Raw genomic sequence first — 72,089 nt, 5'->3', positions numbered from 1 at the left:
ATTTATATTAATCACATTAGGCAGAGTATAACGACGATTATAGTTGAAACAGGTTATTCATGTAAACTTCCGTACGTAGCTTTGAAACTACATGGTTGTTCAAATAATACTGATTCAAAATTATTAATCACGAACTTAATTATTAATATCAGAAAGAATATCTAGAAACTTTGATTGAAACTCTAAGAAATCGTTCGACAACTAGACAATAATTGTAAAGCAAAACATCATCAATAAATATCCTTTTTTTTTTTTTTTTTTTTCAAATTTCAATAATGAATGTAAAAAAGTAGTATTGAGTAAAATTAAAGTAATAAGTGTTTGTTGATTAAATTTAATCAATCATTGAAATGAATTCTTTTTTTATTTATGTTTAAATGATACACTTTATAAGTTATAGATATCGTGATATTATCGAGTCATTATCGACGGAAAAATATTAAAGACTGCTATAGGGGGGCTAACTTGAAGGTATTTTTTTAATTAATTTTTTTTAAATAAATAAATGGAGAACAAACAATTATTAACAGTGAACACTTAAGAACAAACGATGAACAAACGAATTAATAGAAAAAAAAGTCGAAAATAGAAAAAAAAATATTTTTGAGGGGCTAACTTTGGTGAGCTGGGTAAAGGTACCTCTACCCTCCATAGTCGTTATGAAGGTATAAAAAAGATAGGTTAAGGTCTCACAAAATATAAACAAATAAGTAAATATGTTCATTATTTCTCTTTCAAGAGATAATTGTCCTTTTCAATTATTCATATCAATTATATGCGGTGATGCGAAAATTATTTCTTTACTGAATTATTTAAGAATGATAAGCATATAACGTTTCAATACGCTATCTTTGTTTATGATTTTTAATCTTTATTATTTAAAAATAGAAAATAAGTTATCTTAAATATTTTTAATTTTGTGATTTATGGGGTGGTCACAATCATTATTATAAAATTAGAAATTTTGAGGAAATGCAAATGTTTAGACAAATTATTGTGATAATCGAAATAAATTCATATGAATCCAAATTCATATTTGAACTTTGAAATTTTTATAGTATGTCAACAGTAATATATTTCATAATTGTTATTATAACGATTTTTTATTCCATGCAGTGTTGTCAGTTAGAGGAGCTGTGCAAACTAGAGTAAAGTCAACTTTTCTTCGAAACTCAATTCTACAAGCGTATCCAATCAGTCGTCTATGTATCTCTGTCTTTCCTGTATGAAATTAAGATATCTCGGAATCTTGGATAAATCCAGCGAAGCTAAATGAAGTATTTACCTAAAAAAATATGTTTATGCTTAAAGTCACGCGTTCATGTTGTTCGAAAATGTTAACGATTCAATGAAGTTGCAAAATTCTTAAACTGTTATATTTTTTCTTTTTTTTAATAAGTCCTTTCGCCGTATTTTATTTCTGAATTTTCTTGTGGCTTTTTCTAAATTTTGCAACAATTTGAGTTTAATCCACAATCAATCACATTTGTGTTTGTCTCTGAACATCTTATTTATTATTTCGATTTCAACATATAAACACTCATTAATATTTAAGTTAATATTAATATCAGTGATAAACGGTGAAATGAGGATTATTATTCTCGCTGAGTTATTTACAGGTATTTAAAATCTCATCAGTTCTGATACACTGAAGTATTTCTGATGGACACAGTTGAGGTTAATTAATTTTTACGTTTAATAATTTCAATATCAAATCATTCTTTTTTTTTATATTCATAAATTTTATTTATTCTAAGCATCTACGAAATCGTTAAAATATTATATTTACATGATGCAGTAGGTCTTTGTTAATCATTATTCTGATACGATCAAAAAAGTAATGTATAATATTAAATGTTTTTATTTTCATTGTTATTGAATAAATTTATATGATTTCACTCTAACTTAAATAATATTTTTTTTCATTTGATTTATACGGAAAAAGCAAAGGACATCATCTTAAGATAGTAATGTCATAGAGAATGATCTGGAGGAATAGAAATAGTTTTATTCGAACTAACCAAGCAAAGCGAAAAACTAAATCTCGTAAAGACATTATTAGCGTATTAAAATTATTTTTCTGAGTTGATTACTAAACATAATATAATTTAATATTCTACAGAGTAAATTTGTGTCAACGATGCTTTTATCGGAGAACTAACAAGACAACAAGATCCGAGATACTATGAAGCTGTACCTTTTTTACTAATTAGATTTAAAGAAAAAAAAATGTACAGTACGAGTAATAAAGTTATTATGAATATATTTAATTGAATTGAATATAAATTTTTGTTTATATATTATTTTTCCCCTTGTATTTCGTATTCAAGCTAATTTTGAATATTTTATTTACAATTTTAGTTCATTTTAAATCTAGAAAAAAAAGTTTACAAAAAAATAACCACGTGATATCTATAACTTATAAACCCGGGAAAAAATGATTTTGCCTAATCATATATGATTATATATGTTCATATATATAATCATATATGATTATGTATAATCATATATGATTATGTATAATCATATATGAAGTTATATATAATCAGATCTGATTATATATAAGTCTATATATAATTAGATCTGATCAGATCTGATTATATATAAGTCTATGTATAATTAGATATGATCATACCTGGCTGTTATGACCCCATATATAATCATACATAAGTCTATATATGATCAGATCTATTTATATATAAGTCTATATATAGTTAGATCTGATCATACCTGGCTGTTATGACCCCATATATAATCATGTACGTCTATGTATGATCAGGTCTGATTATATATGAGTCTATATATAATTAGATATAATCATACCTGGCTGTTATAACTCCATATATAACCATATATGAGTCTATATATGATCAGATCTGATCATCTATAAGTCTATATATAATTAGATATAATTATACCTAGCTGTTATAACCCCATATATGATCATATATAAGTCTATACATGATTAGATCTGATCAGACATGATTGATACAAACCCATATATAATTAGATATAGGCCTATATATAATTAGATCTGATCAGACGTGACTGATATAAACCTATATGTAGTTATATATGTCTATGATTAAATCTGATCAGATTTCATTGATCTGAAACCTATAAATATTTAAATATATATATATATACATATTAAATAATATGACAATTTCTTAATATCAATGTTATTAAATTTTTATTCTGTCAACTATCAATCAAACTTAAATCCCCAATACTTAAAAAATGTTCAAAGGTTTCGGCAGTAATTCAAAAGTATAAAGTATCAATTTGATTATTTGAGTTAAGTAATGCCATAAACGTTTCTTAGTTGTAAGTGTATAACAGACTAGAGGATCAGACTCCAAACCATCGATAACCAAAGTTAAGCAGCATCGGCGTTGGACATTAATTGGATGGGTGACCTCGTAGTAAAATAATTGTCGATGGTTAATAATTTTTTTTGTTTTTTTTTTTTTATTTAATTTTAACCGACATTGATATTGATGAAGACAATAAATCCTAATTAAACTACTTAATTAATAATTTACAGATATTCTAAATGAGATTCTAAAAATGACTATATTCGTTCATGCATGATTATATATAATCATATATGATCATGTATAAACAGATCAAGTTATGTATGATCAGACCTGGCCAATTTTTGGATCTGATCATATATAGACAATTATGCATGATCATATATGATTAGGCAAAATCATTTTTTCCCGGGAAGTGTATCATTTAAACATAAATAAAAAAAGAATTCATTTCAATGATTGATTAAATTTAATCAACAAACACTTATTACTTTAATTTTACTCAATACTACTTTTTTACATTCATTATTGAAATTTGAAAAAAAAAAAAAAAAAAAAGGATATTTATTGATGATGTTTTGCTTTACAATTATTGTCTAGTTGTCGAACGATTTCTTAGAGTTTCAATCAAAGTTTCTAGATATTCTTTCTGATATTAATAATTAAGTTCGTGATTAATAATTTTGAATCAGTATTATTTGAACAACCATGTAGTTTCAAAGCTACGTACGGAAGTTTACATGAATAACCTGTTTCAACTATAATCGTCGTTATACTCTGCCTAATGTGATTAATATAAATTAATTTTTATAGTAAAAATGACCTGTACTTTCAAAGTTTTGTTTGTAATAATTTACATAGCTTCAATGTTTACATATAAATTTAGAACTGAAAAATTATTTATTTCACGGTAAACAACCACGTGGCTACCATAACCTCTATGCGACTTTGTATTTAATTATTTATAATTAAATGATATTAGTGTAAAGTCCTTGGTCGTTAATTAAATTATGATGAAATATATATATTTTTTGAATAAATTATTATTTTAAAATAATTGTACATTTCATTATATTATTATTTTCCCATTATTATTTATGAGTGATCTAACCGATATTCATGAAATTTTGAATGACAAATAAATATTTAATAAAGAAATGGAAATTAAAAAAAAAACTTGGATAGATTTTTTAATTTTTTTAATGCGAATTTTTTATTCTTTCAATTTATTAATATTTTTATCATAAAAAGAAAACGTAAATTTATTTCAATACATGGTATGATACATTCAGTTATCGATAATAAATTTGCAAAAACCATAATTATAAACAGTAATATTTAAGATTATACACAGATATTTTATTTGACAAAACTATAACAAACATAGCTTTAATCCTGTTCAAAAAAATGCTAAATGGTTTGCCCTAGTCATTGAGTGTCTTTCATCTTTTATATAAAGCTGCGGTTCTTGATATATAAATTGATATACAATAATAAAAAAATTTGATAATTTACAAAAAAAGGCATATGCAAAAAAATTTCTTCCATCAACTCTTGAAAAACTACTACTTTCCTTAATATAAAATTAATTTACACACTATTGCACTCGTAAAAAGTAAATATTTTTGATTACCTTATACATTGATTTCATAAGTTGTTGAAATTTTTAGAGTAATTTAATATAATTAATACATTAATTTGATATATTAATACTATACAACTCGATTTTCATGCACATTTTTACGATCTCTTGTTATCATTATTCGAAATATGCCGTCATAATCATGGTGGATGGAAAAATTAATTTCATCATCATTAGAATTCTGGATCAATCTGAAAATAGAATTATTTTATTAATAAAAACAAATCATGACTAGTAATTATTACTTAGTTGTAGAAACTAACAAATATAGTAACTTTATTGATTTTTAGACATCTAGATAATCCTAAAACCAGAAGAAGATTTCAAAAAATTTTTTACTTAGTAGTAAAATTTGATAATTACACAATAATTTTTTAACCTGTTGGAACAAATAATACATGAACAAGATGAAAAGTTATACATATTCTTCGAAAAATAAATTAAGCTAAAAGCATTTTTTAAATATATTGTTTTTTTACATGTAACATTCGAAAATTACTGACAGTCGGAACTCTAATACCATACAATTATTCATTAATTTTTTCTATTAATATTTTTAAATTTACAGATTATTTATTACAATCAATCAGAAGATTAGTTAGAATCAATTACTGTGAAACTGAATTATTATCATAAGTCAAACATAATTGTGATAAATTGTGGATGAAATGCAAATTGTTGCAAAATTTAAAAAAAGCCACAATAAAATTCAGTAAAAAGAAAATACGGCGAAAGGACTGATTAAAAAAAATATAACAGTTTAATAATTTTGGAAATTCTTTGAATCGTTAACATTTTTGAATAACATCGATGCGTGACTAAACATAATAACCCTGATTAGAAAAAGTGATTTGAAATGATTAAAAACGATTTGGAGAGATTAAAAAAGATTTCACATGAATACTACAAAGTATATAGGTATACTTTTTACATGGGGTTAATCTTTTCAAATCTCTTTTTTTAATAAGGGAAGCATAGTTTTTTTGGTAAGTACGTTATTTACCTTCGCTGGGTTTATCGAAAATTCTAAGATATTAAAATTTGATCCGGGAGAAGCAAAGCAACATTAATGGCTGATTGGATACTCTTGTAGAAAAACTAGGTTTCAAAGAAAATTTATCCGTCAAACATGAAAATGCCATTAATGAAAATGTAAGTAGACACGTCCCCGGCCTTTTTAACACTAACAACCGAACTTTTAATAATGAGGAAAGGGAAGTAATTGAAGCATCACCACTATCGTAAAGCCCTCATTGAACAAAAGGATTCAAAAGTATTAAAAAGAATTTGATTTTTAATCATTTTGAATACTTTTTAATCCTTCAAATCCTTTTTAATAAAATCTCTTATGGGCGTTTAACATTTGAAATGATTTTTAATACTTTGATTTAATAAGGAAGGATAAGGATATGCTTGCCTTTGTTATATAAGAGTTCCCCATATCATTCTTAGAATAAGGTACAAAGTATTGAAGAGCAGCATTAGACACGGTGTTTGATACGATAGTAACGTAGTTAACAGACATTGCTGTCAATCTTTTCACGATCTAAGTTACTGTAGAATTTTTTCGACTCATCAATATAAAAATATTTCAACTTTTTTTTCTCCTGATCAACATCATTGATACGCTTCTAATTGAACATAGTACGAATAGCAAAAACAGTCTTTCCAGTAGCTCATCATCAATGACCATCTCTTACACTGTCTATTGAACCAATTATCACCAATGAGTATATATTCTTGATCTCAGTTTGCACATCCTCTTTTATTTTGACACTATAGAATAAATAATCGTTATGATAACATAATTATAAGATATATAAATGTTTACTTACTACCATAAAATTTTCAAATTTCAAATAGAAAATTGGGTTCATATGAGTTTATTTCAATTATCACAATAGTTATCCTCAAAATTTTCAATTTTATAATAATGACTATGTTTCATGACCATGTATCAAATAATGAACATATTTACTTATTTGTTTATTTTTTATGAACCCTTAACCTATCTTTTATACCTTCATAACGATAGGTAGGAAGAGATGGAAAAAATGTATTTGGTCTAAAGTTTACGCGTATGCACATTATTTTGTTTATTTTTTTATTTTTTAAATTAAACTGTATACCAATTAATTGCTCCTTCAGGAGTTAAAATTGTATTTTTTTTTTTTCACGATTAAAACCGCGTAGAAAGTTGATGCATGCGTGATACACAAATTTTTCAAACGTACATTCAACTAATTAAAATAGTTAATTAAACAAAAAATGAGTAATTTCGAAAGAGAACAAATGTATTTTATGCACGAACAATCGAAAATAAATATTTACGAGTCATTATCGACGGAAAAATATTAAAGACTGCTATAGGGGGGCTAACTTGAAGGTATATTTTTAATTAATTTTTTTTAAATAAATAAATGGAGAACAAACAATTATTAACAGTGAACAATTAGGAACAAACGATGAACAAACGAATTAATAGAAAAAAAAATATTTTTGAGGGACTAACTTTGGTGAGCTCTTTCTGAGAAAGTTGGTGACAAAAGTTGGCTATAACAGGGTGTATCTCAACCTTGCCAAGTTTGGCCCCTTTATTAATTGATCTTAATAAGGGTGCCACTGGAAGATAAGACTCGGCCTTCCAGAACCGGAGATGTTATAATTTATAAATCAGGGTCGTTGAAAATATATAAGAGTGAGGAGATTGAGGGATTAAATTAATTTTTACACACAATTCAAATCAATATAATTTTAAATTTTATTTACCGAATCACAATTATACCCACCGGGCTTTTATTTTACTTATAACTAATTATAACAATATTGTCCACCGGACTTTTATTCTTAACACTAATAATTAAAATTTTGTCCACCGGACTTTTATTAATTATACGAATTAGTCCCCTGGACTTTTACGCGAAATGGCCACCGGCCTGATCCCCTGGATCTTTTATTATATACGACGAATGAGTCCCCTGGACTTTTATACGAATTGGCCACCGGCCTGATCCCCTGGATCTTAATTGAACGACGACGAGTCCCCTGGACTTTTTATAACGAAATGGCCACCGGCCTGATCCCCTGGATCTTATTTAAATAAACGAGTCCCCTGGACTTTTATACGAAATGGCCACCGGCCTGATCCCCTGGATCTTAATAAAATTAAAATTTAGTCCCCTGGACTTTCACGAATATGGCCACCGGCCTGATCCCCTGGATCAAATTTTATATATAACAAATTGGCAACTTGCCAGATCCCCAGGATCTATTATTTAAAACCGTTTCCACAGGAAACTTAATTTTCTCTCACACACACACACACGTTTTTACATTCGAGTCCCCAGGACTTATTCACACTCACACACACGTTTACAATGTATTATTTTCCCGATTATTTTACACGCACAATTTTATTTAATCTCGATTTTATTTATGTGTCCACTGGACTAAATTTCTATCCGTAATTTTTAATGATTCTACAATTTTATAACGACACTTTATCAACATGACAATTTTATATACCTTCAGTTTTTCGAATATCAAGTTGTTGAGTAAGAAGTTACTGATACTGAAAAACTGACGCCAACGACTGACGCTATCTCTCTTTTATCCATTTACAACTAGTCTTCACGTTAATAACAATTTTATACAACAAGAACTGATTTCCATTACTAATAAATTTAATTACTTATATCTTTATTCTTTGATCACTAATTTCACTGCACTTTTAATTTTCCTTTAATTTTTAGTTTTGTAAATTTTGTAGTTTTATATTTTCTTATTAAATAAAATTGATTAATTTATTATATAACAATTCTTAATTACTAGATTTATTATTTAAAATTTCTGGCCCTCCTGCCGAGAAATTATCAGACGGACCGCGTGTAAATTTATTTTGAATACTGTTCTTCTTGCCGACAATTTATATTTTAATCAAATCGGAAATGGCGACTGCTCACGAATTATTTAATTATTATTAATTAATTAGTTACTTAATAATTTGTGGCAACCGGCCGACAATTTATTTACCTCTCCTTAAATTTTTCCAGCGATCGTGGCGTCCCTTTTTATAACAGCCTTCCTGCCGATTTCCGTTGACTTGGTTCTTTCCTCCAACTGCTCTTGCTGTTCACGTGTGGTCACTCGTCCGTGTCTTCTGCCGGTCCGTCCGACTGTGTCCGTTTTCACTCTTGTCACTCACTTATCAAATCTAAGTTCGCGATCATTCGGCCCTTATCGGAAAATCCACCACTCCAACTTATTTCCTTATTGGGTCTTGGGGACGAGCCCCTTAAATTAGCGCGCCCGGCGACAAGTCGATAAAATAGTAACGCATATGGGGTACTATGGGTAATTAATCAACCGCGGGAAATTAGGTTGATTTAAAGTTGTAATTTTAAATTTTTACCCCGTTACATGGCAATCCTTAGTTGACAGCAAGTTGCCTTCAATTTTCTCAGAAATCTGCTTTCGAATTGCGGCTCTTCCCTGGCGTCAACTTTCTCACAAAATTGGCGGTTACTTGCAACCAAAAGTTGCAAATGCTAGAATTGTCGACAACTTGTCAATTTGGTCGCAAACTAATGAATACCAACTTTTTGACGATCACTTCGTGCTATCAGGGCTGATCAGAAAGTCTGGCTATAAGGGTTGATAAGCTAGAACTAGTTTGATACCCTGATAGCCAGAGTTTCTGATCAGAAAATTGGTGTACATGAGTTGTCATCAACAACGACGAGTTGTCGACGACTTTCAGCTTTTGTAATTGTTGCCTACAAGTCGACTACAAGTTTCCCAGCAACTTGGTAACAATCTACTGCCGCAACCTGTCGACAACTTTCTGAGAAACTTGTTGACAACTTGTAGTCAACAGATACACGAGCTGAAAGTTGTCGACAAGTTTTTCGGAAAGTTACCGTCAACTTATGGAAGTGCCAAATTTTGCGGCCAACTTGGTGACAGATTGCAGCAGTAGATTGTCGACAAGTTGCGGCCAACTTGGCTATCAGGGCATGAGTAGAATGCCTTAATGAAGTCGATAAAATAAATTTCAACTATATCAATCATCGGACACTCAGATATTACAATTATCCTGATAGCTAAGTTGGCGTCAACCTGGCGACAAACACTGCCACGATCTGTCGCCAAGTTGGCCGCAAAAATCGGAATTTCCATAAGTTGATGGCAACTTTCTGAGAAAGTTGGTGGCAAAAGTTGGCAATTCCATAAGTTGACGGAAAGTTCCCTTCAATTTTCTCAGACACCTGCCTTCAACTTGCGACTGCTCGCTGGCGCCAACTGGGTGAGGTTTATTTCCCCGAAGACTAAAATCGCTAACTTTCTCAGAAAGCTGACGGTAACCTGTAGCCAACAGTTACAAAAGCTGAAAGTTGTCGATAACTTGTCGTCAAGTTGTTCGCAACTCGTGTACACCAATTTTCTGATCAGAATATCTGGCCGCTAGAGAAGTTTCAGCTACGGTTACGTCAAGTTGCGAATGAAATCGCTATCTGGGATCTTGAAGAAAATAGAAAATCAATATCCCTGATAGCCAGAGTTTCTGATCAGAAAGTTGGTGAACATGAGTTGCGACCAACTTGATGTCAGTTATCGACAACTTTCAGCTTTTATAACTGTTGACTGCAAGTTTCCCAGAAAGTTGGCAACAATATACTGCCGCAACCTGTCGACTATTTACTGAGAAAATTGAAGGCATTTTTCCGTCAACTAATGTAATGGCCAACTTTGCCACCAACTTTCTCAGAAAGTTGTCATCAACTTATGGGAATGCCAACTTTTGCAGGCAACTTGGAAACAGGTTGCGGCAGTAGATTGTTGACAAGTTGCGTGCCAACTTGGCTATCAGAGATGACATTGATTGATAAAAGAAAATTCATTGTTGGTAACGGGCTACATACATACTTTTTATCTGATTCACTAGATGACTTTACTGGAAGCTACAAAATATCGGTAAAAAAGATTCGTCGAAATTTTTTAAAATAATTATATATTATATTGATATTTAAAAAAATTTATTCCCATACATCGTTATAGAGAATAAAAATTTATTATAAAATGAAAACAAAAGTCACATACACTCGCAAAAAAATAAGTTTGTTAATATAGCAAAATACCGATACATAAAAAACGAATTCGCTATTAGTATAAAAATTAGCTTAATACTCGTATATGATAAGAAATTTAAATCGGTTTACTTTTAGCAACATATTAATGTTTTTTCACCAAAGAAGACTTTAACTTCATAAAAAAAAAAAAGTTACATATTGTGAGCAACAAAAAATTGCAAGCCAAGCTTCTTTAAGGTGTAAAGGGGAAACCTCAAGTGATTTCAAAATTAAAATCGAAAAATAAATTTGGGTCTCGAATTAACTCTAAAATAGAAATTGATCAATAGATCCTTAAGGTAATATTGTATTCACTACGAAGCCTTGCTTTAAAAAAGATTAATGTTTTGTAGTGATCATACTAAGGCAAAAACAGTTCCTTAAGTGTAGGTAATGTAACTATTTTTTCATGCTGATTCATACTAGTAGGGGAGGGTGGGGCAGAGCGGCCCCCCTAAAATTTTGATCAAAGAAAAATTTTTTTTTTTTCGTCTGATTACTATAAATCCGATATATTTGCGCATTTTCAGCCCTACGCATGACACCTGGGGCAAAATGGACAACCCAAAAATTTTGAAAAAGTGATTTATTCATATTTTTATTGTCAAATTAAAAAAAAATTATTATAATTCCACATTTATAGCCCTACGCATATAACCTGAGGCAAAATGGACCAGCCGAAACTTCCGTAAAAATTATTTTTTCATATTTTTCGGCCGTTTCTCTATGTAAGAGGCAAATTTGGTCACAAAAATTTATAAAAATAAAATTTTTTTTTTTAGTTGATAAATTTTTGTAATAAAGTAAAACTATAGAATTGCTTTTTTTTTATTATTAAATAACAATTAGTAATTAAGGTAATCGAGAGTGAACGATTTATTACACCTTAAAAAATTTTTTTCGAGTAATATAAAACCAGAAATAGTTGTCAAGAGAAAGAAATACATTCTTAATGATAAAAACAATTAAAAAAAAAAAAAAAACGAAAGAAAATTTTTTTTTATCATTTTTGAAGCGGGGCCGCTCTGCCCCACAAAAAAAAATCGGTCTGTCAGTTGACCCTGCGGGCCAGCCCCAAAACTTCCCGCTGTTTTCGAGCTCGCTGAGCTCGAAAACATTATTGTGAATATATTTTCGAGCTCGCAAATACTTTTGTATGCCATTGTTTTGTAAAAATCCATTTTTTAGCATTTCTTTCTTCCACGATATCTCGCGAACGAATTAACCGATTTTGATGGTTGAGGTGGCAATCGACGCGTTTTATCAAGTTCTAAAGCTGGTCGAATTTTGAAATTGATTTATTCAGCCGTTTTTGAGAAATTTCAAAAAAACCAAGGAATAAATTTTTTTTGAATTCTTTCGTCAACGGTTTCTCTTGAACGAATAAACCGATTTTGATGGTTGAGGTGGCATTCGACGCGGCTTATAGAGTTTTAGAGCTGATTAGATTTTGGAATCAATCCATCGAGCAAATTGGAAGTTATCCAAATAAAACATTTTTAAAAAAATTTTATTTTTGAAATATCTCTGAACGCACCCTACCGATTAAGTTCAAATTTCTACGGCCTCAAGACATTAACAAGCCGCGTCGAATGACACCTCAACGATCAAAATCGGTTCATCCGGTCAAGAGTTATGAATATTTACATACATACATACGTACGTACGTACGTACGTACGTACACACATACATACACTCGGACATCATCGTGAAATTAGTCAGGATAGCATCCTAGGACCTCGAAACGTCGACATCTGATGGAAATTCGATTTTCGTAAATCGGACCGAAACCAATAACTTCCCGAATTTTTGAAAATTTACAATTTTCTTAGCGGGAAGTTAAAAAATCGGTCTGTCAGTTGACCCTGCGGGCCAGCCCCAAAACTTCCCGCTGTTTTCGAGCTCGCTGAGCTTGAAAACATTATTGTGAATATATTTTCGAGCTCGCAAATACTTTTGTATGCCATTGTTTTGTAAAAAACCATTTTTTAGCATTTCTTTCTTCCACGATATCTCGCGAACGAATTAACCGATTTTGATGGTTGAGGTGGCAATCGACGCGTTTTATCAAGTTCTAAAGCTGGTCGAATTTTGAAATTGATTTATTCAGCCGTTTTTGAGAAATTTCAAAAAAACCAAGGAAAAAATTTTTTTTGAATTCTTTCGTCAACGGTTTCTCTTGAACGAATAAACCGATTTTGATGGTTGAGGTGGCATTCGACGCGGCTTATAGAGTTTTAGAGCTGATTAGATTTTGGAATCAATCCATCGAGCAAATTGGAAGTTATCCAAATAAAACATTTTTAAAAAAATTTTATTTTTGAAATATCTCTGAACGCACCCTACCGATTAAGTTCAAATTTCTACGGCCTCAAGACATTAACAAGCCGCGTCGAATGACACCTCAACGATCAAAATCGGTTCATCCGTTCAAGAGTTACGAATATTTACATACATACATACGTACGTACGTACGTACGTACACACATACATACACTCGGACATCATCGTGAAATTAGTCAGGATAGCATCCTAGGACCTCGAAACGTCGACATCTGATGGAAATTCGATTTTCGTAAATCGGACCGAAACCAATAACTTCCCGAATTTTTGAAAATTTACAATTTTCTTAGCGGGAAGTTAAAAATTTTTTTTTTTCAGAATTTTGGCAAAATGTCCATAAATTCGTTCGAAATAGGACAAAAGTAAAGTGATCTTATGGTTGAAAGCCACAAAAAGTAATAATTAGCTTAGGGGGGCCGCTCTGCCCCATCCTCCCCTATATAGTTCCAGTAATAATAAAAATTTTTTAAGGATACTATATTTTCATACCTGTAGCTGAATAGTTCAGGTTACTATGCACATTTCTCTCAGTGTAATGAATTATTTTATTAAAAGGGTTCAAATTCGAATTATTGTAAAGATACGCAGCCTTGATGAAAACTTTCAACAAGCGTTCCATGCAAGCAGTTTTTACGTTCAGATTAAAGGTGCAATTTTATGCTGACGCTCGACGCTGGTTAAGAGCGTCAAACGTGGTCACGTGGTACAAATTCGACCTTAGCGCCATCTTCAATACACCCAGCGTCAAGTACTGAAGTACTTGAGCGTCATAGTTCAATACAGCGTTAAAGCTAAACATTGTTTAGCTTTTTCCACTGAGTATTAAACCAACTTCAAAACTGCTCCAAAAATTAAAAAAAATCCCGGATAAGTTTCGTAAAGAACCCGATACGCTAAAAATAGAAATTCAATTGAATTAAATTATAATAAACAATTTTATTTGATAATTGTCAGGCTGTTTAAATCAATCTACAAGTTTACTTATTTATTGGTTTATTTATTGGCACCTGGCATGATTAGTTTAATAATAAAGTCTGATAATTATCGGTCAAATCAATCTTTTACCATAAATACACATTGTTTATTAAAATCACTGACTCTGCTTACGTTTTTTGACAACGTATTTGATGTTTTGATGCTTGAGGCTCTAGTACCTGGCGCTGGGTGTATTGAAGATAGCGTATTACCGTACGAAGGACGGTGTGGCTCAATAAGTTATATATCAAATTGAACGGAATATAGTATAGTGCCGGATAGCTCAACTGGTAGAGCACTCGGCGCGATACCGAATTGGTCTGGGTTCGATTCCCAGTTCGGGCTATCTATATTTTTCTCAATTTATCTATAAATTGTCTTATTGAGAGGTTTGCATGTTTAGGTTTCCACTATATAAAAATGGTCAAAATGGTCAGCGCTATGGTCAAAATTGTACCACGTGACCACATTTGACGCTCTTAACCAGCGTCGAGCGTCAGCATGAAATTGCACCTTAAATTTTCACCACGTAGATAAGTTATTTACAGTTATTAGGTGTTACTTTGTTATTTTTAAAATAGTTAGCCTTGAAGACGTTGAGGAACATCTTTGCTTAAAAATTCTTCGCAGCAGAAAAAGCAATTTTCCGTTATTCGTTCCCACATTTTTTTAACCCGATGAAAAAAGATTTTGTCTAACCATATATGATTATATATGTTCATTAGGGTGATTCAAAAAACAAACAAATTTTTTTATTTCTTCCAAACAGGTTCAAAAGTTTCGTTTAGATAAAAAAAGACGCCTGTGAATATTAGAGCTCTTAATATTAAAATCAACATTGTCCGCATTGCACTTTTCTATTTCCCATAAGAATAACATGGAAAAATTTTTTTTACGTCTTCTGATTTTTAAAAGTAGCTAACGATGCGTCATAGGAATAATTGGCAGGCACAATTTTGTAGGAAATTGAATGCTCTACAAAAAAAGATTCTTATCATTTTTTAAGGAATCTATTTGTTCAAAAGTTATTTGAGGTTTAAGTTGAATTCATATTAAATTTTGAGGTTTTCTTACTTTTCCGGCGAAACTATCAGACCTATTACAAAATATCATTGGACCTTTTTTGTAGACAATTTGATTCCCTAGAAGTGTTTTTTATAAAGTTTTTTCGAATGCTGCATTGTTTTCTAGTTATTTTGATTTTAATGTTATGCTCATAAAAAAAATTGTCTACTGATCGATTTTAAGAGCTTGACATTAAAATAAAAATAACTAGAAAACAATGCGGAATTCGAAAAAACTTTATTGAGAATAACTTGTAGGGAATAAAATTGTCTACAAAAAAAGTCCAACGATATTTTGTAATAGGTCTGATAGTTTCACCGGAAAAGTCAGAAAATCTCAAAATTTAATATGAATTCAACTTCTATTTGGAAGAAAAAAAAAATTTGTTTGTTTTTTGAATCACCCTAATGTTCATATATATGATCACATATAATTATATATAATCATATATGAAGTTATATATAATCATGCATGATTATATATGGGGTCATGTATAATTATATATGACCCCATATATAATTAGATCTGATCATACCTGGCTGTTATAAGCCCATATATAAGTCTATAATTGATCAGATCTGATTATATATGAGTCTATGTATAATTAGATATAATCATACATAAGTCTATATATGATCAGATCTATTTATATATAAGTCTATATATAGTTAGATCTGATCATACCTGGCTGTTATGACCTCATATATAATCATATACAAGTCTATGTATAATCAGGTCTGATCATATATGAGTCTAAATATAATTAGATATGATTATACTTGGCTGTTATAACTCCATTTATAACCAGATATAAGTCTATATATGATCAGATCTGATCATATATAAGTATATATAATTAGATATATAATCATACCTAGCTGTTATGACCCCATATATAATCATATAGGGGAGGGAGGGGCAAAAGGGGGTACTTAAAGAAATACCAAGTTTTCGAGGACTCAAATACGCTAAATCTTTTTTTTTTAATGATATTCAAAGTAAATAGAAGTAATTTTCAGTTACCGTTGAAAAAAAAAATTTTTCATTTCTGCGGGCAAAGTGGGGTACCCCCTAAAAAAGGTAAAAAAAAAAGAATTTCTGGATTTTAAACGAATTTGATTAAGTTGAATTTTTTTGTAAGGAATTTACATAAAGAAAAATTATATTTTACATGTTTATTAGATACAAAAGAAGAAACAAAATTTCTAATCGTTTTTATCATAAAACAAACGTCATTAATATTTTTCAACTGACAATAGATTTTTGAAAAAGTTGATAAAAAAAAATGCAAAGTAACGCTTAATTATATTTACAGAAGTGATTTGGGAATGTTTAAAAACCATATATAATATAAAATTTTTTTTTTATAAAATTTTGGGGGTACCCCGTTTTGCCTACCCCACTCCATTTTGCCTACCCCCCCCCCCCCCCCCTTCCCCTATAAGTCTATACGTGATTATAGATCTGATCAGACATGGCTAATATAAATTCATTTATAGTCGTACATAATATTATATATGATTGGATCTGATCAGACATAACTGATATAAACTTATATGGAGTTATACATGTCTATGTATGATTAAATCTGATCAGACTTTATTGATATGAAACCTATAAATATTGAATTATGTATATAATTCACTCCTTCGAAAGTTATTCAAGGTTGAATTTGAGTCAAAACTGATCTGTATGTCACTTAAAAAAACATTTGTAACTTAATTTGAATTTTTCTGTGCAATAATAATTTAATTTATATTTTATATTCAATTTATATTAATTAATAAACGGATATTAAAATTATGCATCTTCCTTGAAATTTGAAGCAAATTACTTGAAGCTATGTAATTATAAATTAACTTATTTACATACTTGATTTTGTCATTACTTTAAATTTCAAAGTCATAAATATCATCCCGATAAAAAATGTTTAGATCCAAGCATATATGATTGGTGCTATAATCTTGCACTATTTTTCAAATTTGTTTTACAAACTTTCAGAATATACTTCTCCACCTGTTGATAGGCCATGGATGTTCTATGCAGTTCCTAAAGAATCGGGACCATCGTGTAAGTAAAAATGAACAGAATATTATTTCTTTATACTAGAAAAATGATTACTATTATATCAAATGAATAACGAATTTTTCTATCTGTTTCAGGTATATTTTCGGTGATGAGTTACATGGTTCTTAGTAGCTCATACGTGGCACCGGAAATGTATCCGTATTACTCTAAAGAATACCTTGACTGGGAAACCCGTGGGCAGAGCATCATAGATGAAATCAATTACTATGAATACAATGTGATCTGCCTTCTGGAGGTCGAGCTTGAGGTGTTTGTCCAATTCTATTCGCCGATACTGAAAGCTAAAGGGTATGACGGCGTTTTTGCCCCGAAATCTCGGGCAAAAACAATTTCAGATGCCAAACGGCGGCTTGTACATGTTTGCGCAATTTTCTGGAAGACCAGAAAGTATGTTTTTAATTTATATTTTTAATGTAAATAATTAATAATGTTGTGTTAGCTTATAGTTATATTTATTGATTATTTATGTGTTTCTTTTTTCCAGGTTTACACTAATATCCCAACAGTTGATCGAGTTCAACCAATCGGCTGATCATGAGAAAAAAAATCAATCATGTTTTTATAATTTAACTTTTACTTTGTTGGCTTATTTGGGGCTAGTTGAGCAAGGCGCGCTCAATGCATTGAATACGTGCCGAGCGTTGGTCTAACAACTCGGGAAAAAATGATCAGGCCTGACCATGCCTGTTCATTTATGATCAGGCCTGAAATTAGACCTGATCATGCCTGTTCATGTATGATCAGGCCTGGAATTAGACATGATCAGGCCTGATCATACCTGTCCATGCCTGTTCATGTCTAAGGCGTTAAATACACTCAGGCCTGTTCATGGCTGTTCATGTCTGTTCATGCCTGACCATGTCTGTTCATGTCTGAAGCGTTATATGCGTTCAAGCCTGATCATACCTGTCCATGCCTGTCCATGTCTGTTCATGCATGTTCATGTCTGTTCATGTCTGAAGTGTTAAATACAGTCAGGCCTGATCATACGTGTCCATGCCTGGTCATGTCTGTTCATGTCTGAAGTGTTAAATACAGTCAGGCCTGATCATGTCTGTTCATGGCTGTTCATGTCGGAAGCGTTAAATACAGTCAGGTCTGATCATGCCTGATCATGTCTGTTCATGGCTGTTCATGGTTGTTCATGTCTGAAGCGTTAACTACGCTCAGGAATGATCATACCTGCCCATGCCTGGTCATGTCTGTTCATGTCTGAAGCGTTGAATAAACCATTTTTTATATATAATTGTTTTACCAGAATGGGCATAAACAGGCATGAACAGACCTGATCGGACCTGAACATGCCTGATCAGGCCTGGTCAGGTATGGTCATTTTTCATGTCTGATCAGGCCTGAACATTTTTTCCCAGGAATGTATATATTGAACCTATATACACAATTGAATATTCATAGGTTTCATATCAATGAAGTCTGATCAGATCTTTTCATACATAGACTTATATATAACAACATATAAGTTTATATCAGTCATGTCTGATCAGATCTAATAATATAGAGACTCATACATAATTATATATAATTTTATGTATAACCATGTATAATCATATATAATTCTATTTATAATGATATATGATCTCATATATAATCATATATACTCATATATAATCAGACAAAATCATTTTTCATGGGGATTGGAATCATTCCTATGCTACATTGGAATTATTATAATTTCGATGAAGCTGCTTCCAATTGAAGGTATTAAGGTTAATATTAAATTAAGGTTTTATAATTAAAAAATTAGGTTATTTAATTAATAATAAATAAATTTTTTATTGATTTAGAAATTTTTTAAATAAAACAATAAATATTAACATTAACATATTTTAACATGGATTAGTTTTATTAGAAAAATATAATAAATAAATTATTTATTGAAAACATACTTAATTAATATTTTATTGTAAGTAAAATTATGAATTATGAATTATTAATGCAGAGAAAGTTAAAAATAATCTAAATTAAAAATATTAAATCCAGCGCTTTGGAATATAAATTTTTCCGTCTGCAGCAGTGACGATACGTGTGGTAGAATAACATTTTAAATCAGAATATAATAGACAATGATACTTTTCAAATAATACTTGAGTTTCGTATGATTGATAATGTTCATTAAAATAATATTCATTGATATTAGTAGTAATTAAGATGAATATATGTATAGATTATATTGGACGTATACACTTTATAGCAGCGCTTAATATTTAAACTGCTTTCAGGATATACAACATGGGACTTAATATTATTCTAGCATGGCTTTGATTACTATGCTACAAAGTAATATTTACCAGTAGCTTGATTATTATGTAGCATAGTAAATATTAACAGAAGAATGGTAATTATTCCCATATTACATAGTATCGATTCCTATGCTTTAAAAAATAGGACTAGTTGCCATGTAGCATCGTAATTATTACCATTTTCTTCTCTCCGTGCAAGAGTTGAATATTTCTCTTCTAGAGTGTGTTTCTGAACACGCCCGTAGTGGTACTTTGGAAAAAATTTTAGTACGCGTCTTTATTCCAGGCGAATAAATTTGTCTCTCAGTGTATTAGGACCGATGTGCAGCCGACGAACAAGAGTAAGATGTAGTACCTTTTACAACCACGTAATTGATGACTGACCCTTCAAGTTACCATCTTGAAATGCACCACCAGTGGAAAGTGATCTGGAATAAAAATGATAAATTATCAGAAAATCATTAATATAGGAAAATGATATTATTTTGAACAAAAAAAATTATTCAATTTACCCGATGGGATGTACCGATTAGGACAGCCCACTATTATGTTATCATGGAACCACTGATCATGTATAGGACCATAGAATCCTATTGGTCTCATATTAGATGTTCCATAAAAAACAAAATCGATCATCGCCCTGAAGCCATACCTGAAAAAAAACAAACAATTATTTTATTTATTTAAAAAAATTAACATAGTGATAATTTTATTGATTTACTTACGTATAATATGTATACGGCATATATTCTTCAGGACAGGCCGATGAAAGATTCAGCGAATGGTGGGCTACTTCGGCAGATTCCGGATTTCCGAAAATTGTATTAACGGCTTTTTTGTAATCAAAATTTCGAAAATCCGGATGATCTATAGCGAGCTGACCTTGTGTTAAAAACTCATACACACCTGAAAAAATCAAAAGCGTAAATATTAATAATTCAGGACACCCTAGTAATTAATATTAAATTCTTAATATTTTTGAAACTGAACTTACCAGAATCAGTTTTGGAGTTGAAATCTCCACAGAGCAATAGCTTGATGTCAGAAGAAGCGAGTGTCTTATTATCCGCCTGTTCGGATACGGAACTCACTGTTTCCAACATTCTTTCTATTTCTCTGGCGAGCATCATTGCCTGCAAAACTTTGACGTCGCAAAACTCCGGATTCCAATGCAAATGTGTATTTGCTACTAAGATTAGCTGCTCCACATCTGATGAGTTTTCTGGAAGACCTAAAGAGTAAATTAGAGTTTTATTAAGTTATAATGATAGCGAATTTATTGTAAATGCTACAAATTTGAAAAATCGCAAAAACTTACCATCTTGCCATGCTGCGGCTGTGGTTTTCAGCACGGCAAACAGCCCAATGTTGTCACGAATCATCACCCGATTGAGCATGTCTTGACAACCTGCGTTGTTCTTGATTGCCAATTGGTTGAACTCGATCAACTGTTGGGATACCAGTGTAAACCTGAAAAAAAAAAAATACATAAATGATTAATGAATATAACTATAAGCCAACACAACATTATTAATTGTTTAAATTAAAATTTTAAATTAAAAACATACTTTTCGGTCTTCCAAAAAATCGCGCAACCGTCTACAAGCCGCCGTTTGGTATCTGACATTGTTCTTGCCCGAGATTTTGGGGCAAAAATGCCAATATACCCTTTAGTTTCCAGCTTCGGCGAAAAGAATTCAAGAAACGCCTCCATCTCGACTTCCTGAAGGCAGATCACATCGCATTCATAGTCGTTAATTTCATTTATGATGCTCTGCCCACGGGTTTCCCAGTCGAGGTATTCTTTAGGGCAATACGGATACATTCTTGGTGCCGCGTATGAGCTACTAAGAACGTTGTAACTCATCACCGAAAATGTACCTGAAAAAGATAGAAAAATTCATTATTTATTTGATATAATATTTACACGGAAAATAAATTGTAATAGTGGCAACAACAACTGGAGTTCCATTTACCACAGGCTGTAGTATGATATGAGACAACTCCAAATTGTGGTTAGATTTACTGCAATATTGTAGTTAAGCGTCTACTATCGAAAAAAGTAAGATATGTCACAGCATGCGATATTTGTAATTCCAACTGTAGTTAAATTTACTCGATATGCGGTTACGGTAAAAATATACGTTATATAACCTAAAATTTTTATAAATTATTTTTAAAAATCACTTATCGAGTTATTTATGTATACTAAACATGGTAATTATTTACAAAAAGGGTCCACCCATGCTGGGCCATGTTAAATTTTTTTTGATCAAATTGATCAATTTTTTTTTAAATTGCTCGTTTTTTTATGTACTTTTCTGAAAAAAAAATATATTCATAATTATCAAAAAAGATGAAATAGAAATTTTATCCAAAAACATGAAAGCCAATTTTTTTTCCAACTTTTAAGGCTGGGCCGCACCTAACGAAATCTCGAATTTAAGAATTCTAATTATTTATTAAATAATTATGATAACAGCAATTTTCTTAGCTTCCGACTAAAAGCAGAAGACGAATTTCTTCGAAAGATTTTCATCATCGAAGTCCCATAAATATTCGAAAAGTAATTAGAATTCTTAAATTCGAAATTTTGTTAGGTAAGCCCGAGCCTTAAAGGCAAAAAAGCTGTCGAAATCTTTATTTTTTGTTCTCACGACATTTTTTTTATTATAAATGCGCCGTAAGAACAAGCAGAATAAAAAAATCTTCCGTTTCACTGAGATATTGATAATCAATTATTTAATTTTCAATAAATTGTCAGTTGATTATTTATTTATGAGACGCTGTAATAAACGATTAACCCCAAAATGGCGAAATAGCGGGAACCCGTCCTTCTGTAGTACTCTCAACGCCCGCCTGGAGTACTTGTTATTGCAATGTGCAGTAGAATTAACCACAAGAAAGGAGTAAATTTAACTTATTAACTTAGTAAAATTTGACGCACATTTAGTAAATGTTATCATTTATCGGATATTTTTAACTACAAAAACATTTACTGCAATCTCGTAGTAAATGATACTACATATTATTTTCTGTGTATCATTTTGCTATTATAAAAAAATAATATTTTGTTCATTTTTACTTACACGATGGCCCCGATTCTTCCAGGATTGGCGTTGAATAGGACATCCATGGCCTCTTAGCAGGTGGAGAAGTATATTCTGAAAGTTAGTAAGAAAATATGAATAATGGTGCAAAATCATAATTTCGATAGGTATGAACCAATCAAAAAAAATTTTTTGTAAATTCTCAAGATATCCCAAACAAAAATTTGATCTCAATTCAGCGGCCGCTTTAACTGTTTATTTTATAAAAAAATTAGATGTAAAATGAAATATCTCGAAAATTATTAAGAAACTATCAAGACAAATAAGTATCTAGGGGTTTAGAATTTACTAAAACACAAAATGAGTCTTGGCGGATATCTCTACGATGAATAGAGTTGCTGAGATAAAAATTATTGAAGCGCAAAAAACGAAAAAGCGCGTCATTTTGCACGCATGCGGATCAACAACGGCTGTAATCTAGCAACAAATCGATGATTAAATTTTTTTTTTTCTGTTAGTAAATCATACATTTATACCAGAAAAAAATTTTACTTTTCGAAATAATTTTTCTGAATTTCAATTTAAATTCTTGAAATTAGTCAGAATAGCTTTTAGAACCTCAAAACGTCAAGATCTGTTAGAAATTCGATTTTCGAAAATCGGACCGAAACCAATAACTTCCTGAATTCTTGAAAATTATCAATTTTCTTAGCGGAAAGTTAAAAAATCACTTTATGACGAAGAAATAGTTAGAAAAATGGGAAAATAATTAAATTACGATATGGATAATTTTGTTTGAACATTTACCGAAACAATTATGGGTAATGACAGTTAAAAAAAAATTTTTAGTTTCGAAATTTTGTGAAATTTATAAACAAGAAGAAAAAAAAAGCAAAATTTTTTTTTGAAACACTAATTTCAAAAAGTGGTTCGGTTGGCACTCAGAATTAGCGAAAATTCACTTATTTCACTTATTCATGTTCAGAGAGTGTTCAAGACCACCGAAAATTATGATTAAGGGCTCATTCGATTCGAAATAACGTCTATAAAAATTGTCAAAGTAGAAATTTGGGGCCGGCAAAAATTGTAAAAGTTATAAACAATTTAGTAAAAAAAAAAACAAAGTGGTTTGATTATTTGCAAATATTTCAAATGGTGGTGTTTAACTGTAGTGATCGAATAAGTACAAAATTCCCAAAGTAAGTCGGAAAAATAACTTTTCGTGTAAAGAGATTTTTTCGAAGAGTTAATATCATGGATCTTACAAAAATTTGTTAACTAATTTTTTATAAATATTATTGTTAATTTTATGCGAAAAGTTCACGATACGATAAGTATTTTTTTTGAATCATAAAATGTGCAATCGTTTGATTCTTACATCTTTTAGACGGTTTTTAAAAAATTTGTTAACTAATTTTTTATCAATAATGACATTAACTTTTAAAAAAAAAGTCCTCTATACGATAAATAACTTTTTCAATTCATGAAATTAGCAATCGTTTGATTCCTACATCTTGAAGATGGTTTTTTTTCAAATTTGTTAACTAATTTTATATAAACAATGACATTAACTTATCTAAAAAAGTTATCTGCAAGATAAGTTCTTTTTTGAATCATAAAATTTTCAATTGTTTGATACTTTAATTGTAGGACCGATTTTTAAAATTTATTAACTGATTTTGTATAAATAATGGCGTTAACTTTTTGAAAAATATTTTTTACACGATAAGATATTTTTTCGATTCAGAAAATTTGTGATTGTGCTAAAAATGTGAAAAAAAAATATGATATCATTTCACTAGAGATGTATATTTTTAAATAAATAATAGGTGCTGGGTGGACATGAATTTAAACTAAAAGGTGATTATACCGTTTAATACACTGTAAAAAGAGCGGTGTTGAAAATGGACTCGTTTTAACTTCGCCCGATGTAAAAATGAAATTACACCGGTGTAGGAGGAGTAATACACCGGTGTTAAAAATACCGGTGTTAAATCGGAGTAACCGGTGTAAAAGCGGAGTAAAACCGGTGTAAAAGTGGAGTAATGTCGGTGTAAAAGAGGGGTAAATTGCATCCGCTTGGAGTATTAACTTTAAAAATTATAAAACACAAAAAATGTCAGTTCTTTATGAAAATTAATGAAAAATATCATTTATTAACAAGTATAGTGATTTAGTAAGTAAAAATATTCACAAAGTAAAATATTTTAACACCGGTAAAGAATATTTACACCAGTGGCGGCGTTATTTTCACACCGCTTTCGGGGGTAAATTTAACACCGATAATTTTAACACCTACACCGCTTGGACTTACCCCGGTGATTTTTTACAGTGTAGAATCATTAATTTAATATAAAAATTTCTAAACACATACCTGTATTTTCTAGTTGTATATTGCAGTAACTTTTTTTGATGTTTTCTGCGATGAGGTGATCGTATATTTCCATAGAAGGATTCATTTTTTCACACTATTTTTGCACCACAACTTTACTCACTGATGTCACAAAAGCAAATAAAATATCTGATGCTGTTGAAAATATTTTAAGGTTTTCTATCCCCACTTCTTAATGAGAAACTCATTATAGAGTAGGCAAAATTATTGTATAGTAAATAACCGAATGCATTTAATTATAATGACAAAATTTTATTATAGATAATAACACATTGTATTGAAAGACTCTGGTGCTCATATTTTCGTTGTAATTACTTCATAGATCTAAATGAGTATTTGGATAAAAGTTCAATAGTATATCGCACTTAAGTGATATTTATTTTTGTCGTTTTACCTAAATTTGTAAATCTAATCCGGAGGGTAAATGAATGTTCGAGCCCAATGGACAGTAGTCTCTATTGTCCCGTCAGTAAGCTGATACCTGAAGTAATGTTCTTACAGTTGATGATTCAAATGTTAGTATTTAAAATGCAATTAAACTCAAAAGTTTTATGACAATACTACCTTTAGAACTTCTTGGTATAATTATTAGTATATGTATTAGAAATAAAGATCTATGTTCAATTCTTTTAACAAGCTACAATTTCTGTTAAAATTAGTTTTAGGTTTAGATTATTAATTTTCGTCACAATGCAAATTTGTGATGCGCAAGAAATAAGAAAAATCCATGAATTTTCTAAATTTTTACATGCTTTTCATTATGATTCTGTGAATGTGGGCAAAGTGGGACACGGAAAAAAAGCATTTTCTCATAAAAATTTTTATTTTTATTTTTATAGAACATACGTTTAGAAATTCAAATTGTTGAGCGGAAGGCTATTCTTCCGATTACATCCCCCTGCCGATTTTGCTCTAATTTCTCAGAGACTTTCCTTTTGGGTTCAATAACAAGAATTAATATGATTTTTCCACCAGCGATATCCAAAATCGAGAGAAAGAAGTTTTTTAAATTTTTTAATTCTTAATTATTTATTTATTTTTTTTTTTCATTATTCGAATGTCTCGTATTTAATAAGGACATTGTAGTTAAGTCAAATAATAATAAATTACTTAATTTGTTTATTGATGATTGCCAAAATCGAGAGAAATCAAAAATTCAATTCTGTCAATCAAATTTATTCTTAATAATAATACAATTTTTAACAATTAATAAATTTAATAGTAATCGATAACGAATAATAAATTACAAATTTTTTTATAAGCAAAAAAACCATTTTTGTTTTGTCATAAATTAAATTATATATCATTTCGAAATAATAAATATACAATTTTTAACAATTAACAAATTCAATAGTAATTGATAACGAATAATAAATTACAAACTTTTTTTCAAATAAAAAACAATTTTTGTTTTGTCATAAACTAAATTATATATGTCATAAATTAAATTATAAATAAAAATCTTTTTTTTTATTTTTTTATTAATTATGTATTATTTTGAAATTAAAATTAGTCTGTTTGTCAAGGTTTATGATAATAATAGAAAATTCGTATTTAACAAAATTACACATCTATTAATTTATCTTAAATTAAATCCATTAATTAATTTTAGGTAAAGAATATACATAATTTATGATTAATTTTTTTTTTTTTCGACATCTCTTCGCCATAACGATTCATTTAGATAATCGATCATATATTCATGATGGAGCCCCCACCACTGCGCAATTTACTTTTCAAATGTCTCCAAGAAGCTTCAATATTCTGAGTATTAGCCCCATCTTCAGGATTTACAAAATTTTTTGAATGATTGCCGTTTTATGCAAGTAACCATAATTTACTAAATTAATTTTGTCATATGAATGATATCAAAATTTTTAATTTCAATGTTAACAACAATAATGCAATACGATAATCAATAATTAATTAATTAAACTAGGGTCGAATTTTTACTTCCTGTCAAAACTTTATATTATATTAGAATTCAAAAAAATCAAGAACTAGATTACAGCGCCACCATACCTCAAATTTAATACTTGTATTATTAGCAGTAAAATTAAAAAAAAACTTATACAGTATTATTTTCACTGACGAAACAATACTCTGAAAAATCAGCGCTATACTATCACGAATAAACTAATTATTTATTATTATTATAAACACAACAATATCGTGAAAAATCAGCGCTATACTATATCACGATGATATCCAAAACGATAATAAAAAATCAGCGCTATACTATCACGAATAAATAAATTATTTATTGTTATTGTAAACATAACAATGAATTTTATTTATTATTATTATTTATTGATTATTTATTTATTATTAATATAATTATTATTAGTATTACAGGCTTTCGTTATCGTTTTGGGTATCATCGTGATATAGTATAGCGCTGACTTTTCACGATATTGTTGTGTTTATAGTAATAATAAATAACTAATTTATTCGTGATAGTATAGCGCTGATTTTTTATTATCGTTTTGGGTATCATCGTGAAAAAATCATATGTACTTTTGTTATTTGGCTCATAAGAAATAAAAATTAACCAAATTAAAGTCAATAAAAAAAATTTAATAAAATTATTAGAAAAAAATTAGAAAAAATTGAAAAAATTTTTTTCTCTCGATTTTGGGTATCGCCGGTGAAAAAATCATATGATATTATACAGGAGCTGCCAGAGTTGAACGAAGGGGCCCTCCTTGGCTCAGCACTGGGGAACCTAGCTTTGGCACATCTATATTAGCCCATGCTTGGATCAAGAATGGGTACCTTATCCTGGCCATCCCAGCCATTACCTGAGCCAGGGCTAGGACTGGGTAACCTAGCCTTGGTCGTTATAATGATTACCCGGGCTTGGGCCAAGACTAGGTTCCCCTGCCTTGATCATTCAATGGCAACCCAGACTTGGGCCAAAGTAGAATTATACAAGTTTGGGTATACCTATAGTTACCCATCCTTGGGCGGGAATTGGCTAACCCAGGTTTTTTATTAATTTATCAATTAACTAATTATTATGGTTTTTTAAACTAATAATTATTTATTTTCGAATTTAAATAAGTTTTGATTAATAAATATTTCAACATTCCGATTAAAATTATTTACAACTAATAATTAAGACATTTTTTAGTTCGTTATTATTTGCAATCAACAACCGTAATTTTATAATTTTACTTATAAAAATTAATTTAATTAAGAAATAACTTATGAATTTTTATAACAAATGTTATTTTTAATAATGGTGTTAGAGCAAGATAATTAACCTGGGTTCTTGATAAATAATCAATTAAATTTAATCAATTTTATTTTTAAAAATTATGTGATTATAATATAAATAATGGGAAATTATTATTTTTTTTTTCTTAATTGAAAATATTAATTCAATTGCTCTTTATATTTCATATAACCGAGTGGTTGTAGTAAAATGAATAAGTAGATCATATAAAAATTTCAATTCAACATTAGTAGGTTCGTCCAGTAGCTACCGTTCAAACCCAGCAATCAGAAGGACGTCAGTTCGCGCCCAGAGCCCAGCAGAATTTTCACCGAGTTTTTTTCACGTTACCCAGTGAACACATGACCTTATTTTGACGTCATACGTAGGTTATAGCAATGTCGCGACATCTTATGTAAATTTGATGTCAATCTGACGTTCTACATGACTTTAATATGATGTAAAGCTTGTGACATCATATTGATGTAAGCATGATTCTTGTACGATGTCACAGTTATGACTTATGTATTACTTACGTTTGACATAGAATCTACATCACATTGTTATGTAGTAATAAAGTCATTATCCGTATATCATAATGACGTAATTTTAAAATTATACATTTATGTCAGTAGCAAAGTCACGGTTATACGTAATGTGGATGTCACTCTTAAATCATATCTTTACATCAGTGACAAGTCAGTATTTTACGCAATGCTGATGTAATATCCGAGTCATAGTTTTTTATCATCTATTTATTGAAATAAAACAATCATAGAATGAATTTTCAAACATGTGTAAATGTGTAAAAATAACAATTAAACGTCGAACATTTTTGTGGTCAAAGTAATCGATAAACTCGATAATAGATCATTCAGACGTTTTAGATTAAAACATTAGCGTGAGCATAAAAAAATTAACTTTATTTTTTTAAATGATATATCGAAAATATCATTTAGGATGACAAAGAAAATGTAACGACAGTTTGAACTCTTTTACTATTATGATTTTAAAGTTTAGTATCACAATTTTTTAATCGATTGAATTTCATACGATTTTGTGAAATTATTTAATGTTTCGCAAAATTTTATATAAGATTTTTTAAATTTCACATCACAACAAAAAATTAAAAAATTTGATGAAACTTAATGAAATTTTATACAATTATCATCAAGGTCGACAAATATTGCTTCTATAAAATTTCATTTAAGTTCATGAAGTTTTTTAAATTTTGTAAAAATCCATCACGAAAACTTATTAACTCTGTCTTTTCCGGCATTTCACTCTAAATACATCAATTAAGCACGAGATTTGAACTCTCGTGATGTGGACCAGTGAGCAACGTTCAGGACTACCAGCCAAGAGGAGCCGTGTTCGAACCCAGCAGACGCCCAGGATTTTTTCATCATTTAACGTTATCTAATCTTGTTTCAGAATTCACAATGCGTTCGCGCGGTAATAATCAAATCAAAAATTCGGTATTTCATTTTATTTTTTTCTTTTTCAAAATATTTTTTCCGAATTGATAATTTTGACATCACCCATATGTCATATTGACGTCATAGAAGGTCACACAGACATCACAATTACATCATGCATACGTCATTAGTTTTACATCATTATCTTACGTAAAAAAGTGGGAAATAATGAGTCACAGCTGACTCATTCGTGACTTATATCTTACGTATATGATGACATAGCGTAACGTCACTCTGACGTCAAATTTACGTCAATGTGTTTACTGGGTATTTACCTTACTTAAATAATTTAAACATTAATGATCCCAAACTCCAGTAGGTTAATAATAACAAAATTTTTTTAAATTAATTTTATTTGTTTTTTCGATGCATGGGCCAGGTCTGGCAAGCAAGCATGGGTCAGGGCTGGCAACCAAGCTTGGCACGATGTTATCCTTTCAGACTTCTACCGAGGCTGGAACAAGGCTGGCTTACAAGTTTGGCCCAGAGTTCTACATAGTTGAACCAAGCCTGGGCCAAGCCTGGGCCCGTTGTACTTTCCTGTCTGGGATCCCATGTTATTGGACCCAAAAAGAAGGTCTCTGAGAAATTAGATCAAAATCGGCGGGGGGACCTAATCGGAAGAATAGCCAATTTTTCTTATGCAAGGCAGTATCCGGCTATGTGAAACTGGTTCTTTTTGTTTTTTTTTCTTTATTATGAGATTATTCTACACCGTAAAAAAAAATTTGAAAATTTATTTTTTTCCATTTACCTTACATTTACTGAATAACTAACGCGAAAATGAAAGGTATTCCGAAAAAAAATAATTTTTTCATTTTGGTAATTACACAAATTAAGGAAGAAAACTTGTTCCTCTAATTGTTTTGTAAAACTTTGAGCAATCAGCCCGGACTAACGGTTCAATGGATCGATTTGAAAATTTCCAGGACTTTCGGGGGTACATTAGGCTGTAAAATCTCTTGGCGACATTGCCCTTTCAATCAATATTCTCAAAGCAGCAGTTGTTTAACTAAAAAAACATAAAAAATCAATTTTTTGTAGGTTCTTCAAATGGATATTAAAGATGAAAAATTCTTCTTTATATTTTTTTTTAAATCGAAAATAAAGCTTGTGGAAGATTTATTCGAGTTTCTAAAGCTGCCCTCAAAATTACTGTGCGGCCATTAGTTGCTGAGATAAAAAAAAAACAATTTTTTTAACTTCCCACTGAGAAAATCGACGATTTTCGAAAAATTCGGAAAGTTATAGGTTTCACCCCGATTTTCGAAAATCGGGTTTTCATCATATGTCAACATTCGAAGGTGCGAGGATGCTATTCAGACATTTATAGAGCGAGGTCTGTGTGTGTGTGTGTGTGTGTGTGTGTGTGTGTGTGTGTGTGTGTGTGTGTGTGTGTGTGTGTGTGTGTGTGTGTGTATCTTTTTGATGAATGAACCGATTTAGATGGTTCTTGCAGCATTCGAAAGATATCTTCTGAACTTAGATTTTCAGAAAATTTTAGATCATTTAGTCAAATAGACTCTGAGATATGTAAGAAAGACGAACGACAAAAAATCGTTTTTTTTTTAGATATTTTGAAAATTGTTGAATTGATCAATCCCAAAATCTAATCAGCTCTAGGACTCGATAAAATCATTCGATTGCTGTCAAGAACCTCCCAATCAGGTAATCCGTTCGAGAGATATCGTCAATGGGATAATAAATGTTAAATCAATATCTGCTTTTTTCATTGAATAACATCATAATTACTGAACAAAATTCTCAAAACTAATATGTTCTTCTTTATGTAAGTCATTGGAAGTGACTGCCTAAAAATCGTCATGTTTGCTGGTATCACGATATACTTACACAATATAGATACAACGTATCATGTGAATAATTATTTTTGAGCTAATTATTGAACATAATTGTGAACAAATATAAAAAACGCTCATTCATTAATTATTTTAGATTCTAAATTTGTTAACTTTCACATAAAACGGAATTCCGAGTTAACTCAATTACTGTCATTTCACTTAAATATAACTTTTGCATAACCGAAAATATACAGGACAGTTTTAAACAATAAAATTGGGAACGTTTTGAATAAGCAAAAAAACCTAAAAATTGAATCAAAAAATAAAAAAGGAAAAAAAAAAAAAATTTCTGGATTTTAAACGAATTTGATTAAGTTGAATTTTTTTGTAAGGAATTTACATGAAAAAAAATTATATTTTACAGGTTTATTGGATACAAAAGAAAAAAAAAAATTTTTAGTAGTTTTTATCATAATACAAACGTCATTAATATTTTTCAACTGACAATTGATTTTTGAAAAAGTTTACCAAAAAGAATTCAAAGTAACGCTTAATTATATTTACAGAAGTGATTTTGGAATGTTTAAAAACCATTTAAAATATAAAATCTTCTTTTATAAAATTTGGGGGGTACCCCCTTTTGCCCCCCCCCCTTCCCCTATAAGTCTATACGTGATTAGATCTGATCAGACATAGCTAATATAAATTCATGTATAGTCGTGCATAAGTTTATATACACTAAGAAAAAAATTTTCTCCTGACAACTAAATTATAGTTTTGGCAAGAAAATGATTTGATTGCCCATTGCCAATCATATCTTTGGTTGTTTTCACTGAATATTATATAATTCACCAACAAAACAAATTATTAGAAACTATAAAATATTTAGTAAAGATAGTTATGCGTTAAATAGCAAGTATAAAATCAAATTGATTACCTGTAGAGCTTATAAAGCAGTCATAATGAAATATATGAGTGATCATTATAAAGAATGAGTTATTAATAATAATTAAATATTATTTAAAAATGACAGAATATTCATTTAACAGTCAAATAAATGCATATTTAGAAAAGTATTTTATTTCCTTCACACGCACTTTTTTTCGTATTTTGACAAAAATTGTTCAGGAAAAACATTATTATTAGAAATTAATGTCAGAGTGTAATACAGGATACCCCTATATTATTATCAAAAATATTCAGCGGACAAACCATCCCATGAATGCTTTAAGCTGGCGAATATAAAAACTCTGAAATAAGTATCTTACCAGGGACACCACAAATGGTGGGCGCGATCTAGTGGCGAGCACCGAACTACTCCCGCTGCTGCTGCCTAACACCATAACTTTTAAATCAATAATCATTAGGTTCAAATATATATTTATTAACCTCGAACAAATATATATATTTATTCTAAATGAATATATTTTTTTGTGTCTAAGTAATATTTATTAGAGTTAATATAATAATATTTTGCTTTAATATTTGGATTTGTTGGCACTATTAAATAGTTTAGTTGTTCATTAAATAAATATTTTCTTAACTGTACCAAATGATTTTATTATCTTAGAGAGAGAAATATTAATGTCAACCAAATAGAGTCTATTAAATCATTTGTTAAAAATGACAAAATAGATTATATTGACGTAATAAAATTTAGTTGTCCCAAATAAATTCTAGTTTAACAGAATTTAACAAAACCAATTTAATTGTCCGAAAGGAAATTTTTTCTCAGTGTATGATTGAATCTGATCAGACATGACTGATATAAACTTATATGTAGTTAGACATGCCTATGTATGAATTAATCTGATCAGACTTTATTGATATGAAACCTATAAATATTTAATTACATATATAGTTCCAATAAAATATATATATATATATATTAAATAATGTCACAATTTTTTAATATCAAAGTTATTAAATTTATAACAGGGTATATCTCAACCTTGCCAAGTTTGGCCCCTTTATTAATTGATCTTAATAAGGGCGCCACTGGAAGATAAGACTCGGCCTTCCAGAACCGTAGATGTTGAATTTTATAAATCAGGGTCGTTGAAATATATAAGAGTGATGAGATTGAGGGATTAAATTAATTTCTACACACAATTTTAAATCAATGTAATTTTCACTTTTATTTAACAAATCACAATTATGCCCCCCGGGCTTTTATTCCTTATGATTATTCAAACAAATTTGTCCACCGGACTTATTATTCTTACAAACTAATTACTAAAATTTTATCCACCGGACTTTTATTAACTACACGAAAGAGTCCCCTGGACTTTTATGACGAATTGGCCACCGGCCTGATCCCCAGGATCTTTACTTTAAAACAAACGAGTCCCCTGGACTTTTATAACGAAATGGCCACCGGCCTGATCCCCTGGATCTTAATTAAATTAGTCCCCTGGACTTTATACAAAATTGGCAACTTGCCAGATCCCCTGGATCTATTATTTTAAAACGTTTCCACAGGAAACTTAATTTTTCTCACACACACACACACACACGTTTTAATACTCGAGTCCCCAGGACTTTATTCACACTCACACACACGTTTACAATTTATTATTTTCCCGATTCATTTATTAACTTGTCCCCAGGATTTTATTCACACACGCTCATACTTGTTATAATTTTTACTCTTTCACCGACTGAATTCCCGTACAATTTTATTTAATCTCAAATTTATTTATGTGTCCACTGGACTAAATTTATTCGTACAATTTATTTAATAATTTTCTGACTACAAAGTTTAACACGCCAATTTTAATTATCTTTCTATAATCTTTTACTTAATTTTTTCACGGCGATACTTTCTGTTTCCAGTTTTTCAAGCATCAAGTTTTGGATAAAGAAGTTATTGATACTCGAAAACTGACGCCACCGACTGACGCTCTCTCTCTCTTAAATTCTTTTATATTTTGTATTCCCGTTAATAAACAATTTATACCACAAAACTGACTTCAATTTTACTAATAAATTTCACTGTTATAACATTAACGTCTTATCGCTCTTTCACAGTCTTTTGGTTTTAGTATCTTCAATTTTGTATATTAAATTTTAATCTAAATTATCATTTAACAATTTCTTAAAATTAATCTTATAATTTATAATTTCTGGCATTCTGCCGAGAAATTTTATCGGACGGACCGCGAGTTAATTTATAAGGAATTCGAACCGAAAATGGCGACTGCCCACGAATTATTTAATTAATATTTCTTAATTGATAAATTGTGGCTACTTGCCGACGATTTATTTACCACTGTATAATTTTCCGCCCCAAGCGATCGTGGCGTCCTTTATTCTTTTCAGCCTTCCCGCCGATTCCATTTTCCTGTTGCTCGTTACTGTCCACCTCGTAATCCTTCGCAATAGTTCCCGTGCGGTCACCCGTCCAACTGTTCCGCTGGTCCGTCCGACTGTGTCTGTCTTCCCCTCGTGCACTCCTTTATCAAATATAAGTTCGCGATTCTTCGGCCCTTATCGGAAAATCCACCACTCCAACTTATTTCCTTATTGGGTCTTGGGGACGAGCTCCTTAAATTAGCGCGCCCGGCGACAAGTCGAAACAGTAACGCATATGGGAGACTATGGGTAATTAATCAACCGCGGGAAATCAGGTTGATATAAAGTTGTAAATTAAAATTTTTACCCCGTTACAAATTTTTATTCTGTCAACTATCAATCAAACTTAAATCCCCAATACTTAAAAAATGTTCAAAGGTTTCGGCAGCAATTTAAAAGTATAAAGTATCAATTTGATTATTTGAGTTAAGTAATGCCATAAACTTTTCTTATTTATAAGTGTATATAGAACAGACTAGAGGATCAGACTACAATCCATCGATTACCAAAGTTAAGCAGCATTGGCATGGGACATTAATTGGGCAGGTGACCACGTAGTAAAATAGTAGTCAACGGATAATAATTTTTTTTTTTATTATTTAATTTTAACCGACATTTATATTGATAAAGACAATAAATCCTAATTAAATTACTTAATTAATAATTTACAGATATTCTAAATGAGATTCTGAAAATGACTATATTCGTTCATGCATGTTTATATATAATCATATCTGTTCATGTATAAACAGATCAAGTTATGTATGATCAGACCTGGCCAATTTTTGGATCTGATCATATATAGACAATTATGCATGATCATATATGATTAGACAAAAAAATCTTTTTTCATCGGGAAAGGTATAATAATTGAGAGAGGATGAGGTTTAGGGAGGGTAAGAGAGGAATCTCTTTAATGGAAAGTTTATAAATCAATCGAGAAAAATAATTCGGATAGTTTAAACAAAGTAAGAACATGAAAGTTATCATAGCGGTAAAACTTGCCGTCTATACATGATGAAAAGAAACTGCAGACTTCAACCTTTACACTATACATTTTTATTTTTTTTTATTCATAGGTCAAATTGTTTTTGTAGTTGAGTAATGGGATTTTATCTTTATTATAAAGAATGTTTCATTATCATAATAAAATCGTCCTTGCCAAAAGCATAATTTGCTATCCTTATGTCACTTAAAAAAAAAAAATTTGTAACTTAATTTTTTATTAATTTGAATTTTTCTGTGCAATAATAATTTAATTTATATTTTATATTCAATTTATATTAATTAATAAACGGATATTAAAATAATGCATCTTCCTTGAAATTTGAAGCAAATTACTTGAAGCTATGTAATTATAAATTAACTTATTTACATACTTGATTTTGTCATTACTTTAAATTTCAAAGTCATAAATATCATCCCGATAAAAAATGTTTAGATCCAAGCATATATGATTGGTGCTATAATCTTGCACTATTTTTCAAATTTGTTTTACTAACTTTCAGAATATACTTCTCCACCTGTTGATAGGCCATTGATGTCCTATGCAGTTCCTAAAGAATCGGGACCATCGTGTGAGTAAAAATGAACAAAATATTATTTTTTTATAATAGAAAAATTATGACTATTATATCAAATAAATAACGAATTTTTCTATCTGTTTCAGGTATATTTTCGGTGATGAGTTACATGGTTCTTAGTAGCTCATACGTGCCCGACTAGAAATTTTTAGGTGCAACCACTTGGGAACCAATTGGGTTGCCCAATGGGGACCCTACATTGGGATGTAACGCAGAAACGTACTTGGGCCCCGATCGGGCAATCCCAATAGGTTCCCAATTGGGTAAGACCTACGTAATCCCAAACGTGCGATCCCTATTAAAAGAAAAATTAAATTGCAAAAAAAAAATAAAATAATTTTAATTAGATCCGAATTTTAGTCTATCGTATTCGAAGCGTTACTTAGAGGAATTATATATGATTTTGACTGATGAAAAAATCCCGATGACTGCTGGGCTCGAACCTGCATTCTTCCGATTCAAAGTCTTTGATGCTATCCACTGCGCTGACCCACGTATGCAATCGCGTGAGTGTAAATAGTATATTTATCATATTACTAAAGAATAACTTGAAGAAATAAAAAATCCGTGATGCAATAATCGACGTACTCTTTGTATAAATATATTATTGTTTTGTACTTTGTTTAATCTTTAGCCAGTAAACAAAATATTAAAAAAAAATTAAAAAATTTTACGATCAAATGGATTACCAAATTAAAACTCAGGGTACTTCAAGTAAATCAAGAAAAAATTAGTTAATAAAAATTTTAGTCGATCAAAATTATACTAGAAAAAATTGAAAAGAGAAGAGGGAGGGACACAAAACAGAATATCCTATTCAGAAGAAGCGAAAAATAATTTGATTTGAAAATTAAATAAATTTGATAAAATGAAATTGTTTATAAACAATTTAGATAAATAAAAAAGTAATTTTAACATAAATATTGTGTACAAGCGTAAAAAAACAATTTTTTTTTATTATTAAATTTTTGAAAAAAAAAAAATTTTCAACAACAAATTTTGAGCATTTCAAATTGTATATGAATCATAAAAGTTATTGAAATAATAATAATTTTTGCATTGCGATATCCCAATAAGTTCCCAACTGGGTCCCGATGTGGCAAAACCAATATAAGTTATTTATTTTTGCATTGGGCTATCCCAACGAGTTCCCAATTGGGTCCCGACGTGGCAAAACCAGTCAAAGTTATTTATTTTTCCATTGGGCTATCCCAACGAGTTCCCGATTGGGTCCCGACGTGGCAAAACCAGTCAAAGTTATTTATTTTTCCATTGGGCTATCCCAACGAGTTCCCAATTGGGTCCCGATGTGGCAAAACCAATAAAAGTTATTTATTCTTGCGTTGGGATATCCCAGTAAGTTCCCAATTGGGTCCCGATGTGGCAAAACCAGTCAAAGTTATTTATTTTTCCATTGGGCTATCCCAACGAGTTTCCAATTGGGTCCCACTTAGGAAAAACTGATGCTGGGTAGGTGATTTTTGCATTGGGATATCCCAACAAGTTCCCGATCGGGTTCTGACTGGGATAGCCCGACTGGGCATGCCACAGCGATTCCCAATTGGGGCCCAATATATGTATTGGGACAATTTCTAGTCGGGTGGCACCGGAAATGTATCCGTATTACTCTAAAGAATACCTTGACTGGGAAACCCGTGGGCAGAGCATCATAGATGAAATCAATTACTATGAATACAATGTGATCTGCCTTCAGGAGGTCGAGCTTGAGGTGTTTCTCCAATTCTATTCGCCGACACTGAAAGCTAAAGGGTATGACGGCGTTTTTGCCCCGAAATCTCGGGCAAAAACAATATCAGATGCCAAACGGCGGCTTGTACATGTTTGCGCAATTTTCTGGAAGACCAGAAAGTATGTTTTTAATTTATATTTTTAATGTAAATAATTAATAATGTTGTGTTAGCTTATAGTTATATTTATTGATTAATTATGTATTTCTTTTTTCCAGGTTTACACTGATATCCCAACAGTTGATCGAGTTCAACCAATCGGCTGATCATGAGAAAAAAAATGAATCGTTTTTTTATAATTTAACTTTTACTTTGTTGGCTTATTTGGGGCTAGTTGAGCAAGGCGCGCTCAATGCATTGAATGCGTGCCGAGCGTTGGTCTAACAATGTATATATTGAACCTATATACACAACTAAATATTTATAGGTTTCATATCAATGAAGTCTGATCAGATCTTATCATACATAGACTTATATATAACTACATATAAGTTTATATCATTCATGTCTGATCAGATCTAATAATATAGAGACTCAAACATAATTATATATAATTTTATGTATAACCATGTATAATCATATATACTCATATATAATCAGACAAAATCATTTTCCATGGGGATTGGAATCATTCCTATGCTACATTGGAATTATTATAATTTCGATGAAGCTGCTTCCAATTGAAGGTATTAAGGTTAATATTAAAATAAGGTTTTATAATTAAAAAATTAGGTTATTTAATTAATAATAAATAAATTTTTTATTGATTTACAAATTTTTTAAATGAAACAATAAATATTAACATTAACATATTTTAACATGGATTAGTTTTATTAGAAAAATATAATAAATAAATTATTTATTGAAAACACACTTAATTAATATTTTATTGTAAGTAAAATTATGAATTATGAATTATTAATGCAGAGAAAGTTAAAAATAATCTAAATTAAAAATATTAAATCCAGCGCTTTGGAATATAAATTTTTCCGTCTGCAGCAGTGACGATACGTGTGGTAGAATAACATTTTAAATCAGAATATAATAGACAATGATACTTTTCAAATAATACTTGAGTTTCGTATGATTGATAATGTTCATTAAAATAATATTCATTGATATTAGTAGTAATTAAGATGAATATATGTATAGATTATATTGGACGTATACACTTTATAGCAGCGCTTAATATTTAAACTGCTTTCAGGATATACAACATGGGACTTAATATTATTCTAGCATGGCTTTGATTACTATGCTACAAAGTAATATTTACCAGTAGCTTGATTATTATGTAGCATAGTAAATATTAACAGAAGAATGGTAATTATTCCCATATTACATAGTATCGATTCCTATGCTTTAAAAAATAGGACTAGTTGCCATGTAGCATCGTAATTATTACCATTTTCTTCTCTCCGTGCAAGAGTTGAATATTTCTCTTCTAGAGTGTGTTTCTGAACACGCCCGTAGTGGTACTTTGGAAAAAATTTTAGTACGCGTCTTTATTCCAGGCGAATAAATTTGTCTCTCAGTGTATTAGGACCGATGTGCAGCCGACGAACAAGAGTAAGATGTAGTACCTTTTACAACCACGTAATTGATGACTGACCCTTCAAGTTACCATCTTGAAATGCACCACCAGTGGAAAGTGATCTGGAATAAAAATGATAAATTATCAGAAAATCATTAATATAGGAAAATGATATTATTTTGAACAAAAAAAATTATTCAATTTACCCGATGGGATGTACCGATTAGGACAGCCCACTATTATGTTATCATGGAACCACTGATCATGTATAGGACCATAGAATCCTATTGGTCTCATATTAGATGTTCCATAAAAAACAAAATCGATCATCGCCCTGAAGCCATACCTGAAAAAAAACAAACAATTATTTTATTTATTTAAAAAAATTAACATAGTGATAATTTTATTGATTTACTTACGTATAATATGTATACGGCATATATTCTTCAGGACAGGCCGATGAAAGATTCAGCGAATGGTGGGCTACTTCGGCAGATTCCGGATTTCCGAAAATTGTATTAACGGCTTTTTTGTAATCAAAATTTCGAAAATCCGGATGATCTATAGCGAGCTGACCTTGTGTTAAAAACTCATACACACCTGAAAAAATCAAAAGCGTAAATATTAATAATTCAGGACACCCTAGTAATTAATATTAAATTCTTAATATTTTTGAAACTGAACTTACCAGAATCAGTTTTGGAGTTGAAATCTCCACAGAGCAATAGCTTGATGTCAGAAGAAGCGAGTGTCTTATTATCCGCCTGTTCGGATACGGAACTCACTGTTTCCAACATTCTTTCTATTTCTCTGGCGAGCATCATTGCCTGCAAAACTTTGACGTCGCAAAACTCCGGATTCCAATGCAAATGTGTATTTGCCACTAAGATTAGCTGCTCCACATCTGATGAGTTTTCTGGAAGACCTAAAGAGTAAATTAGAGTTTTATTAAGTTATAATGATAGCGAATTTATTGTAAATGCTACAAATTTGAAAAATCGCAAAAACTTACCATCTTGCCATGCTGCGGCTGTGGTTTTCAGCACGGCAAACAGCCCAATGTTGTCACGAATCATCACCCGATTGAGCATGTCTTGACAACCTGCGTTGTTCTTGATTGCCAATTGGTTGAACTCGATCAACTGTTGGGATACCAGTGTAAACCTGAAAAAAAAAAATACATAAATGATTAATGAATATAACTATAAGCCAACACAACATTATTAATTGTTTAAATTAAAATTTTAAATTAAAAACATACTTTTCGGTCTTCCAAAAAATCGCGCAACCGTCTACAAGCCGCCGTTTGGTATCTGACATTGTTCTTGCCCGAGATTTTGGGGCAAAAATGCCAATATACCCTTTAGTTTCCAGCTTCGGCGAAAAGAATTCAAGAAACGCCTCCATCTCGACTTCCTGAAGGCAGATCACATCGCATTCATAGTCGTTAATTTCATTTATGATGCTCTGCCCACGGGTTTCCCAGTCGAGGTATTCTTTAGGGCAATACGGATACATTCTTGGTGCCGCGTATGAGCTACTAAGAACGTTGTAACTCATCACCGAAAATGTACCTGAAAAAGATAGAAAAATTCATTATTTATTTGATATAATATTTACACGGAAAATAAATTGTAATAGTGGCAACAACAACTGGAGTTCCATTTACCACAGGCTGTAGTATGATATGAGACAACTCCAAATTGTGGTTAGATTTACTGCAATATTGTAGTTAAGCGTCTACTATCGAAAAAAGTAAGATATGTCACAGCATGCGATATTTGTAATTCCAACTGTAGTTAAATTTACTCGATATGCGGTTACGGTAAAAATATACGTTATATAACCTAAAATTTTTATAAATTATTTTTAAAAATCACTTATCGAGTTATTTATGTATACTAAACATGGTAATTATTTACAAAAAGGGTCCACCCATGCTGGGCCATGTTAAATTTTTTTTGATCAAATTGATCAATTTTTTTTTAAATTGCTCGTTTTTTTATGTACTTTTCTGAAAAAAAAATATATTCATAATTATCAAAAAAGATGAAATAGAAATTTTATCCAAAAACATGAAAGCCAATTTTTTTTCCAACTTTTAAGGCTGGGCCGCACCTAACGAAATCTCGAATTTAAGAATTCTAATTATTTATTAAATAATTATGATAACAGCAATTTTCTTAGCTTCCGACTAAAAGCAGAAGACGAATTTCTTCGAAAGATTTTCATCATCGAAGTCCCATAAATATTCGAAAAGTAATTAGAATTCTTAAATTCGAAATTTTGTTAGGTAAGCCCGAGCCTTAAAGGCAAAAAAGCTGTCGAAATCTTTATTTTTTGTTCTCACGACATTTTTTTTATTATAAATGCGCCGTAAGAACAAGCAGAATAAAAAAATCTTCCGTTTCACTGAGATATTGATAATCAATTATTTAATTTTCAATAAATTGTCAGTTGATTATTTATTTATGAGACGCTGTAATAAACGATTAACCCCAAAATGGCGAAATAGCGGGAACCCGTCCTTCTGTAGTACTCTCAACGCCCGCCTGGAGTACTTGTTATTGCAATGTGCAGTAGAATTAACCACAAGAAAGGAGTAAATTTAACTTATTAACTTAGTAAAATTTGACGCACATTTAGTAAATGTTATCATTTATCGGATATTTTTAACTACAAAAACATTTACTGCAATCTCGTAGTAAATGATACTACATATTATTTTCTGTGTATCATTTTGCTATTATAAAAAAATAATATTTTGTTCATTTTTACTTACACGATGGCCCCGATTCTTCCAGGATTGGCGTTGAATAGGACATCCATGGCCTCTTAGCAGGTGGAGAAGTATATTCTGAAAGTTAGTAAGAAAATATGAATAATGGTGCAAAATCATAATTTCGATAGGTATGAACCAATCAAAAAAAATTTTTTGTAAATTCTCAAGATATCCCAAACAAAAATTTGATCTCAATTCAGCGGCCGCTTTAACTGTTTATTTTATAAAAAAATTAGATGTAAAATGAAATATCTCGAAAATTATTAAGAAACTATCAAGACAAATAAGTATCTAGGGGTTTAGAATTTACTAAAACACAAAATGAGTCTTGGCGGATATCTCTACGATGAATAGAGTTGCTGAGATAAAAATTATTGAAGCGCAAAAAACGAAAAAGCGCGTCATTTTGCACGCATGCGGATCAACAACGGCTGTAATCTAGCAACAAATCGATGATTAAATTTTTTTTTTTCTGTTAGTAAATCATACATTTATACCAGAAAAAAATTTTACTTTTCGAAATAATTTTTCTGAATTTCAATTTAAATTCTTGAAATTAGTCAGAATAGCTTTTAGAACCTCAAAACGTCAAGATCTGTTAGAAATTCGATTTTCGAAAATCGGACCGAAACCAATAACTTCCTGAATTCTTGAAAATTATCAATTTTCTTAGCGGAAAGTTAAAAAATCACTTTATGACGAAGAAATAGTTAGAAAAATGGGAAAATAATTAAATTACGATATGGATAATTTTGTTTGAACATTTACCGAAACAATTATGGGTAATGACAGATAAAAAAAATTTTTAGTTTTGAAATTTTGTGAAATTTATAAACAAGAAGAAAAAAAAAGCAAAATTTTTTTTTTGAAACACTAATTTCAAAAAGTGGTTCGGTTGGCACTCAGAATTAGCGAAAATTCACTTATTTCACTTATTCATGTTCAGAGAGTGTTCAAGACCACCGAAAATTATGATTAAGGGCTCATTCGATTCGAAATAACGTCTATAAAAAAGTAGAAATTTGGGGCCGGCAAAAATTGTAAAAGTTATAAACAATTTAGTAAAAAAAAAACAAAGTGGTTTGATTATTTGCAAATATTTTAAATGGTGGTGTTTAACTGTAGTGATCGAGTAAGTAAAAAATTCCCAAAGTAAGTCGGAAAAATAACTTTTCGTGTAAAGAGATTTTTTCGAAGAGTTAATATCATGGATTTTACAAAAATTTGTTAACTAATTTTTTATAAACATTATTGTTAATTTTATGCGAAAAGTTCACGATACGATAAGTATTTTTTTTTAATCATAAAATGTGCAATCGTTTGATTCTTACATCTTTTAGACGGTTTTTAAAAAATTTGTTAACTAATTTTTTATCAATAATGACATTAACTTTTAAAAAAAAAGTCCTCTATACGATAAATAACTTTTTCAATTCATGAAATTAGCAATCGTTTGATTCCTACATCTTGAAGATGGTTTTTTTTCAAATTTGTTAACTAATTTTATATAAACAATGACATTAACTTATCTAAAAAAGTTATCTGCAAGATAAGTTCTTTTTTGAATCATAAAATTTTCAATTGTTTGATACTTTAATTGTAGGACCGATTTTTAAAATTTATTAACTGATTTTGTATAAATAATGGCGTTAACTTTTTGAAAAATATTTTTTACACGATAAGATATTTTTTCGATTCAGAAAATTTGTAATTGTGCTAAAAATGTGAAAAAAAAATATGATATCATTTCACTAGAGATGTATATTTTTAAATAAATAATAGGTGCTGGGTGGACATGAATTTAAACTAAAAGGTGATTATACCGTTTAATACACTGTAAAAAGAGCGGTGTTGAAAATGGACTCGTTTTAACTTCGCCCGATGTAAAAATGAAATTACACCGGTGTAGGAGGAGTAATACACCGGTGTTAAAAATACCGGTGTTAAATCGGAGTAACTGGTGTAAAAGCGGAGTAGAACCGGTGTAAAAGTAGAGTAACAGGTGTAAAAGTGGGGTAATGTCGGTGTAAAAGAGGAGTAAATTGCATCCGCTTGGAGTATTAACTTTGAAAATTATAAAACACAAAAAATGTCAGTTCTTTATGAAAATTAATGAAAAATATCATTTATTAACAAGTATAGTGATTGAGTAAGTGAAAATATTCACAAAGTAAAATATTTTAACACCGGTAAAGAATATTTACACCGGTGGCGGCGTTATTTTAACACCGGTCTAGAATATTCACACCGGTGGCGGCGTTATTTTCACACCGCTTTCGGGGGTAAATTTAACACCGATAATTTTAACACCTACACCGCTTGGACTTACCCCGGTGATTTTTTACATCGTAGAATCATTAATTTAATATAAAAATTTCTAAACACATACCTGTATTTTCTAGTTGTATATTGCAGTAACTTTTTTTTATGTTTTCTGCGATGAGATGATCGTATATTTCCATAGAAGGATTCATTTTTTCACACTATTTTTGCACCACAACTTTACTCACTGATGTCACAAAAGCAAATAAAATATCTGATGCTGTTGAAAATATTTTAAGGTTTTCTATCCCCACTTCTTAATGAGAAACTCATTATAGAGTAGGCAAAATTATTGTATAGTAAATAACCGAATGCATTTAATTATAATGACAAAATTTTATTATAGATAATAACACATTGTATTGAAAGACTCTGGTGCTCATATTTTCGTTGTAATTACCTCATAGATTTAAATGAGTATTTGGATAAAAGTTCAATAGTATATCGTACTTAAGTATTATTTATTTTTGTCGTTTTACCTAAATTTGTAAATCTAATCCGGAGGGTAAATGAATGTTCGAGCCCAATGGACAGTAGTCTCTATTGTCCCGTCAGTAAGCTGATACCTGAAGTAATGTTCTTACAGTTGATGATTTAAATGTTAGTATTTAAAATGCAATTAAACTCAAAAGTTTTATGACAATACTACCTTTAGAACTTCTTGGTATAATTATTAGTATATGTATTAGAAATAAAGATCTATGTTCAATTCTTTTAACAAGCTACAGTTTCTGTTAAAATTAGTTTTAGGTTTAGAGTATTAATTCTCGTTATAATTTAAATTTGTGATGCGCAAGAAATAAGAAAAATCCATGAATTTTCTAAATTTTTACATGCTTTTCATTATGATTCTGTGAATGTGGGCAAAGTGGGACACGGAAAAAAAGCATTTTCTCATAAAAATTTTTATTTTTATTTTTATAGAACATACGTTTAGAAATTCAAATTGTTGAGCGGAAGGCCATTCTTCCGATTACATCCCCCTGCCGATTTTGCTCTAATTTCTCAGAGACTTTCCTTTTGGGTTCAATAACAAGAATTAATATGATTTTTCCACCAGCGATATCCAAAATCGAGAGAAAGAAGTTTTTTTAATTTTTTAATTCTTAATTATTTATTTTTTTTTTTTTTTTCATTATTCGAATGTCTCGTATTTAATAAGGACATTGTAGTTAAGTCAAATAATAATAAATTACCTAATTTGTTTATTGATGATTGCCAAAATCGAGAGAAATCAAAAATTCCATTCTGTCGATCAAATTTATTCTTAATAATAATACAATTTTTAACAATTAATAAATTTAATAGTAATCGATAACGAATAATAAATTACAAATTTTTTTATAAGCAAAAAACCATTTTTGTTTTGTCATAAATTAAATTATATATCATTTCGAAATAATAAATATACAATTTTTAACAATTAACAAATTCAATAGTAATTGATAACGAGTAATAAATTACAAATTTTTTCTCAAATTAAAAACAATTTTTGTTTTGTCATAAACTAAATTATATATGTCATAAATTTAATTATAAATGGAAATCTTTTTTTTTTTTTTTTGTAAATTATGTATTATTTTTAAATTAAAATTAATCTGTTTATCAAGGCTTATGATAATAATAGAAAAGTCGTATTTAACAAAATTACACATCTATTAATTTATCTTAAATTAAATCCATTAATTAATTTCAGGTAAAGAATATACATAATTTATGTCATCAATTAAAGCATAGAATGGATTAATTTTTTTTTCGACATCTCTTCGCCATAACGATTCATTTAGATAATCGATCATATATTCATGATGGAGCCCCCACCACTGCGCAATTTACTTTTTACATATCTCCAAGAAGCTTCAATATTTTGAGTATGATCTAAATTATTTCTTGTGAGAGACCTTGAAATCTACGACATTTAGCGCCTAGGCGTCCACCGGCCTATAGCCGGCAGCTAAAAATATTAGATAAGATACAGCTGGTAAAAAAGATACCTAATCGTTCTAATAGTGACGTCATCGTCGGATCAAAAAATATTTTTTGGTTACATGTGCGATAGCAAACGACCAAAAAATATCGAAGTAACTTGACGAACCATCTTGTGACAAAATTTATCATCATTTTAATTCGTCCACTTACTGACTTCTCTCTACTTTTCAACAAATACTCAAAACAATCTTACCAAATAAATAAACGCGGATTTATAACTTGCCATTTATAGGCACTAAATGTAGTAAATTTCAAATGTCTGTCACAAAAACTAATGTATTTATCTAGTACAATTGAGTCTAAGACGCTCGTGTGTTGGTACCAATCTTCACACTCGCGTCTTAAACACGATCGCACTCGATAGATAAACTACTATTAGGTTCTAAATTTTTTAATTTTCACATAAAACGTAACCTTTTTGAGCTCATAAAAAAAGAAACAAATGTATTTTCGAGGTCTTCGAGCTCGAAAATGTATTTATGCTAATGTTTTCGAGCTCTATTAGGAGTTATTCCATATCTCCGTAAAAAAAGTCAAGTTTGTCTTGTGAAAAACGGCGCCGAATTTTGACTTAATAGTAAGCCAAGTCTAAATCAAGTTTTATTTTTGACCCGGGTATTGTTTTTAGAATGGTCTAAAGTATAATATATTTATACATGCATTCATTAGAATGTAGTGAAACTTCTTTAGATATAGGGGAGGGTGGGGCAGAGCGGCCCCCATGGGGCAAAGCGCCCCCCCTGAAATTTTGACCAAAAAAAAAATTTTTTGTTTTTCGACTAATTACTATAAATCCGATATGTTTGCGCATTTTTACCCCTACACATGACACCTGGGGCAAAATGGACCAGCCGAAACTTCCGAAAAAATTATTTTTTCATACACAGAAACAAAAAATTCTTGACTCAAGAAAATTTTTCTTCAACCAAGAAATTTTTCAGCGAGTGGAATGAAAACCGGAAATTTCTTGAACGAAGCGAAATAATTTCTTGAATTTTAAATCTTCAATTAAGAAAAAAAATTCTTAAGCCAATACATATTTCATACTTGGTCCAATAATAGAATTACTTGTTTTAAAAACTTGCAGTTTTTAGTTTAATAATAATTTTTCTTAAGCTGAGTATGTTACTTATTTAAACCAAGAAATAAAAATATTTAGTTCGAGAAAGTTATACACTTAATTAAAGAACTATGATGTTTTGAAACAATAAACGGTACGAACTCGAACTAAAAATAAAGGGAGTTGATTCAAGAAATTTAAACTCCTGGTTTGAGTATAGTGTACTTTCTCTGACCAATTACACGAAAAATCTCAAACCAAGATTACTAGAGTCTCAAGCCAAGAAAGTTTTCTCTTGGATTCTCACTCATAGATGCTCCCTCCTTCGCACCCGAAGGAATGAATACTCCCCACTCTCTCTCTTTCTCACACTAGCGCAGCAAATGGATTTTGAGTTCACCTTTTTATTTTAAATAAATTAAAAATTAAATAACCAAATTATATTATTATAATAAATTAATTGATTAATGTAATTAAATAATATTGAATAATTTCTCAATTTTTTTTGTAATTAAATTTGTTTTTTTTTTTTTTTAACTTTTTTATATTTATGTCGAAATTCATTTATGAACGATTCATACAATCCGTTCAGTATTTTGGTATAATGTCAAAACTAACATTTTTCTAAATTATTGGCGATAACATTTGTAATATTAATTCTGGGTTTAGGATTTAAAAATGTGACTGACCATAAGCCAGTGTGGTTCAGTATATGTGGGCAAAGTAAACGTAATCTAGCAAAGGCTGGGATGGCTTAGCTGGTAAAGCTCTCGCGTGACGCCGAATCGATCTGGGTTCGATTCCTCGGTTAAGCGATAATTGTTTTTTCTCAATTTGTTCAAATATTTAACTTATTGCGAAACTTGCTCATTCTTTATAAATGCTTCTGATACAGTATTTATTTGCTTCACAGCATTGTTTGTAATATTTAAACAAAAAAAAAAATTGTTCATTGAAAAAATAAAACAAAAAAAAATAAAATTTTTTTGCTCGATAGATTCATTTCCTTAAGTGAAGAAATTAATTTCTTGGCTGAAAATTTTTTTTTTGTTTGCGACAAATAAAAAAATTCTTGGCCCAAGAAAGTTTTTTCTTGGTTTAAAAAATTTTTTCTCTTAGTACAAAAACTTTTTTTTTTAGCTCAAGACATTGTTTCTTGACTCGATAAGATAACAGTCTTTAGACAAGAAACAAATCTCTCGAGTTAAAAACAAACTTTCTTAGCCCGAGAAAATAATGCTTTAAACCAAGAACAAACTTTCTTGGGCCAAGAAAGTTTGTTCTTGGTTTAAAACATTATTTTTCATGGTTCAAAAACTTTTTCGTTTCAGCTCGAGATATTTTTTCTTGACTTAAAAACGTAACAATTTTCAGCCAAAAAAAAAATTTGTTGAATTGAAAAAAAAAATCTTCTCGAACCAAAAAAAAAATTTTTGGGACCAAGAAAGTTTTTTCTTGGTTTAAAGAATTTATGTTTTAGACTAAGAAAATTATGTCTTCCGCGAAGGAAATAATTTCTTGATCCAAATAATTTTTTTACTTCAATAAAGTAAGAAATTTCGCTTGGTTCAAGAATAGTATATTGTACAACTAGTGCGGTAAGTTGTCGATTGCCCACGAGAGCGAAGTTGAGCGCACGAACGAAGTGAGTGCGCTCATTCGCTCGAGTGGGTAATCGACAACACCGCACGAATTGAACACAGTTTTTTTTATCATTAATGCAATATAAGTGCTATCTTGGCGCACGCTCTTTTGTTCGCCAAATAGCTGTTTGCCCATTCAACTGTTTCCACGACATTTGTGTGCGTTAAACGATTATCTGCGTGCGACAAGTAAATTTGAGTGCGACAAGTTTACTTGTCGCACTCAAATTTACTTGTCGCACGCAGATAATCGTTTAACGCACACAAATGTCGTGGAAACAGTTGAATGGGCAAACAGCTATTTGGCGAACAAAAGAGCGTGCGCCAAGATAGCACTTATATTGCATTAATGATAAAAAAAACTTTCGAAGACATTTTATTTCTTGTTTCAAGATTTCCTTTTTTTCTGTGCACAAATTTCTTATTTTTACCTTATTGAAAGTTGTAAATTCACGGAGAAAAATGAAGGTGAAAATTCCATTAAATTTTATGTGAAAATCCATAAATTTTTATTATGCTAGCCGACTAAATTTGAAACCGTATGATATTCCAATATTTTATGTTTTAAGTGTTGCTACTAATTGTATTGAAACATAATAAAATTTCGATTTGGCCGACAAAAATTTCTTTCTTGAACATAATACATTTCGTATAAAGCATAATCAAAATTATAAAGTATTTTATAGTTATAATAACTGACACGACAAAAATTGTGTCGCTAGGATGCAATATTCACCGTCTTATGATAACAAAATGTACCACTAGCATAATAAAAATTGTTTTAATCATTTTAATTATACGATCAAAATTTTTTCAAAATCATTATGCTACTCTATAATTTTTTTTGCGTACCTATTATTCTCTACCAATTCTTCATAAAAATTATCATAATTTATGATTTTTTAAAAAGATCTAGTAGAAATCGATAATCAGACAGTATTTTTTCGTTTATATTGAGCTTTATTTTTCTCCGTGTACAGAGAATCTGTTTTTGGTAGTATTAATAATACGACAGGTCAACCTATTTACAGATAAATCCGAAGAATATTTGTCGATAATTAGATTTTAATGTTAGTGTAAAATATGAGAAACAGATTTTGATGATTTAAAGTAAATTATCTCCGATCGAATTATGAGGGTAGCAGTATAAGTATGCTAAGATCTATACATACTAAACAGAAAAAATCGGTCGATCGGTTGACCCTGCGAGCCAGCCCCAAAACTTCCCGCTGTTTTCGAGCTCAAGGACCTCGAAAACATTGAGTCCTTCGGCTGAAGAGGAGAGCCCGTATACATTTTGTTGGCACCGGGTAAATCCAACTGCTTCTTACGTATTTTGGGCCAAGGATCACGAAAATCGGGGCCATTTTGTTCAAAAGTGGTGCAAACAATTGTTAATCACAATTTAATTGTTTAAATCAAAATAACTCCCGAACGGCTGGTTTGTTGAGGCAGTGTACGAAAATCAAAATTTTCAGAATGAAAAAATACACAAAAAAGTTGTCATATGTTTTTTTTGTATCTTAAATATTTCGCGAGATATAATAAAAAAACGAGCCGGTGCTCGGACCTCTGCCTCTCGCACTAGCGACAGCCTATGCGCGAGCTCTCTCTCCGCCAAATCGCGTCATATGCTTGATAAGCTGGAATTTTTCTGGACTTTGACAAAATCAATTTATTCATAACAATAGTTAAAAGAAAACAAAACCGTCTTTTGACGATACGCTAGAAATACGTTTCAGAAAAAATGCAGGCGATTGGTACTATCGACATTTTATCGATTTTTTCAACCCAATCTGGACTTTGAAAAAATCCATTTGTTTATAACAATAGTTAACAAAAAAAAAAAAAACCGTCTATTGAGGATACGACAGAAATTCGTTTCAGAAAAAATGCAGTCTATTGGTACTATCGATATTTTATCGATTTTTTTTTATGTCATTTTTAATGTAAAAAACTAAACAGAAAAATTCAGGCTTATCAAGCATCGAATGCGATTCGGCGGAGAGAGAGCTCGCGCATAGGCAGTCGCTAGTGCGAGAGGCAGAGGTCCGAGCACCGGCTCGTTTTTTTATTATATCTGTTATGTCCGACTTCGGAAACTTATCAAAACTCATGTTGAACAATCCTGAGGAATAGATATTCCATTTTCTCATAAGAGAAACCAGGATAGATTCAATTGAGCGGTACAAAAACGTCACAACAGATTTCTTTCTTTCTGTCTTACATTCCCTTATTCTTTGTTCCCTACTTACTGTTCACTGCAACCACTCTAATGCGTAGTAACACCCATAATTAACGTTGACTTAAATTAAGATCCGTCAACGGGACATCTCGCACTATTCAAGACATTGAAAATTCCTTCTCCCCAGACTCGGACCCCCATGGTAGCAGTGTAAAATTTTTCAAGAGCAAAATCACTCTACCAAGCACCAGCTTGCTTTTCGGTTTGTAGCTGAGTTACCCCTCAGCAAAGAGTCAATTACTAGGTACAGCAGTATCCTCAATCTCTCAAATTTTCATAAAAAAAAAATAAAACCGATCATCATCGCTTTTGTAACACAGTCAAAGAATAAACATATACACCTATATATTTAAAAATCGTACAAAGAAAGAGTAAAATACAAAGAAAAAAAAAAGAAATTATCATTGCTAAAAAAAAAAAAAAAACGGAGAAAAAAATATTGTTCTGAGAAGTATACTGTATAGTTACAGTAACAATACGAAAAAGTTATCTACTAGATTGTTACTGCAACGATCTACTGTATCGTTCTGACAACAATACGGTAGATAGCTCTGAGACCTATACCGTATCGTTCTGACAGCTAAACTGTATCGTTCTGAGCCCTATCTGACGTCACGTGCGTTGCAAATGATATGAGACGTTTAAAAATCTTTGTCATTAATAAATAAATGATGAATAAATAATTTTGATTAAATAAAATAATTTATATATTAAGCGTCTGCTAGCAACAATTATACCCGATACACAAAATAGACGCGAAAATGGATGCTTAAATAGGTTAGATGGTGCCGTGTGAGGTGGCGACTACGGAAAGTCGTATAGGGCTCACAGCTATCTAATAGATAGTTACAGGAACGATACGGAATTGTTACCATAAGTATTAGGGTGGGTTGAAAAAAAAACTTTTCTTAGCATGGGGGTAGAATTTGTACCTTATAAAAAAAAAAAATTTTTCAAGAAAAAAAAAATTTTTTTACTCAACATTTTGAGGTGGCCCACTCGTTTTTAAAATAAATAATTGATCAAACGGGGTAGTCCCAACGAAAAAAATTACATGGTGTTCTACAATCTGTAGGGTGTCCTCTTGAAAGCTAATTGAAAGTCAGGAGTTGAAAAAATTTTTTTCCTATTATTTTTGTAATTTAAGTAAAAAATTCAAAAATGAAAAGCATTTTCTTTTGAATTAAAATGAAAGTGAAGTAAAAAAATATCACATTCGACAATTATTAGATGTTTTCCACGATTTTGGACAAAAAAAAATTTTTTTCGTTGGAACTACCCCGTTGAATCAATTATTTATTTAAAAAACGAGTGGGCCACCTCAAAATGTTAAGTAAAAAAATTTTTTTTTTCTTGAAAATTTTTTTTTTTTTATAAGGTACAAATTCTACCCCCATGCTAAGAAAAATAAAAAAAAAGTTTTTTTTCAACCCACCCTAATAAGTATACATATTGTTGTGGTAACGATCTACGATTTGCTATACTTAAGATCGTACGAGGAACAATATTTTTTTCTCCGTGTAGCGTAAACGCAGAGTAATATACCGGTGAAAGTGAATAAAAATTCGCATCGCGAAAGAAAATAAAGTTGATAAAAGTTAACAGTGTTATTGGTTGTGAGTGAACAGCTCCGAGTTCAGTTATAGTTTTGAGTGTAATTATATCGAGTTTACTATTATTATAATAATAAAAAGCAATACATGTGTAAAATTAGAAATATCATCCTTTGAAGAGTACCATCTCTATTTTCTTCAAGGAAAATAAAGGAATATTATCGTTACAAATAATAAAAATTATAAAACAAACTAGTGTATTTTGAAAAAGTGAATAAATGATTAAAAACAAAAATATATTCCTTTAGAAAGAATCTTCTCCATTTTCTATAAAGAAAAATAAAGGAATTTTATTTTCGAATCAGTGATTAAGTATTTAAAAAAAAAATAAAGTAAACATAAAAAGGTGACAAAAGCTATTGTGTTTTTATTAATTAAAATAAGTTAGAATAAAGTACCACCCAACCCTCGCTCGAAGATTACTTTCGCACGAGATAAACAGCAGCCAATCCAAGGGTCCACAGCTGCAACAAACCAGCCGTTCGGGAATTATTTCGATTTAAACATTTAAATTGTTATTAACAATTGTTTGCACCACTTTTGAACAAAATGGTCCCGATTTTCGTGATCCTTGGCCTAAAATACGTAAGAAGCAGTTGGATTTACCCGGTGCAAACAAAATGTATACAGGCTCTTCTCTTCAGCCGAAGGACTATATATACACAATTAAATATTTATAGGTTTCATATCAATGAAGCCTGATCAGATCTTATCATACATAGACTTATATATAACTACATATAAGTTTATATCAGTCATGTCTGATCAGATCTAATTATATAGAGACTCATATATAATTATATATAATTTCATGTAATCATATATAATTCCATATATCATTATTAGGGTGTCCCAAAATAAAAAAATATTTTTTTTTTAACATCTTATGGGCTCAAAAGTTACTTCATATTATAAAAAGAATCCTCACGTAATTTCAGCCAGATATCTTTAAAATTAAGCTATCACAAAGGGGGGTCCCCTTTCCCATTTAAAACACACGCGAAAATTTTTCATTTTAGTTTTTCGTTATAAAGACTATGAAAAAATTTTTTTTTTCAGTTTTGCCTAGTATGATTTTATAGGGTATTAAATTCTCTACAAAAAAGTGCTGATGCATTATGTATGTCAAACGAACTGGGAAGAAGTTACGGGGCTTTGAAAATCAACAAAAATTTAGTTTAATTAGTGTTCAATTTTTTTTTATTATTTTTCATTTTTATTGCATCAAAAAATTTTTTTTCAAATTTTAACGACCACGCTCTTGTAGAAAATTTCCTTCAAAGAGTATCTGATATCATATATACGTCAAATAAATGAGAAAACAGTTACAGGGCTTTAAATGTTAACGAAAAATGAAGTTCACTTTCCGTTGACATTTTAGTTCAAAAAATTAATATTTTTTAAACTTTTCGTTGACATTTAAAGCCCTGTAACTTTTTTCTCATTCATTTGACGTATATATGATATCAGATACTCTTTGAAGGAAATTTCCTACAAGAGCGTGGTCGTTAAAATTAGAAAAAAAATTTTTTGATGCAATAATAAAAAAAAATTGAACACTAATTAAACTAAATTTTTGTTGATTTTCAAAGCCCCGTTACTTCTTCCCAGTTCGTTTGACATACATAATGCATCAGCACTTTTTTGTAGAGAATTTAATTCCCTATAAAATCATACTAGGCAAAACTGAAAAAAAAAATCGGTCTGTCAGTTGACCCTGCGGGCCAGCCCCAAAACTTCCCGCTGTTTTCGAGCTCGCTGAGCTCGAAAACATTATTGTGAATATATTTTCGAGCTCTTCGAGCTCGCAAATACTTTTGTATGCCATTGTTTTGTAAAAAACCATTTTTTAGCATTTCTTTCTTCCACGATATCTCGCGAACGAATTAACCGATTTTGATGGTTGAGGTGGCAATCGACGCGTTTTATCAAGTTCTAAAGCTGGTCGAATTTTGAAATTGATTTATTTAGCCATTTTTGAGAAATTTAAAAAAAAAAAGGAAATTTTTTTTTTGAATTCTTTCGTCAACGGTTTCTCTTGAACGAATGAACCGATTTTGATGGTTGAGGTGGCATTCGACGCGGCTTATAGAGTTTAGAGCTGATTAGATTTTGGAATCAATCCATCGAGCAAATTGGAAGTTATTCAAATAAAACATTTTTGAAAAAATTTTATTTTTGAAATATCTCTGAACGCACCCTACCGATTAAGTTCAAATTTCTACGGCCTCAAGACATTAACAAGCCGCGTCGAATGACACCTCAACGATCAAAATCGGTTCATCCGTTCAAGAGTTATGAATATTTACATACATACATACGTACACTGTAAAAAAAAATCGTAATTTTCATATATTTTTACTATACAATCCTATCTAAAAATCTGGAATTCGATGTAGTAGAAAAAATACAATTTTTGTATATTATTATTACAATATAGTATTGTACTTTTACAATATGTATAAAAATTTTACTATTTTGTATACGATTTCAATTAATAAGTCAACGTATGAGAAAATTGAAAATAATTTTCCCATTTCAATCAGACATAAGTATATTCAAATCAAAAATTCAAGTTTGTATTTGTGGAATCTCGTATTTCAAATAAATTCCATGACAATGTTTGCTAAATTCACAAAATTTTTATTGGAATTAATATAGTGTATCGTTATTCTGAAAATCACTGTGGCTTAGTGACTTTTACAAGACAACGTTTATTAAAATTACGATTTTCGTTTTATTTCCACAAGACGAAAGTTTTTTTAAATTAAGAACAAATGTTGTTATTTTTAAAAACTTGGAGTTTAAATAAATTTCGTAACACTGTTTGCTAAATTCATAAATTTGTTATTGAAATGAACACAGTGTATCGTTATTCTAAAAACCACTGTGTCTTAGTGACTTTTAAAAGACAACGTTTATTAAAATTACGATTTTCGTTTTATTTCCACAAGACGAAAGTTTTTTTAAATTAGAAACAAATGTTGTTATTTTTGAAAACTCGGAGTTTAAATAAGTTTCGTAACGCTGTTTGGTGAATTCACAATTTCGTTATTGAAATGAAGACAGTGTATCGTTATTCTAATAACCACTGTGGCTCAGTGACTTTTACAAGACAACGTTTATTAAAATTACGATTTTCGTTTTATTTCCACAAGACGAAAGTTGTTTTAAATTAAGATCAAATGTTGTTATTTTTAAAAACTTGGAGTTTAAATAAGTTTCGTAACGCTGTTTGGTGAATTCACAATTTCGTTATTGAAATGAAGACAGTGTATCGTTATTCTAATAACCACTGTGGCTCAGTGACTTTTACAAGACAACGTTTATTAAAATTACGATTTTCGTTTTATTTTCACAAAACAAAAGTTGTTTTAAATTAAGATCAAATGTTGTTATTTTTAGTAAATTTGGAGTTTAAATAAGTTTCGTAACACTGTTTGGTAAATTCACAAATTCGTTATTGAAATGAATACAGTGTATCGGTATTTTAAAAACAAGTGTGGCTCAGTGACTTTTACAAGACAATGTTTGTCCAAAACACGATTTTCGTTTTATTTCCCCAACACGAAAATTTACTTAAATTAAGAACAAATTTTGTTATTTTTAAAATCTTGGAGTTTCAATAAATTTCATATCACTGATTGATAAATTCACAAAGTTGTTATTGATACCCGAGTGAACATATTTTAAACTGAAAAAATAAGAATAATTGTTAACACGAGGCCGAAAAAAGGCCGAAATTCGGTCGACAATGAAGCTTAAAGATGGCTGACGTTAGAGACGAGGTTTATATTATTACTATATATTGCAATTATATAGAATTGTATATAATTATATTGACTTGTCTACATTTTGTATAGAATTGTATACAATTTTTATACAGTTGTATACAATTGGATCGGGCTATTTTTTATATATAATTTTATACAATTGTATAAAATCTTTTTTCATCGGGTGGTTATCAAAATATAAATACTTAGGTGTACGAAGAATAAATGTCGGGGGAAGAAACTGCCCGCTGAATTGCATTAATCTGTAATTGGCTTACTTGTACTGACAAAACAGGCATAAAAACTCTTAATTTCAATGAAGGTGATTCGGAAAGAAGGTTTTCAATTTGGCATACAAAGAATTCATATAAAAATAAATGACAATGTTTGTATAATTATTTTGAATAACATCATAAAATGGATTTTTTTTTATTCTTGGACCGTTTTTTTTTACATTGCAGTGATAATAATTACTACATTTTAAGATCAATGAAGAAGAAAGCAGCTTCTTTTTGTCATTGAGTATTATAAAAGTTATTACGTAATTCCGATATTGAAATAATCAAAATTTCGAAAAACGATTATTTTCATTTTCATCAAATGATTCAAATATTATAAAATTCTTTATTGGAACTAATGTCACTTATTCTCAAGGAAAGGAATTATAATAATATTAATCCTTAATCAAATAAAGATTTTTCGAATTTATTTCTTTTACTCCGACTTTCTTACCATTTTCATTATGTAAATAGTAAATAATAATTTTCTATAGTTTTGGATCAAAAAAAGTGGACAGTGAAAAAAATTAGGAAAATGTTTACATTTATGAGATTACAAAAATCACACTTCAAGGTAATTATACTTTTTTCATCAATTTTAGCATGTTTAAAAATTATGTAGAGAGAAATTAAATGAATATGCACAAATATTTTTTAATTTCCATCGCCTAATATTGAACAATATTAAATTGTAATCATAATGTATAAGAACTCATACTAATTTTTATTTTTACAATACACATTTAAATAATTCGACAAAAAAAAATTGAAATAACTATAGACACATTTGTTTCAAAAAAAAAATTTCACTTTTTCCCGAAAACGGGTTGAAAACTTTCATTTAGATACAAAAAAATACGGCAGTGAAAATTAGAGCTCTTAATATTAACATTAAGAGGGTCTGCATCGCACTTTTTTATTTTCTAAAAGAATAACATGGAAAAAGTTTTTTTGCGTCTTCTGATTTTTATAACTAGCTAACGATGCATCGTAGGAAAAATCTGCAGACCAATTGTTGTAGGGAATTGAACGCTCAACAAAAAAAGTTTCTTATCATTTTTTGATAGGTCTATCTTTACAAAAGTGATTTAAGTTTGAAGACAAAGTTATATCAAATTTTGGGATCTGAGTTGTTCAGCAAAATTATCAGACTTATCACAAAATGTCACATGATTTTTTTTGGAGACAATTTTACTCCTTACCAATTATCTTCCAGATAGCAAAATGACATCTTGATGAGTACTGATTGAGTTCCTATTTATGATTTGGACGTCTCATCAACATCTTAGAGATGTCTTTAAGAAGTTCTCAAGATGTTGAATGAGCCACCTAGCGAACTCAGTAAGACAACTTTAAAAATAGTTCTCAAAGAGTTCTTTTTTCTGACGTCGCAAATAAGACTTCAGTATGAGTTTACCATGACGTCTTTAAGAAGCTCCTAATTTTGACTTCATTATTAGTGGAGTCTTCAAGAACTCTTAATTAAGAGTTCTTAAAAATGATGCTTTTAAGAAGTCATTAGAAGACTTCTTGAGGACGCCTTCAAAAGGACGTCGTAAAGCAGTCATTCTGACTTGAATGCTGTCTGGGCTCTCATTCTTTGTTGATTCTGTCAATATAAGGAGCAGAAACCTGTAATTTGGAGCTTTTTCTGAGTCATAAAGCTCGTATTTCAATCTTTTCTATAAGTGCTAAGCAACTAATTTATTAAATTTACAGACTGAAAAAGTGTCATTTTCTCTTTAATGTGCCATTATTTAGATATACATACATACATTTGAGTTTATATAAACATTGAAAATTTACAATAATGTTGAAATTCATATTTTTATTAAATATTCTTTGTTATTGAAAAAAACGTATCACAGTTTTTATCTTATTTTTATACAATTGATGTTTATGGCTTGGAACTTTTGGACGCAGTTCCACATTCTTTCTAGATAACATTCATTTTTTTTTTTTTTGGTTACTTAAAAATTATCTTATAGGCAGACTGAAATTATAACCAAAATTATTATTTCATTATATCATTAATTATTTTGACATTAAGATCAGAAAAAAATATGTCGAACAGGGTCTTAAAGACTATTAAAAACTGATTGAAGAATTAATATTAGCCAATATATTTAGAGGACTAAATTTCTTTTATTCGCTAATGTAGTCGAGATAAGAATTTGAATGATTTTCATTCCATTTTATTTGCTAATAAACAAACTATTGACATTATTTTATTAATATCTGGAAACAATTTTGTATTTAAGTGATCCATAATATGAAATTGTTTTAATTTTGTAAATATTCTATCAATATATTTAATTATTAATTCTGTATTACGATCATTGTTTTTCTTACTCATGTTCGTTAAATAATTACATTTAACAGGAATAAATTTAAATTCAATTTTTTTTAGGTTTTCTCTAGATCGTAATTCATGTAACTCTTTTAGAGTAATTATTTCGTCGCCAGTTTCCAATAAATTCAAAATTCCGCAATCTTCAACAATGTAACAATTTGAAGCTTGAATGTCATAACTTTGGGATATAAATATTATCTCGCCGTTAATTCCGATACCTATTAAAAATTTAACCACGAAATATCCCTTGAAACTTGAATGTCTGAGTGCCCGTTGTTCTACTGAAGGTGTCGTATACAGTCGATATTCAAGAAAATCGATGACTACACGGCAGTTCGGGTGTTGATAAAATACGGGAGACATATTCTGTTTCATTGTTTCTTTATTAGGCCATTTAATTAATTTCTTTGCTGTTAAATTCAATGCTTCCAAAATATTATGGAAAATTGTAGAGGCACATACATTAGAAATTTTGAATATGCACCCAAGTGCATTAAAATTCAATCCTAGCTTTACTTTCATTAGAAACAATAACAATCGGTTTTCATTTGTGACTTTCTTTATAAATTTGTGATTGGTATTATTTACTTTAATATCGTCCAGCAAATTTTCAAAAAACGATGATGTGGTACCTCCAAATTGTTTCATCATTCCATTATCCTTAATGTCTTCCAATCTTAAAAAGCCAACATTATTTTTAAAATGAAAATTATGATCATGGTCATTTCTAACAGTATCCTCTGAAGTTTGAGTCGATTGTTCAGAATTTTTTTTTTTTCTAATTGATATTTGAGTTGAAACTATATTTTTTAGTGAATCATGCCAACAAGAGATTTCGCAAAAATCATCGCTGGAATAATCACTAGGGAAGTCTGTTTGGACCTCAATTTCATTCGTTTGTTTCGAGAAGTTTTCCATACTCATGTTCATTTCCTTTGATGGTGAAAGTAAAGGTTTACCTGAAGTACAGTAAACTGAGTTTGATTTTCCCCATGGAAAAATTGTTGGGTTGTATGATAGTTTTCGTGGATCATTTGATTTTTCACCGCCTTCAAAATGTAAACTACAAATTCGGGAATTCTTTGTTGGCTTCCATAATTTATCTTGATTCCTGAAAATATGAACAAAATTCAATCAAATTTATTCATTTTGACTTTATATTTTTTAAAGTTTTAATAATCAAATAAGACTTAATATATATATATATATATATATATATATATATATATATATATATATATATATATATATATATATATTAGACTGGGCCAAAAAAATCGACTATATTTTTTTTTTTCGATACTGTGAAAACATTATTCCTGATGACCAAAAAAAATTATCGTGCAAGTTTGAGCCCTTAATATTGATATTAAGAGGTGTATCGTTACGACTATCAGTTTTTTGACAGAAGTTTTATTTTTTACCCAGAACTCGTAAATCATCTATCTGATAAATTTGAGCAATGTATATTCTTAAAGGAAATTGAATTCCCTACAAAAAATCTCTCTTAGTAAATTGACGTAAAACGAGTGGTTTCCTTGTACCCGTGCCTTAAACATTGATTTGTTTTTTAAATTCTTTGTTTCTATTTTGGATTTTTGTAACTACTAGAAATATTAATATTTTTTGTAGTCAAGATACATATTCTTAAAGGAAATTTAATGCTCTACAAAAAAGGTCTCTTACCATTTTTTGCTAAATTCACTCTTCCGAACGTTATTTAAGGTTGAAGTTGAGTCAAAACGACATCAATGACCTGAATAACTTTCGAAGGAGTGAATTTAGCAAAAAATGTTAAGAGACCTTTTTTGTAGAGCATTAAATTCCCTTTAAGAATTTGTATCTTGACTACAAAAAATATTAATATTTCTAGTAGTTACAAAAATTCAAAATAGAAACAAAGAATTTAAAAAACAAATCAATGTTTAAGGCACGGGTACAAGGAAACCACTCGTTTTACTTCAATTTACTAAGAGAAATTTTTTTGTAGGGAATTCAATTTCCTTTAAGAATATACATTGCTCAAATTTATCAGATAGATGATTTACGAGTTCTGGGTAAAAAATAAAACTTCTGTCAAAAAACTGATCGTCGTAACGATACACTTCTTAATATCAATATTAAGGGCTCAAACTTGCACGATAATTTTTTTTGGTCATCAGGAATAATATTTTCACAGTATCGAAAAAAAAAAATATAGTCGATTTTTTTGGCCCAGTCTAATATATATATATATATATATATATATATTAGAGCAGTCCAAAAGAAAAAATTTTTTTCCCATCATCTCATAAGTTTCTCTAAGGTATAAAAAAAATTTTCGCCAAAAGTCACCTTCATATTTCAATTTTTTTTTTTTCATATAAATAGCAGTTTTCTTTCGTTTTCTTCAGTTAAAACCACGACAAAATTTTTTTTTCTATTTTAGTGCTTAATTCTTATAGGGAATTTAATTCTCTACAAAAAAGCTCTGAAATAGTTTCATGGTAATTCTAAGTGGTAAAAAGTTATCGGGCTTTAAATACTTACAACGGAATGAATTCTAAGGAGGATAGCTATAACACAAAGGTTGGCAGTAATTGACATTACTTATAGATAATTTATTGAATTCCTATGATTCTGGAACGATTTTCAGCTTTCTGGAGTAATTTTTCAGTGACAGCAAGACTTATTTATAAATTTATTAAACTATTTATAATATAATAAACAAATTTTTTTTTTAATTATAAACGGTCAATTATGAATAATTTTCAAGAGCAAGCTAATATTAACGTATGTTTATCTAATTTCATTTTTTGCAAAAATGTTTTAAAATAAAAAAATGCTTGAGCGCCTGGTAGAATTGAAATGCCACATTGGCCTTTGGCAAGAATTTTTTTTTTATATCTTCGAAAAAATTTTGAGATAATATTATCTCATATGAGACGAAGAAAAAAAATGATTTTTTTGGACTAGTGTAACATATACATGTTAGAGTGTTTCGGATTTAGGCGATATTTGTTTTTTTTTCTATCCTACCTGAAAAATTAATAATTGATGGAAAAAAAAAAAAATATTCCCGCTTCAAAAACATTCGAAGTCAATTAGGGGCTTAGCGCATCGAAAAATTCGATTTCCCATGTTAACGAGAAATCGAATTTTTCGATGCGCTAAGCCCCTAATTAACTTAGAATTTTTTTAAAGCGGGAATATTTATTTCCATAAACTATTAGTTTGTCAGGTAGGACAAAAAGAAAAAAAATATCGCCTAAATATGAAACACCCTAATACATATATATGTATATAGAAGTGCAAAAATAAAATATTTCGTTTTTTTCACGACAGTCTATGAGAAATTTTACGTATTTTGAAATTCAAATTTTAAAATCAATTTTATCCACGTTAATATATTCATTTTGTTTAAATATCTCAAATTTTAATTAAAACTTCTTTTATTCTTGTAAATTATTTCTTACACAGTATGGTAAAATTACTCCAATAAAACTTACGAAGTATAGAGTTTCATATAATTTCCAATATGAGATCAAAATTAATTTAAAATTTTATATTTTTACAATAACTATAGTGATAATTATTTATAATACATCCGTATTAATTAATATTGTTTGTTATGATGCTTTTTTTTCATAAATAATAAATAATATTCTTAGGACACATGTTAAACTGAAATACAAATTTTTGTTTTAAATAATTCTTATATTTTTCATTTTCCAAAAAAACGAACCATTTCGATTTGTAGTTGAATTAAGATAAATTTATAATAAATTCAGAATTTAGAATGATATGTAATAAAATAATTAAAAAAATTTTAATTAAACAAATTTAAAATATACAATAGATTTTAATTGTTTTTTAGATAAATATAAAATATTTAAAATTACATTATAAAAACGAAATAATTACTCATTTCTTATCAAATTATTAAAACATTATTAAAATAATCCAAAACCTCATTTATAAATTATTTCATCTTTAAAATTAGGGCAAGTTTTTCAATCCGGATTTTTATTCATCCGGGGTTAAATCATTATTGCTGGTATACCTATATATTAATAATATATACCAGCAATAATAATTAATACACGGTTAAAAGAAACTTAGATTGAAAAATTGGTCCTTGATAACTTTATGCAAAATTTATTACAGTAGTCAGGTCTCATGACGGAGATATTGTTACTCCAAAACGTAACCTATGCATGAAATGAAATAAATAAAGATTATCAAAAAATTGATCGGAATGACTTATTGTAAATAATAAATAACAACATGAACAAAAACAATAATATTATACTCACATATTTTCTTGTGTATTAGCAATCCATATACTTTTTCGCTCATGTTCCCATGTGCGTCCTGGGAAACAGTAATATTTTACTGCCATATTCTGGCAGTTACTTATACACCCAATTACACAGCACTTACGTTTCATATGTATTTTATTCATTTATTTAAAATGAACGTTAAAGTTTATAATTTATATAACCTGCGATAAGAAATACGCCAGCAAAAACAATAGCAACGATGCTATTGTAGAAACAGTGACATGTAATGTACGCCGTTTAATGTAAATCCCATAAACTGTAGTATCAGTTGGATTTGTGGCAATATCATTCGGGTGCCTTCGTCCCTTTTAAGTAAAATGGTCGAGTTCAATGTGACTTGATACTAGCTGAGTCACAGTATTACGCTAGTCAAACTATATGCAGTGTGAAGTTAAAACTTTTGCCGGTAGGTTGCGCTTCTTCTTTTTGAAAGTGTTGCCCTCTATTTAATAAATTGTGATATGGTGTAAACATAAATTCTTACAGACATTGAGAGTTTTCTAGCCTTTCTTTCTTCTTATTCGTGACATCTTAAAAAAATTAAGTTCTAGACAAAACGATTATATTATTTAAATTCATTTCATTTTGTTTCATTTCTATTAAAGGTAAATATGAATTTCTATTAATTATAAGTCGAAATAAGTACCAAATTATAGTTAAAATTGAAATAAGAGATTTAATTCAATTGTTGCGTTTCACAACTCAGAAAGTGATAGTTTAATCGGCCATGAATTCCATTATTAAATTTGTAAAAATATTTGAACACAAAGTTGGAAAATTTTATCTAAGTTTTTTATAAAAACGAGCCACTTCTATTGAGTTGTATTTTCTTACAACTTTCTTTAATCGCAGGGTAGTTGTTGAATTATTAAGATATATGTATTCGTCTGGTTATACAAATCACGTTGATTCGTGTTATGAAGACGCCATTGAATGCTTTCGTTCAGCATTACGTAATATTCGTTAAAAAAATGTTAATCTTTTTTAACAAATAGTAATGATGAGTGTGAATGTAACTGACAAGTGAGAATTTTTTAAATTTGAGATCAAATATATAAAATGTAAATAGAATAAAAATAAAAAAATGCGCATTCAGATCAATGAAAAATCCGTTTGCGCATTTCTTTACATTTCATTATTTTAATTACTTCGTTCATTTATTTAAAATTCATACACTGTCTCATATCTTCGACATTCATACTCATATAGTAATGTGATAATAAAAATAATATAATTAATTTTATTTTTTCCTTTTTTAAATAAACGAAAAATTAACGCAAAATTTTCTTCAAGCTTTGCACGTCCAAGATCTATAAACTTCGATAAATGCATTTTTAAAATGAGTGTTAATGTGATAATACTTAAGTTAGCTGACATCTAATAATTTTTTGATTATTTTTAAAACGATAAATGATAAAAAAAAATATTTTTAGAAATTACACCTAGAGTTTTCTTGACTTTCTACAAGTGCATATTTAGTTTTTTATTTTTGTTATTGTTTGTTAAAAAAAAAAATATGAAAATTAGTAATTGTCTGTTAACTTTAGGATCATTGAATGAGGCAGACATGCGAAAATTTATAAATTTTAAGTAAATAAATAAATTAAATAGAATAATGAAATTTAAAAAAATGCGTGTCCTGATTTTTCAATTATCTAAATATTTAGGATTTTTCAATTTTTATTGTACTTATATTTTATTTATTTATTACAACATTTTTAAATTTCCAATTGTCAGATACATTTACTCATATTTTTCAATTAATTTGTTTATAATATATGACTTTTGTTTATAATAGCCCAAAAATCTATGAGTGTGAATGATTCTGAAGTTAGCAGACAATTTAAAATTTTCGTGTTTTTTTTTTTTCAACGAATCGATTACAAAAAAAAAAAATTAAAAAATTAAAAAACATAAAAACTAAAAAACGCATATGCAGAAAATTAAAAAATCTACAGGTGCAATTTTTTTTATTATTTATCGGTTTGAAGAAAATCCAAAACGTATTAGACATCGGCTAACTTCAGAATCATGAGTGTGAATGTAGCAGACATATGACAACTCGAAACTTTAACAATCGATATCTCTGCGAGAAACGCGAGTATACTTACCAGAAGTTAAAAAAGTGATAATGGCGCGTATTTAAAATATCTTTTCAGTTATTTTTGACTTTTTGTATCTACCGTTTTTCTAAAGCTATAATTTTAAAACTAAAACTTTCATGAGTTCTCTATAAATATATACACTGAAAAAAAGAAATATTTGTCCCAAATAAATCAATTTATTTGTGGCTTTTTTTTAATTATTTCTTGATGACCAATAAATATATTTGATACAACAAAATATGACAATTAATTCAAATAATTTTATAATTTGACGGAAATATATAATTTATTTGTGGTAAGCAATTGATATATTACCACAAGTAAAGATATTAAATTTGTGACAAATAACCGAAAATCTGGCGATACTATGCATATATTTGAAGCCCTTATTTATTTGTAGCAATTGGATCATTTCTTTACCACAAATAAATCACTTATTTCACGCAATTGAACTACTCAAATATATTAAATCTTTCTCACAATTAAATATTTATTTGGCCATATCCAAATATACGATATCTTTGGCTCGAATAAATCTTAGTTGGCTCAAATAAATCTTTTTTTCGGTGTATTGATAAAAATTAATAACATTTACTTATTTATATTATTTTTAGATGCTCTGCTCGTGCATTTTTGTTTTTATTCAATAAAATTATCAGAACACATATTTATCATAATAATAAATAAAATCAATTTAATGAAATAAAAAAAAAAAAAATTACGTTTGTATATCAGTGTAAATAGTAAAAAAATGAAAGTCACATGTTTGTATTTCTGAAGACTACATGTGTATTAAAATTTTATAAACATTTTTGTATTTGAATAATATACGTAAATTTTTTTATTTGAATAGTATATCATAAAAAAAAAATATTTTTTACTATTTGAAGTATGTCGAACTATTTATTAACTATATTTAAGAGCTCGAAAGAGCTCGAAAATGTATTCACAACAAAGTTTTCGAGCTCAAGGAGCTTGAAAATAGCGGGAAGTTTCAGGGCTGGCCCGCAGGGTCAACCGATAGACCGATTTTTTAAAAATTATTTTTAACGTCAAATGATTTATTTTGTTTCTATTCTTCAGTTCAAAATATTTATTTTCATTGAATATTTAATCATTTAAAAATTTAAAATACATTTTACATTATGAGTGTGATATAGCAGACATCAGACAAATTTAAAATTATTAATAAATCGAGTATCTAATTAATAAAATAAAATTTTTAAAAATGCGCATTCAAAAAATTTTGAAATTAATAGTCCTTTCTTTACAAATATTATTTTTTTAATTATTTATCTTATTTATTTATAATTTTAAAGTTGTCTGATGTCTGCTTCATTCACACTCGCTTTACATTAGTATTATTTAATAATTGTTAATATTTTCACCATGAATAAATGCAAGAAATAACTCATTTTATTTACTGTTCCGGTATTAGGACAACCGAATTCCCGTATTGGGACGAAGCTATTTCAGCGTTCCGGTATTGGGTCTTTTGGGTGTCATAGAAAAAATACTTTTTTTTTATATTAAATTTAAGAAAACTGAACTAATTTGATTATTTTTGAATAGGTAAATGTCTATTCTATGTGTTTATTTTAAAACGATAAAAGTCAGTCGTATACCCTTCGTCGTTCCGGTATTGGTACATTTACCTTAGTTGGTAATGCATAAAATTTCTTGATACAAATTAAAATTTTGTTGCGGGAAGAAATCCTTTTTTTCTGCGTATTTTATAAATTTAATAGTGATATTTGGACAGATACGTAGTGAATGCAGGTTGCTCGTATATATTACTTATATAAAAAAAATTTTTTAAATTTTAATGCACATGTAGTATTTAGGAATAGAAATATGTGCCTTTGATTTTTGTATTTGTATAAAATTATTTTTATAGGCATGTGTCAGTATAAAAATTGGTCAGATGGAAAAATAATTAATATTTATGAATATAATCTGAAAAATGAAAAAATTTAAAAGTGCACATGTATATTTTGTACATATAAAGACGTGCATTTTTTTTTTTTTTTTTTTTTTATTTCATTTACTTCATTTTCTTTATTATTATGATTAAATATGTTCTGATAATTTTTTTGCCAATAATATATGAAATCCTAGACTTTATAAATCTAAAAAATATATCGCTCATAGAAATATTGAGTATCAAAATAATAATATTATAAGTTACTGCTATTTATTCGTTATATTTAAATGAGATTAATTCACCTGCTTTAATAGTCTGCACTGTTAACAAAATATCCATGTAATTTAAGGTGTGAGATTCGATATTATCGTTGCGGTTTTTAGGGCAACTAGTTATTTTTTTCTATTAATAGTTTTCATTCTATTATCTCAATAGCAAAAAAAAATAATTTTGTTGCACCGTGATTTTTATATTTAATAAGTTTTTTTTATTGCTTAATATTATTTACGAGACACATAAGCAGCTTAATGACAAAACAATGCTTTATTGAAAAAATTTGATGATTTTGAAGCAAATAATTAAAGATTGAATTATTTGCAATAAATGAAAGAAAACTTCAAATTTTCACTTTAAAATTTTAGTAATTATTCATATGAAACAGAAATGGAATATAAAACTTTCTGATTACCTATATTTGTTATTAAGCATATAAATTTTCTATTTTATTGTTTTTGGTTTTATTGTAAAATTTATTATCCACCATTATTTTAGCCCCTTAACCGTCAAAAAATATGTTGCTAACTAGGCGTAACAAATTTTTCAAAGAAATTTTTTTTTTATTGTATCTAAAACTACGTACAAAATAAATATAAAAAGCCTGTAAAACGTTTCTGTTGTATCAAACTCGCTTATACAGTAAGGTAAGAAACCCAGTACCTAATCAGGGAACTATTACCCGTATCACCCATGTATTTGTCTATCTATATTCACTGAATTTTATTAAATATAGATGAACAAATACATGAAATGATCCAGTACTAGTTCTCTGATCGGGTATTAGGTCTTTTACTTTATTGAAAAATAAAATTTATCATCTTCCACATTATGAAGGCATTCGATTTAATCAAAGCATTACTTACTTAACATAAATACTTATAATATGAAAGAAAAATTATTAACTTGGATATTACATTTATGACTGACGAACTGAAATTATCATTACCCATTTTTAAACTTTTTTGTTACAACTTTTAATATATTCACAGATCAAAATGTTTCATTGTCGATATTGTCATTTTACAACGTCATTACTAAAACTTCATTTGGATCATCGTAAATTGCATTCATCTTTAAACACCAAATTCATTTGTGGTTTTAATAAATGCAACAAAATTTTTAAACAAGAAACATCCCTGAGAGCTCACTTATTTCGAACTCATAATCAGAGACTTAAAAAACCAAATTCTCAATTGAATAGATTCAGTCAAACTTCAGTCAGAACATTATTTTGTAGTATTTCAAGCTGTAGGAAAGAATTCGAAGACTTTCCTCGATTAATTAAACATTTAAAAGATCATATACGAGACGGATTAAGAATTCAGTGTCCTCATGTTAACTGCAAAAAATATTATACATTGGTTAATTCATTTGCATCGCATTTAAGTAAATGTCATAAATTGACTCCATTAAATGATCGAGTTACTATTCCAAATCCACCAATTTCACTTCTTCCCGAAAAGTTAATTGAATTACATGATGAATTTGACTATGATAATTCAAATAATTTTGACACAAATGTTAATGAATCTATATTATTAGATACAAATGAACTAGAAAACCAAAATCAATGTGATAATTTGTTTCTCCTAAATCTTGCTCAATTTTTTTTAAAGCTAGAAGCTAAATTTTTTATTCCCATATCAACCGTACAATGTATCGTAGAAGAAATTTGTAATTTGCAGGAACGAAACGAAACTATAATTAAATCAAATATATTAACACATTTAAAACAAACTCAATTATCCGCTGAAAGTGTAGATGATATTATAAATGAATGTTTTTCGAATGATACTTTCTTGAATGTCAAAAATAAATTAGAAACAAACTATAAACGTCGGAATTTTTATAAACAAAACTTTCCGTACGTTGATCCAATAGAAATCAAACTAGAAAATGATAAAAATAGTCATAAATTTTTCCATTATGTTCCAATTTTGGAAACTTTAGAGAAACAACTTAATCATCATAAATCGTTATCAATTGTACCACAATGTAATAAAAGTATCGCTGATAAGATTTTACGAAATTATACCGACGGTTCAGTGTTTAAAGAAAATGCTTTTTTTTCAAAAAATCCAGAAAATTTACAAATAATCCTATTTCAAGATGCGTTTGAAGTCGCAAATCCTCTTGGAAGTGCAAAGTCCAAGTATAAAATTATAGGAATTTACATGAATATTGGTAACTTTCCTGATCATGTTCAATCACGCACAAATTCAATGCAACTAGTTGCTTTATGTCGTGAGAAATTTTTTAATCATGAAAAAGTATATGGCAGAATTGTAGATGATTTAAAAAAATTAGAAGACGAGGGAATAAAATTATTAAATGGGAAAATTCTTAAAGGTTCCGTAGTTTTTATCTCTGGTGATAATTTGGGCAGTCATTCTCTGGGTGGTTTTCTTGAAAACTTCAGTAAAGCTAAATATTTTTGTAGATTCTGCCTTATGTCTAGAGTACAATTTCATCGTAAACAGGGTGCCTTAAAGTCTTACAGAGAACGATCTATTGTATCTTATGAAAAATCTGTTAAAAATGTTGAAAAATATAATAAACAAAAATCTTTACAAAAATTAAAGAACAAAAATAGTCGACGTCAAATCACCAAAACTGCTTATTCTTGCGAAGGTATTAAATTTAACTCCGCCTTTAACCGCCTGAAATATTATCATGTATGTTCACCAGGTTTACCACCTTGTTTAGGACATGATTTATTTGAAGGAGTAGTTGCGTACGATTTAAAATTATTTATTGATTACTTCATTAAAAAAAAGTGCTTCACATTGAAGGAACTTAATGACAGAATAGATTCGTTTAAATATTCGCAAGATGATCTTAAAGATAAGCCATGCACTATCTCAAAAACCGGACATAGAATTCTTGGTGGAGCGTGTCAAGTCTGGACATTTCAAAAATTATTCCCCTTAATGGTTATCGATAAAATTGATAATGTACTTGATGACGTTTGGAATTGTGTACTATTACTTAATGAAATTGTAGAAATTGTGTGTGCACCAGCTATTCATATTTCTTGCATTAGTTACCTAAAACTAATAATTGAAGAATATATTTTATTAAGATCAACTGCTTTCGATGAACCACTTCGTCCCAAGCATCACTATTTAACACATTATCCTAGTTTAATTTTGGCGTTCGGACCATTGATTAAAGTGTGGACTCTCAGATTTGAAAGTAAACATAGTTTTTTCAAGCAATGCATCCGGTTACTGCATAATTTTTTAAATATCACTAAATCCCTAAGTATAAAGCATGAATTGTTCCAAAGCTACATTCGAATGGGTGGTGATGCACAATGTGATACGGAAGTATTTAATTCTGTTGATTTTAATTTGTTTTTATATAACCAATCTATACAACAAATTGTAAAGAGTATAAGTTCTTATGAAACTTTGTTTGAGTGTAACGAAA

The 72,089-nt window shown here is 29.4% G+C and overlaps 3 protein-coding genes across 4 annotated transcripts; all 3 read right to left on the bottom strand.

The window, feature by feature from the left end:
• Positions 1–21,012: 21,012 nt before the first annotated feature.
• LOC130676369 (CCR4-NOT transcription complex subunit 6-like) lies at positions 21,013–25,326 on the bottom strand. The gene is made up of 4 exons (XM_057482522.1): positions 25,242–25,326; positions 21,386–21,698; positions 21,110–21,287; positions 21,013–21,048 (listed from the first exon to the last, which is right to left on the bottom strand). Exons 1-4 carry the CDS (start codon positions 25,324–25,326, stop codon positions 21,013–21,015), a joined length of 612 nt encoding a protein of 203 aa, XP_057338505.1.
• Positions 25,327–40,861: 15,535 nt separating this feature from the next.
• On the bottom strand, positions 40,862–41,532 carry LOC130676368 (CCR4-NOT transcription complex subunit 6-like). Its single transcript, XM_057482521.1, has 3 exons — positions 41,234–41,532; positions 40,959–41,136; positions 40,862–40,897 (listed from the first exon to the last, which is right to left on the bottom strand). The coding sequence occupies exons 1-3, from the start codon at positions 41,530–41,532 to the stop codon at positions 40,862–40,864; spliced, it is 513 nt and encodes a 170-aa protein (XP_057338504.1).
• A 16,276-nt stretch (positions 41,533–57,808) lies between these two features.
• LOC130676101 (uncharacterized) lies at positions 57,809–65,060 on the bottom strand. 2 transcript variants are annotated; one of them, XM_057482100.1, is made up of 2 exons: positions 64,326–64,798; positions 57,809–61,141 (listed from the first exon to the last, which is right to left on the bottom strand). In XM_057482100.1, exons 1-2 carry the CDS (start codon positions 64,472–64,474, stop codon positions 59,863–59,865), a joined length of 1,428 nt encoding a protein of 475 aa, XP_057338083.1. In that variant the 5' UTR covers positions 64,475–64,798; the 3' UTR covers positions 57,809–59,862. The 2 variants fall into 2 exon arrangements, 1 of the variants encoding a protein (XP_057338083.1); XR_008991378.1 differs by lacking the exon at positions 57,809–61,141 and adding an exon at positions 63,986–64,220 and having other exon boundaries at positions 64,326–65,060.
• Positions 65,061–72,089: the final 7,029 nt, after the last annotated feature.

This window comes from Microplitis mediator, chromosome 10 (genome assembly GCF_029852145.1).
Source record: "Microplitis mediator isolate UGA2020A chromosome 10, iyMicMedi2.1, whole genome shotgun sequence".
NCBI lineage: Eukaryota > Metazoa > Arthropoda > Insecta > Hymenoptera > Braconidae > Microplitis > Microplitis mediator.
Note: the sequence above shows the minus strand (reverse complement) of the source record. Positions and strands in the feature narration are given on the sequence as shown.

Excerpts from the sequence above, each read along its gene's own strand:
- LOC130676368 (XM_057482521.1), bottom strand. The coding sequence starts at position 41,532 with ATGAGTTACAACGTTCTTAGTAGCTCATACGCGGCACCAAGAATGTAT. Across the intron at positions 41,137-41,233 it reads ATTTTTTGGAAGACCGAAAA|GTTTACACTGGTATCCCAAC; the intron begins GTATGTTTTTAA and ends TTTTTTTTTCAG. Across the intron at positions 40,898-40,958 it reads TTTTGCGATTTTTCAAATTT|GTCTTCCAGAAAACTCATCA; the intron begins GTAGCATTTACA and ends TTTACTCTTTAG.
- LOC130676369 (XM_057482522.1), bottom strand. The coding sequence starts at position 25,326 with ATGAATCCTTCTATGGAAATATACGATCACCTCATCGCAGAAAACATC. Across the intron at positions 21,288-21,385 it reads ATTTTTTGGAAGACCGAAAA|GTTTACACTGGTATCCCAAC; the intron begins GTATGTTTTTAA and ends TTTTTTTTTCAG. Across the intron at positions 21,049-21,109 it reads TTTTGCGATTTTTCAAATTT|GTCTTCCAGAAAACTCATCA; the intron begins GTAGCATTTACA and ends TTTACTCTTTAG.
- LOC130676101 (XM_057482100.1), bottom strand. The coding sequence starts at position 64,474 with ATGAATAAAATACATATGAAACGTAAGTGCTGTGTAATTGGGTGTATA. Across the intron at positions 61,142-64,325 it reads GCTAATACACAAGAAAATAT|GAATCAAGATAAATTATGGA; the intron begins GTGAGTATAATA and ends TCATATTTTCAG.